At 38.9% G+C, this 50,795-nt stretch overlaps 2 protein-coding genes across 2 annotated transcripts; both read left to right on the forward strand.

The window, feature by feature from the left end:
• Nucleotides 1-22,835: 22,835 nt before the first annotated feature.
• On the forward strand, nt 22,836-31,149 carry LOC134329431 (OX-2 membrane glycoprotein-like). Its single transcript, XM_063010693.1, has 5 exons — nt 22,836-22,881; nt 23,056-23,403; nt 29,549-29,839; nt 29,989-30,093; nt 31,078-31,149. The coding sequence occupies exons 1-5, from the start codon at nt 22,842-22,844 to the stop codon at nt 31,107-31,109; spliced, it is 816 nt and encodes a 271-aa protein (XP_062866763.1). The 5' UTR covers nt 22,836-22,841; the 3' UTR covers nt 31,110-31,149.
• A 7,606-nt stretch (nt 31,150-38,755) lies between these two features.
• Nucleotides 38,756-48,902, forward strand: cnpy3 (canopy FGF signaling regulator 3). Its single transcript, XM_063009777.1, has 6 exons — nt 38,756-38,995; nt 40,183-40,309; nt 41,932-42,028; nt 42,727-42,849; nt 45,705-45,822; nt 48,062-48,902. The coding sequence occupies exons 1-6, from the start codon at nt 38,899-38,901 to the stop codon at nt 48,295-48,297; spliced, it is 798 nt and encodes a 265-aa protein (XP_062865847.1). The 5' UTR covers nt 38,756-38,898; the 3' UTR covers nt 48,298-48,902.
• Nucleotides 48,903-50,795: the final 1,893 nt, after the last annotated feature.

Consider the following 50,795-nt stretch of genomic DNA (forward strand, 5'->3'; position numbering starts at 1 on the left):
TCCTAATTGTTGTGTTTGTTTTGTTTTCATTACTCTACTACACTTTCAAGTAAATTATTTGCTATGTAGAAATAGCATTTCTACTAAAAACAGTGATTTATCAGGTTAATGGTGTTGGACTGCTATTATTTTGAACACCACTGTATTAGTATCAGTTGTTTAGTTATTAAAAAGCGTGCACAATATGGCCTTGTTTTTGCCTGTTTTTCATTTGTTTATGCAATTTGATTATTTGAGTTATTTGATTAGATTTGTATTGATTGTGTTAACAAAAATAAATATATAAGTTAAATATTCTACTGTGATTTTTTTTTTTTTATTAATAATTTTGGCAGTGGGTGCCCTTTTTTTTGGCTTGAGCACCTGCCCCCAAAATGTCTGTGCACGTGCCTGCTTGTATTTATAACAAAAAGACAACTTAAGACATTAGAAAGGTTAGGTAAGGGGGGGTTTGGGAGGTCTGGCACGGATTAATTCTATTTACATGATTTCTCATGGGAAAAATAGGTTTAACTAACGAACATTTTGACTTAAGAACAGCCCTTCGGAACCAATTACATTTGTAAGTCAAGGGTCTACTGTACTTTAAACCACACGGTGTTAAGTTTAAACAGCGTTCCAGTAGATGGTGCTAGTGTATCCTGAAATACACCATCAACAGCAGGAGGAAAATTATAAGTTTGTTACTTTCAGTTTCTCTTTTGAACTTATTAGAATCTGCGTTACTTACAGATAGCTGCAGTTAAATAGTTGTTGATTTTGTCGTTGCTGTTCTGCTGTTATTGTTACTGTTTATGCGAAGGATTTTGTCTTTATTCATCTTCATATATTTTGTATTTTTAACTGTTAGTTACTACAACCGCACCAGTTGAGCAAGAACAGGTAAGTACACACGTTGGTTTCCTCATATTTCTTTTCACTTGTGGCAAACCGCACTTCTGTACCACATTCTCATTATTACTGTTGATAAACAGCTGATTTATGCAAGTGTGCCTGCCATGGTTTGGGGCACTGTTGTGGTTTTGGGGAGTGTTTTAGGCACCTTGAGTCTGAGGAGGATGATTCCCAGTTTACTGTCTCTTAAGGTTTCTTTTTTAATAATAATCTAAGTGTGTATCCTTGCCACTGTGTCTCATCATAGGTTTGCAAATGAGGGGATTTTCCACCTGCAGGCTGTAAATTTGCTTTGAGACACACTTTGTTGTAAATATCTCTGTAAAATCTGTTATTTAAATTAAATTTGTTTGACTAATAAAAAGATTACCTCTGGTTTATGGCTTAAAACTTTTTTTTTTTTTTATGATAGTGTTGGTTAGACTGGAATCAGTAAATATGTACTAGATCATAGATGTTTTTGGTTATTTTGTCTTGATTGCATAATGTAAGCATAATTTAAAATGGATTAAAACATTTCATACAAATACTACTTCTCACTTACAAGGCTCTTGACCTTTATTACCTGTCTGAATTACTCTACCCCTATACTCCGATTCATACCTTAGCAATGTTTTTTTTATCTCGTACCAAAGTTTCTACTATCGTGACTAGGGGGGCAGAGCAGAGATGTTCACAAGTCACAAAATAGAGTCCGAGTCAAGTCACGAGTCAATATAATATTGTGGCGCCGGCGAGCAGGAAGGCGAGCGTCGGGGCCTCGAGTGAGCTGCCCTTGGCAGATCTCTCAGTGGTTTAGGACGTACACTCATACATACACACATACATTCATACAACAGACAAACATATAAGCTACCTATCCAGCTCTCACCGCAGCCACCCAGTCTCCCACACTGGGATACACGCTGACGGTAAGCCTGGATACCACGGCTCCTCCCACTGACGCTACATAGCCCCCTCCCTAAAGGTCAACCGTCCCGGTGACCTACTCACCAGCGACCACTGAGTGGCTCCATGTCCGGACCTCACCCCATTACACTGCCGAGCCGCTGTTTCAACACCCCTGCTGCACCTGGCTTTCCATGCCCTCGCAACAACCCCGGGGCCAGCGCACTCAGACAGATCGGGCATATTGGCCCACCGAACCACCAGAGCCACCCAGACATCACAATCCCACTTCTGACACCAATGTGGCGCCGGCGAGCAGGAAGGCGAGCGTCGGGGCCTCGAGTGAGCTGCCCTTGGCAGATCTCTCAGTGGTTTAGGACGTACACTCATACATACACACATACATTCATACAACAGACAAACATATAAGCTACCTATCCAGCTCTCACCGCAGCCACCCAGTCTCCCACACTGGGATACACGCTGACGGTAAGCCTGGATACCACGGCTCCTCCCACTGACGCTACAATATACACAAAACATATATTGGAAATGTAGTGTAGAATCAAATAATCTGTTAGTTCAGATAAAAAACAACGACAGATTAGCGACTGTATTTTGCCACTTTACTTAGTGCCTTTACTTTCCTAGGTACCAGTTAAAAGCTTAAACTGATACGTTTTGTTTTCATTACAAAACAAAAGCGCGCAATAAATCAGGCACAGCGGCCCAAATCCCAAACACAGCAAAAAATCCATATTACTGCTTACCTTAACTTCTGTACTTCCAGATGCTATTAAATTTATAACCGTGTGTCCCATTAGAAATAGAATCTGTTAGTTTGCAAATGTGCTTATAATTAAAAATCTCCAAACTTTTCCTGGTTGTGAAGTAAAACACGAGCTCGTTAGAAAGCCAATCAAGCGTTTTATTGACTCATCATCTGTGTGACGCTGCAAACTAAATAAATACAAATAACAGCATTTCTTACTAAAAATTACAATCAGAAGGTTTGATTGGTTCAGAAAGCGGTTCTTCCAACCATTAGCGCCAATTCTGTAGGAGCGTTTCATTCACACCAGCTGTTCCAGTGAAGTGCACTACGTAGGGTATTCCACTATTTTAAGTGAGATTCCAAAGGTAGGGAGCTACGCTTCATCGTTACATCGGAAGCTGGCTGGAATATTTACCCACTGCGTGCGTTGCGGGTTAAAACGGCTGGAGCGTTATTAGACAGCAAAAAATGACACGATCAGAATATAATATATAATTAATTGTCACACGTAACTAATGTTAACACATGCTGATGCTAGGGACTCTTGTTGTGCACAAGTCATTTTTTGCGAGTCACGAGTCGAGTCCGAGTCATTTGAAACAAGTCCGAAACGAGTCTGAAGTTGCTGTGTGTGCGACTTATGTGCGACTTCAAAGAGAAGTCCCCATCTCTGGGGCAGAGCATTTAGTGTTATCCTTTAAACTGCAATACTTAAGTCTGTCAAACTGCAGATAAAAACCAACCTTTCCCAATCTTATCTTCCTAATGCAGCTTTGGTTTTGGTTTTGTTTAGTTTTCTGAGGTTTTGTAATTTGTCATGTGTATGTTCTAACTATTGTAATGAGTCATTGAGCTTGGGAAAGGTGGTATATGAATTAAACATACACTAAATGGACAAAAGTATTGGGACACCTAACCATGAACTTGTTGGATACCCCATTCCAACACATCAGGGATTATTTTAAGCAACCAATTTGCCCTTTGTGAATATAATATAGGCTGCACTTATTGCCTAGGCTTTTCACAAGATGTTTGAGTATGTCTGTGTTTGATTTGAGCCCATTCAGTCAAAAGAGCATTTGTAAAGGCAGGCATTGATGATGTTGACCTCTAGTGTCAGCTAAACTTGCCAGACCATGTCTCTGTGGACCTTACTTGGTCAACAGTGCCACAGTCATGATGGAACAGCAAAGGACCTTCTCCTAACTGTTGCCACAAATTGAAACCATTTGGTTTATTTTGGGTGTGTTCGAAAGCCCCAACTTGCAAATAAATACACTTGTACACGTTTATACAATATGATATTAAAAATCAATAATAATTTATTTACATTTAAAAATAACTCTTGAACTTTTCACTTTCTTTAGTTGGCAAGAGCATTGGGACACCCCTCCTAATTACTGAGTTCAGATAATTCTACCACATTCCTATCAGATGTATGGGTGCCTGACCTCACAAGTGTTCTTTTGACTGAATAGGCATACATTTACACAGGCACACTCCAATAGCAATGGATGAAGTACATACCAAGATTGAAAGCACAGATGAGTTCATGAATCACATTATGCTGGTAAAAGTTGCAATTGCCAAGGTTCAGAGACATCACGAGTCTGTGAGTAATACAAGTGTCAGTAAGCTTTTGGAGTTTTGGAGTTAGTATGAGTCAGTATGAGTCAGTATGAAAGTGAGAGTGTTGAATTCAGTATTATACTGTAACAACAGTTTGTACATCAGAAGTTTGCATATTAGAAGTCTATCTGGCAGGAGCAGCAAGCAAAGCAGTAGCAGGGCTGTACTTTAACAGACAGCAGTTACTGTGGTGACAGTCAACAAAGTGTCTTTCACACGGACCTCATGACTGCTCTGAAGTCACCAGTACTACATCAAGAAGAGCTTAACAAGTAACAACAAACTGCAACACTGTAAAAGCTAGAAACTTTAGGGAACAGATTTGCTGAAGAAACTATGTTCAGCAACGATAAAAGTTTAGAGTGAAAATATTTTAAGGTAGCTAAAACACAGAGGGTTGCAGCTTGCAGGCGTTCCACTACATTTACATTTATATTTTTGTCATTTAGCAGACTTACAGAAGTGCTTCCATAGTAAACATTACCTTACTCTAGTTTAAGAACACAACAGTTCAAGAACACAGATCTGCTGAAACCCTGAGTAAGTACATGTCAGCTTAAGTGCTTAGTAAAAAGGTGGGTTTTTAATCGTCTTTTGAAGACAGCAAGAGACTCAGATGTTTGGACAGACAGAGGAAGTTCGTTCCACCACTTGGGTGCGAGTACAGAGAAGAACCTTGATGCTTGTCTTCCTCGAGTCCTGGGTGGAGGATCAAGTCGAACAAGACTGGATACTTGGAGGTTGCGTGGTACGGAGCGGGCTTTGATTAGACCTTGAAGGTAGTAGCTTGGGGCTGGTCCATTTTTGTCTTTGTAGGCACATATCAGTGTTTTAAACTGAATGTGTGCAGCTACAGGAAACCACTAGGTTGCACAATAGTGACCCAGAACTCTCAGTATCAATTTGTGCAGACATTTACTAGCAAGTTGTAACTGGAAAAGTGGAAAGATTGGCAGACACTATTAGCTTAGGAGAGAACTTACAGCTGGACTATATAGGGTCCAGTTTCAGTGTCCAGTATGTCAGAAGCCATCTGATATAGATCTCTAACCAGCTGCATGCATTCTGGGAGATAGAGTCTCTGGGCATTGTTTATGAGGACGAAGGAGGCTGTGAAAAAAATGAAGAAACTGTGTTTACAATCCTTGTTAAGATTGTTAGCTATGTAAACAGACAATGTAAAATTGAGTTACCATGCTGACATGACAAGCCAGTTTACTGGACAATGAAGAGTTGCAAAACAAAGGCTTAAAAGGCCAAGGAGAAAACTAAATACAGATGTGACCTTCAATTTGTTCAAAAGGCCTCCATTCAAAGAGTGTAAACATTAAATATATGAGTTGTGTTTGGAGTCTTACAAAGTTTTTTGCATTTTTGCTTTCTGCTTCAGCCGGAAAGCACCTATACCAATATAAAATAATTTTGTGTAAATAATTTCATTGTAAGTTCTCATGAAGAGGGCGGGGTCTACTAGATCTACTAGGTAAGTTCTAATGAAGGGGGTGAGGCCTGTTATGTCACTACCAGTGCAAAGGAGATTCTTTCCATTCCTGGCATGGATGACAAATTATGCAGAACTGATGGCAAAGTGGGCAGAAAGCATGATTAAAAGCATTATTGACCCAAGTGCAAATAGGGCAGTGCTTAAAGTGTGTGTGTGGGGGGGGGGGGGGTGATTAGCTGGGATGAGATGTTACCAGTAGATCCCACAAAGCACCAGCAACTGTAATGTATGGATATACTGTACTACAGCTTTACTTATTGTCCATTCCATCATGATATCGGATTGACATGCAAGTCCTCGTCCTTGTTTTGTGATTTCAAGGGCATACAGTGCTGTAACATACATGCAAGTTTAGACTGTAGATGGAGAAGTAGTCACAAGACTGGTATTATTAAAGACTTGAGAGGCCCCACTAAAGAAAAATGTCCTTGCCACACGTAGAGCTTTATTGATCCTAGACTAGGCGATAATTTATTAAAATTTAAACAGTTTAAAGTTCAACCCATAAATGAATTTCCTTTGTGACTTATCGAGTCTCTGAGATTCAGAATCTCACAATTTCAAAGTCATGTTCAAACTAATGGACTAAGATCCGAGTTCCAGGTTGTGGTTCAGCTCATAACCAGCAACAAATTACTGGAGTCTGTTGGATTTACAGAAACATTTAGCAAGTTAAAAACACTTTTCAGAATGACTGCCTGGATAAAAAGATTTGTCATGAGTGCTCATACTAAACAAAGATGGGTGGAGAGCTTACAGTTAAGGAATTGTTTGTGGCTGAAAAATACTGGAAATGTATTACATAACAGCTTCAGAGTTTCAGTAAAGAGACTCTTTCCTTGTTTATGGTCAATCCAAAGGAACTAAAACATAACTTGCTTAATGCTAAAGAAATACATCAGCAGTCAGACTTTAGCTTTAAGCAACATGAATGGATTTTCCCACAGTGTAAAGAGAGTAGGGCTGGCACCTATCGGATACTCTGTATCGGTATTGGTCCGATATCGGCCCAAATCACTGGATCGATACTGTTGCTTAATGTAAATAACACTTAATGTAAATAAGGCCATTGTTTGTGTGTAAAGCAAGTAACAGACGAAGATACATTCCAACAGAGTGCCGTTTATTGCTGTAACAAGGTGCGTCTTAACATGTGCCACTGATCTACAACTCATCCGCAACAGCCATTCAGAAATTAAAACACACTGATCTTAAAAATAAATAATTGTTAATGCCGCTCAGGTGGCGCAGCGGTAAAAACACACACTGTTAAACAGAGCTGAGATCTCGAATACATCGTATCAAATCTCGGCTCTGCCTGCTGGCTGAGGCTGAGCGGCCACATGAACAACCTGTTGTTCAGATAGGGACGGGATAAAGCTGGATGGGGACTCTCTCTCAGACTAGGACGATTACGACCTCTGCTGGCTGGTTGGTGGCACCTGCACGGAGATGGGACAGGAGTACGGTAGAGGATGTGGCTCTCCATACACAGCGATGTACTGCACTGCACTCGTCAAGTGTAGGTGATAAGATATTCGATTGCTGTGCACGTGTCGGAGGGGGCGTGGAGCAGCCTCGTCCTCCCCAATCAGGAGCAGGGACCAGCATTAGTGAGAGGATGATTGACGGGCAGAAATTTTATGCGCTAAAGTGGGAGAAAAAGGGGGAAAAAATAATTGTTATTTAGATAGCTAGTTTAACCTTGGTGCATTGACACATGTATTATTACTGCTTAGTTGTTTAAGAAGAGAAATGACAGTATCAGATTGGTATCGACAGATACTCAAGTTGCAGTATCGTATAGGTATAGGACATGAACAATGGTATCGAGCCAGCCCTAGTAAAGAGAGAGTAATGCATTCAGATGTAAGAGCCACATTGGTACATTTGAGAAAAAGATGTTGGATATTACTTCATGTGGAAGGCAGTTTGTAAATAAGATGTGCCAAAGTCTACTATCTGTGAGAGGTTGAAGGTTGGGTCAGGCAAAACATGTGAGCAGTAAAACACTGCTACCGCCAGGCTGGGCGCCTACATGAAAATGATTGGACATCTATTGGGTTGGATTGCTGGAGGGGATTCCTCACACTTGGCACCAGCACGGAGACGGGGAATTATGGAGATCACACTACACGACTTTCCAAGTCGTCAGGTCACTGTACAGTTCACACTACACAAATCGGGAGTCTTTCAAGTTGGTGTGGTTTTCATACTACACGATCTATCACTAACTGGAATTAATCAAACTATGTTTTGTCACGAAAACATACATGAGAAGTGACGAGGGGTTTAATGATACCAAGTCCAAAAATGCACATTAACAAGTAGAGAGTGATCAAAGTTTGTGCTCTGATGTGCAGCGTAAAATCAAGGAAAAAAAAAAATGAATCTGAGTGGATTTGACTACACGAGCAGCATGGATTGTTCTATAGTGAGTTGGAGGTTAATAAACATTTTTTGCAATGCAGCGTTGGTGTTATGTTTTGTAGAGAACGATAAGGTCAGAAATACTGTAAAACTTGATTGTGCTAATGTATTCTGATATAAACTATATTATGCCCCTGTCCCACCTTTTTACAACTCTCCCCCTGCGTTTCCCCTCAAACTATATCTTGCGTTCTCATTGGCTGTCCGACATAGCACTCATTGCCAGTCAGACAATTTAGATCCAGATATTTGACAAGCTAGAAATCTCTCTTTGGTTGCCAAGTGCTTGGCGAGCCGCTCGGATTGAGTTTCGATCACCGAGAAAACGGCAAGTTGCTCCCGAGCTGACAAATCTAGTACCGACCAGTCGGCGAGTGAAAGTCAGGGCAAAAATCGTGTAGTGTGAACTAGGCATTATTCACGGCTCTCCTCTGAGTGGAAGTTAGCAGCAGTAGAGATGAAGCGTAATGCAATTGGGTAATTGGATACAACAAGACTGAGCGAAAAACTGGGGGGAAAAAATGCAAAAAAAACCTGTTTAAATTATTGATATTGCAGGCCCAATGTAGGTAAAATCTTATAGCAGTAACAAAAAGCTTACATCAGGATTTTTACTTGTGCTGTCACATGAGCTGTTCACCTGGAACTAGTATCAGATTTAACAACAGAAAGCTTTTACTTGCCTTTAAAATGCTTCATTGCAAGAGGGGGATTTTGCAAAGTCATTTACTCAGATAATGTAACCATTTAAACCAGCTGACAGAGCTTGAAATATTAAATAAAGACCCTGAACTTACAACACTTTCTTTAGATAAAGGAATCACCTGGAAATTTATTGCAGTGAGCGGTTTGGTGGTGGTGGGGGGAGGTTAATGGTTAGCATAAGCTTATTCAATGTCCAATTTCAAAAACAAAATGGTATTAACATTGACTGACCTTTATGTAATATTTTCAGCTTCACACAAGGCTTTAAAGTATGTGGGAATTTGTGCCCATCTGTTATGGGATGGATGAGTGGTGGACCCAAGAGCAGAGCTCCTGGTTTATTTTACTTTAGACAGTGGATATGAACTAATATGACAAAGGAAACAATGCATTAGGTGTGGAGATGTACAGACAATGTTTGCATGCTTTCACAGTTGCAAGTGCTTGATCCTGAACTGGCAACTTACTGAACCAAGGATCAGTGTTTTAACACTGCACTACAGGCTGAGTGGAAAAATGGGTGGAAAAGTGAAAAGGGCGGGAACAGCAAACAAAGAAGACACTGAAAATGCCATACTAAAACAAAGGGAGACAAAAGTAAACAGATATAGTGTAGCACAAAGTTAATAAACTTAAGGCAGTGAGCTGAACCCTTTATGTTCAGCTCATGTTTTTCACACTGATTTGCTTCCTGAGTTTATACCTCAGTTAATTTGTCTATTTATTTTTCTTTTGTTTCAGCTTTCTGTCCTTTTCTCTCCTTTCATTTACTTGTTTGTTCTAGCAATCTTCTCTTTTCTTTTCACCTTTTTTTGCTAGTTACAATACCGTCTGCCCCTCTACAAAGGTGCAGCACTGAGCAATGGTTTGTGTGAGCTTTTATGCAGCACCCTGCAGGTGTGTCTACTTAGCAGTAATTAGTGCTGGGGCTTTTGGGAACTGGAGTTCTAAGAGCTGCTCTCAGCAGCTACTGCACCCCCCAGGCCCCATGCTGGTGACCAGCGGCGTGGACTGACCCCTTACACCAACCAGTCAAAAGAGCATTTGTATGGCTGGGCACTGATGTTAGTCAATCACTTGTCAGCCCTGTGGCCTACTCAACATTGTGCTAGGCTGATAGTTATATTAAAACATTCTTTAAAATTTGGGTTTTGACAGTAACAAACTACAGCATTTTTCCCATCTGTTTACTTTCCGTAGAAAACTACCAGGGTCTTTCATTTGCTCACATGACAAATGTTTAACTAATGAATTTTAAGCAATATTAGATAAATAGAGAAGTGCCAGTCTCTATTTGGTTTCCAGTATTATTACAGAATTTCTCAGAAGTACACATGACTAGTGGTGCATGAGGTCGTAAACCTCTGTTGTCAAGCCTTTTAGTGTCAGGTTCTTATGTAGTCAAATAAAATACTGGGAAATGACATACAATAGTACATGCCCATGACTTTGCACATATGAAATGCTAAGACACGTGTTAAGGTTTGGTAGTATTGTAAAGTAGCTACATACTGTAGTGTGTTTATCTAAACAGTTATATTGAACCCTCTTAGCTCAACTCAGGATTTGGTGTTCAAATTCAGCAATAAAGAAGAATAAAGCAATGTACCAATGTTGGGTATCAGTAAGCAGCTGTGCTAAATACATTGGGTCTGTTCAAAAACCTAGTGAGCTGCCTTGCTGTCTATATAGGCAGCTGCCTAAAAAGAGAGGATTCTAATAAGTCATCGATTTGATTACGGCACACGTTTGCTGTGGCATAGTTTCCACAAGCTTCTGCAATATCACAACATTTATTTCTGTCCAGAGTTGCATTAATTTTTCCCCAAGATCTTGTATTGATGATGGGAGATTTGGACCACTGCGCAAAGTCTTCTCCAGCACATCCCAAAGATTCTCAATGGGGTTCAGGTCTGGACTCTGTGGTGGCCAATCCTTGTGTGAAAATGATGTCTTATGCTCCATGAACCACTCTTTCACAATTTGAGCCCGATCAATCCTGGCATTGTCATCTTGGAATATGCCTGTGCCATCAGGGAAGAAAAAAATTCATTGATGGAATAACCTGGTCGTTCAGTATATTCAGGTAGTCAGCTGACCTCATTCTTTGTGCACATAACATTGCTGAACCTAGACCTGACCAACTGCAGCAACCCCAGATCATAGCACTGCCCCCACAGGCTTGTACGGTAGGCACTAGGCATGATGGGTGCATCACTTCAGCCGCCTCTCTTCTTACCCTGATGCGCCCATCACTCTGTAGCAGGGTAAATCTGGACTCATCAGACCACATGATTTTCTTCCATTGCTCCAGAGTCCAATCTTAATGCTCCTTAGCAAATTGAAGCCGTTTTTGCCGGTTAGCCTCACTGACAAGTGGTTTTCTTAAGGCTACACAGCTGTTTAGTCCCAATCCCTTGAGTTACCTTCGGATTGTGCGTGTGGAAATGCTCTTACTTTCACTATTAAACATGTTCCTGAGTTCTACTGTAGTTTTTCTACGATTAGATTTCACCAAACGTTTAAGTGATCGTTGATCACGATCATTCAAGATTTTTTTCTGACCACATTCCTTCCTCAAAGATAATGCGTTGGACTGTTCTTAACCCGATTTTAGTAGTTTCACCAATCTCCTTAGATGTTTTCTCTGCTTGATGCATGCCAATAATTTGACCCTTCTGAAACAGATTAACATCTTTTCCACGACCACAGGATGTGTCTTTCCACATGGTTGTTTAACAAATGAAAAGCTACTCACTGCATCAGTTAGGGTTAAATAACTTGTTGCCAGCTGAAACATAATCACCCATGCATTAATTAACCAATGGGAGGCTCTTACCTATTTGCTTAGTTAAGGTGGTGACCTTTTTTTTGGCCAGGCAGTGTATTGTACTTTTCCAGTAACATAGCCTTAGGGCAATGAATGTGGAATAATTAAAGCTTCTTAATATTATATTTTAATTTATTGTCATACTGTTGTGGTTTTGACAGTTACAGTAATGACAGCGTTTACCATCTGTTTACTTTCAGTTTAAAAAAACCCAGTGCCTCCCACAGCTTTTTTTTGTCCAAATGTACTGAAGGAAATTTTAATCTTTTGATTAAATGTGTGCCATTATGATTGTGTTTATAACAAGGAAAATAATATAAATTATATTGGAAAGTACTAAATAAAAAGCCAACTCATGAGCAACACCTGTAAAATCCCCTGAAACTACAGCTGCAATTACAGTAAAATGGGGAATACCAGGAAGCTTTAGTTCCCTCTTGCTCTCTGATTTATACAGCAAGCAAAATATATTGCTCATTAGTAAACCCAATATTAGTATTAAAAATATGAGCACCAATATCACGTTTCCCGGGGGGGTATTACGGCTTAATACGAGTAAGGTTCATAGTATTGATGAGTCAGTGGTTTTGGTTTCTCTAGATCTTCCTGAGACCCAGCAATTTATTTTTGTCCTCTGTGCTGGACATGTGTCTGAGATTTCTAACTCAAGCACCACTTATGCAATCCATTTGATTACTACTGTTCTATATAGAGTACATCCTGGGCTTTTTTGTGGGGGGGTGGCAAACAAAGCTCATGAACTTTCTTTTTAAAGTGGCTACAAGCTTATATTCCACATTTTATGGCAACAAGCTGATATTATGTTTCTGTTGCTAATAATCAAATTATTTTATTAATATGAGAGTCCTCAATTTAGAAAGTTTTCAGAAATGTACAGCAATTTTACCTCTTTCAAAACACAACATTTATTCAATGTCCTTTGTAGTGGACGGCAGGACTCCTGTTTTCTATAGAAGGACGCAATGGGATAAGTAAGGCAGAGAAGATTTTATTCATAAATTGAATAGAATGCAGATTTAGAGCTATCAGGAGATGAGGAAGAGGAGGGCCAGACTGTAGAGCTATTGAACCACAGCCCAATGACAGTGTCAAAGAATATGGGGCACTGCATTTGCCAAAAATGCTGAATGCAGCACATGCATCACCATGCAGGATATTTGTCAAATGCATTAAATGTAACATGTGTGTTTCAAAGACAAAAAACTGCTTCCTGTTATACCAGGGCAAGCAGTAGCCTAGTGGTTAAGGTACTGGACTAGTAATCAGAAGGTTAATGGTTCAATCCCTACTACTGCCAGGTTGCTGCTCTTGGGTCCTTGAGCAAGGCCCTTAACCCTCAGTTGCTCAGACTGTATACTGTAACTGTAATGTAAGTCGCTTTGGATAAAGGCATCTGCTAAATGCCGAAAATGTAAATGTAAATACCATGTGTGATGCTGTAAATGCTGTGTGATGTGATCTTCAGGTGACTATTTAAGTAAATGCAGTTTAAAGAAAAAACTTCCACTCTGAGATTTTAATTGAAATCTATGCAAAAATAATACAATAATAATACAATACTCCATTACATACAATACTCCATTACATTTTTGATCAACCAAGACCTGATGTCCACTACAAAGGACAGATAATAAAAAACAAAAAAAATGTTAAGACTAGCAAGCAGCATAATATAGACTTATAAAAAACGACTACATCAGAAGAAAAAGGAACAAAGCAAAAATAAAATGCAGAAAAAAACTACAAGATTTGAGGTTAGGCTTTCCCTGTGCATCAATCAATTTCAGGTTAGTTGACAGTGTTTCTGGATATTGTTGATATACTGTATAGCTTTTTCTATACTTAGTATAGTTTTGTTGCTTTATTGAATGCAGCAGGAACAAAAAAAAAAGGAACCTGAATTGCAACCTGAAACTCTTACGCAGACAGAAACCAATACATTCAATCTACACAGAAACACAGCTGAATTCCCTGGGCAAAAATTCCACAAGCAAAACGGTGTATCAGTTAATATCCTCATTTCCCAAATGATTAAAAGGTGTATGAAAGGTGATGTAACACAGTGGTAAAATGCCTCCATCCCAACTGTTTTTTAAATGTATTGCAGAAATCAAAATGTATTAAATACAAAATACAGTTACGTTTGTGAGTAAAAACATTGGAATTTTTTTGTGTTTTGTTAAGGAATGAACAAATTACAGATTATTGTTTTTTTGCATTTTAGACAATGTCCTATCTTTTTTGGAAATGGGGTTATAAAGTATTAAGTAGATAAAGCACAGGAGTAGTTTTGAAGTAGTTCGGTAGCTGAACTACTGCCATTTGGCAGGTGGCCCTCAGGTGCAGATGACTGATCTGTCAGCTTGTGCCTCATTATTAATTTATTAATTTGCTTCTCTTACTTGCCAGCTCCTTTGTTGGCAGACCTGCTTTTCTCTGTAACCGTGACAATAAGCTGCCTGGTCCGGTCTGATTTGCGAAGCGATGCCAGTGTGTTGTATCTTTCTGGGAGCCCATCCCAGCCAACAGCATTTTGGGCCTCATGAAAAAAAACACCCTGGGAAATCCGATTGCTCCAGAGCGGACTGTACACGTGAATCCATGTTATGCAAAAGGGTGTGCCAGTTGGTGGGGTTGGGGTGCCGCTCGTGCAGGGTCTGAAGGTTCCCAATTTTTCTTTTTTTTCCAGAACTGAGTCAATACAGCGACGGGCTACAGCGACAGGCTTCTCCACCTGCGCTGAGAGATATCTCAGTTCTTTTCTACCTTCTGCTGTCAGACCAGCAACGGCCCAATCACTATCACAATAATTATACGGTTTTATACCTGCACTCATTAATAGTAAACTTGAACCATGTGCAATACTTTTTAAAAACAGTGCAATAGTTGTTAAAAACAGTACAATATTTTGTTAAACATTTTTAAAGTTTGTTATTTTTTTGTATTGTTTTTTATATTTCTTTACTGTATCTTGTATATGTTCTTTATTGTAATCTTGAAAGCTGCTGTAACGTTGCAAAAAGACGGAATAAAAGGATAATAAAAGGCTATCTTATACTTTATTAATTTGGCCACTTTATTTATTTGCAACTGCCCCTCTTATTTTATTAGTGGTTTTAGCCACAGTATTCTTGTACCTTTTATTGAATTCTATTTAACTTTAACTGTCTTACTTGAATATTCAAACCTTGCCTACCCAAGCAGTTTGGGTCCATTCCAACCATCCATTGTTTTCAGTGGGACAGCAAAACTCTTTAACTCTTTAGGAGTATAACCGCATAAAACTCATAACAATCTGTGACAGTCAATACTGGACAACTAATCATCAACTACAGAGTCATGTATTTGACTCAACCGCTGGCTGATGTTGTGTCCATTTCAGTCTCCACCATCACAGGATGACTAAGGAGACCTTCAGAGAATTTGGTATGAGCTGGTTTTGGACCTCCATCAGCCTGAATACTCAGAAACTCAAGTCTGATCTCTTGCTGATCTCATCTCACATTATCACAAGAAGAGGACTTCAGGGGGAAATTACAGTCTCCAGGGGAAAAACTGAAAACCAGTGCACAGTGTTAGGTTATACTGTACCTGAAATACCCAGGAAAGCAGACCCCACAGAATCCCAGGCATGTTTTGAGGCACAGCTAGACTTCATTCAAGATTGCTGGACATGCAGAGTTGCCTTATGGCAAGGCCAAACCCAAGTTATGCAAGAGCGTAACATTGAGTCTTAAGTCACCACCATAACTGATGACACACCACTGATCATCTTCAGTCATTCACCCACTGCAGATCAGCTGAGTGTAACTACTGATACTTCTCTGCAAACCTGAGAAGGAGGAAAGAAAAGCCTAACTTTCCAGACTGAGTCACCAGAAATGAAAGATAGGGAGAAAGAGGCCTCTGTTCTGGGCTGAGGCTCAAGAATGCCTATGAAGCATTCTCCCAGGTGTAATGCCTAATAAGCACTGAATTGCATACTCAGAGAGCTACACTTTGCAATAATCTGCACCCCCTTACTTGCCGGCTGTCTGGGCTTGGCAGCTCAGGTTATTACATCAAATCAAGTGTTTTTAAAAATTTCATAATATTCCCGGTCACAAACTTCCCCAATTCCAATAAACACACAAACACATTTGTTTATTTGAAGTGTAGGGATATTCCACTTTGTTTTCCTTTCACATTCCAATACATGTCATATGTATGGGCTGATAAGCGTTGAATAAAAGTAAATGAAGTCTATTAGCTTTTGTATAAATGTAAGTTAATATTATTATGCTTAAACCAAAGACAGACACTATTAATTAATAATAATTAATAATTAATTAATGTTTTTTAATGTCAGTAATGTAAAAGCAATGTTTTGGCTCCTAAATTCACATAAACACAACTACACACAGACAAGCTGACTTTTAATATGGGACTTTTTTGGTCAATTAATATCTTATACCTTATCTACCTCATTCATTGATTTTAAAAGCTATGCTATTCAGACAGATGACCATATGTTGCTCTGTACTCTTTGCCACCCCCTGTACACTTTTTGTAATTTATTCATTGAAATGGATCCCCATAGGACCCTTACTGACCAAGTGTATATAATGATGTTAGCTCAGGGGTTAAAGGTACAGGACAATTTATCAAAAGGTTGTTGCCATTCATTGTAAATTGCTTGTGTTTTTTTCTTTCTTTGTTTTGTTTTCCCACAATTGTAAGTCATCATTTGGTAAATTCTGTCATTTAAATAGTACCTAAATTTGAATACTTGATAAGGTGCTTGGTGAGTGTAATTATTAAGAGTTTTAATACAATAAAAATGTTTCATTTTCATGTTTTAAAAAATAAAATTGATAAACAGTTTGATTATTACAATGTAAAAATAAAAGTAAAAATGAAAGATCTGGTTATTTCTATTTTTGCTCAATTTGTGAGATAGAAATGGAATGGAAATGGAATAAAAAAATAACTGCATTTGTAGTAATGTGTATATATATGTATATATGTATATATATATATATATACATATATATATATATATATATACATATATACAGTGTATCACAAAAGTGAGTACACCCCTCACATTTCTGCAGATATTTAAGTATATCTTTTCATGGGACAACACTGACAAAATGACACTTTGACACAATGAAAAGTAGTCTGTGTGCAGCTTATATAACAGTGTAAATTTATTCTTCCCTCAAAATAACTCAATATACAGCCATTAATGTCTAAACCACCAGCAACAAAAGTGAGTACACCCCTTAGTGAAAGTTCCTGAAGTGTCAATATTTTGTGTGGCCACCATTATTTCCCAGAACTGCCTTAACTCTCCTGGGCATGGAGTTTACCAGAGCTTCACAGGTTGCCACTGGAATGCTTTTCCACTCCTCCATGACGACATCACGGAGCTGGCGGATATTCGAGACTTTGCGCTCCTCCACCTTCCGCTTGAGGATGCCCCAAAGATGTTCTATTGGGTTTAGGTCTGGAGACATGCTTGGCCAGTCCATCACCTTTACCTTCAGCCTCTTCAATGAAGCAGTGGTCGTCTTAGAGGTGTGTTTGGGGTCATTATCATGCTGGAACACTGCCCTGCGACCCAGTTTCCGGAGGGAGGGGATCATGCTCTGCTTCAGTATTTCACAGTACATATTGGAGTTCATGTGTCCCTCAATGAAATGTAACTCCCCAACACCTGCTGCACTCATGCAGCCCCAGACCATGGCATTCCCACCACCATGCTTGACTGTAGGCATGACACACTTATCTTTGTACTCCTCACCTGATTGCCGCCACACATGCTTGAGACCATCTGAACCAAACAAATTAATCTTGGTCTCATTAGACCATAGGACATGGTTCCAGTAATCCATGTCCTTTGTTGACATGACTTCAGCAAACTGTTTGCGGGCTTTCTTGTGTAGAGACTTCGGAAAAGGCTTCCTTCTGGGGTGACAGCCATGCAGACCAATTTGATGTAGTGTGTGGCGTATGGTCTGAGCACTGACAGGCTGACCCCCCACCTTTTCAATCTCTGCAGCAATGCTGACAGCACTCCTGCGCCTATCTTTCAAAGACAGCAGTTGGATGTGACGCTGAGCACGTGCACTCAGCTTCTTTGGACGACCAACACGAGGTCTGTTCTGAGTGGACCCTGCTCTTTTAAAACGCTGGATGATCTTGGCCACTGTGCTGCAGCTCAGTTTCAGGGTGTTGGCAATCTTCTTGTAGCCTTGGCCATCGTCATGTAGCGCAACAATTCGTCTTTTAAGATCCTCAGAGAGTTCTTTGCCATGAGGTGCCATGTTGGAACTTTCAGTGACCAGTATGAGAGAGTGTGAGAGCTGTACTACTAAATTGAACACACCTGCTCCCTATGCACACCTGAGACCTAGTAACACTAACAAATCACATGACATTTTGGAGGGAAAATGACAAGCAGTGCTCAATTTGGACATTTAGGGGTGTAGTCTCTTAGGGGTGTACTCACTTTTGTTGCCGGTGGTTTAGACATTAATGGCTGTATATTGAGTTATTTTGAGGGAAGAATAAATTTACACTGTTATATAAGCTGCACACAGACTACTTTTCATTGTGTCAAAGTGTCATTTTGTCAGTGTTGTCCCATGAAAAGATATACTTAAATATCTGCAGAAATGTGAGGGGTGTACTCACTTTTGTGATACACTGTATATATATATATATATATATATATATATATACTACAAATGCAGTTATATATATATACACATTACTACAAATGCAGTAATATATATAAATATATATATATATACAGTATATATAAATATATATATATACAGTATATATATATATATATATATATATATATATACTGTATATATATATAAATATATATATACTGTATATATACTGTATATATATAAAATGTCTCACTTGCTGCCTTACCGCTGGAGCTGGAGCCTATCCCAAATTTTCAATGGGCGCAAGGCATACAGTAGCACCCTGGACGGGGCACCAGTCCATCGCAGGGCAGACACAAACACAACACACACACACATTCACCTATAGGGCAATTTGGTGTCTCCAGTGTACTTGACTGCATGTATTTGGATTGTGGGAGGAAACCAAAGCTCCCGGAGGAAACCCATGCAGACACGGAGAGAACATGCAAACTCTGCACAGAAAGGACCCGGACCGCCCCACCTGGGGATCGAACCCAGGACCTTCTTGCCGTGAGGCGACAGTGCTACCCACTGAGCCACCATGCTGCCCTATATATAATGTATATATGTATATATACAGTGGGGAAAATAAGTATTTGATCCTCTGCTGATTTTGTAAGTTTACCCTCTTACAAAGACTTGAACAGTCTATAATTTTTATGGAAGGTTTATTTTAACAGAGAGACAGAATATCAACAAAAAATCCAGAAAAAAAACATTAAATAAAGGTTATAAACTAATTTGTATTTAATTAAGGGAAATAAGTATTTGATCCCCTAGTAACCAGCAAGAATTCTGACCCCCACAGACCGGTTATGTACCCATGAGGCACACAAATTAGTCCTGTCCCTGTATAAAAGACACCGGTTACAGAATCAGTTTCTTCTATTCAAATCTCTCGACCACCATGGGCAAGACCAAAGAGCTATCAAAGGACGTCAGGGACAAGATTGTAGACCTGCACAAGGCTGGAATGGGCTACAAGACCATCAGCAAGAAGTTTGGTGAGAAAGAGACCACTGTTGGCGCGATAAATCGAAAATGGAAGAAATACAAGATCACAGTCAATCACCCTCACTCTGGAGCTCCATGCAAGATCTCGCCTTGTGGGGTAAGAATGATACTGAGAAAGGTGAGGTCAGCCCAGAATTACACGGGAGAAGCTTGTCAATGATCTCAAGGGAGCTGGGAGCACAGTCACCAAGAAAACCATTAGTAACACACTTCGCCGTAATGGATTGAGATCCTGCAGTGCCCGCAAAGTCCCTCTGCTCAAGAAGGCTCATGTACAGGCCCATCTGAAGTTTGCCAATGAACACCTGAATGATTTAGAGAAAACTTGGGAGAATGTGATATGGTCAGATGAGACCAAAATTGCGCTCTTTGGCATCAACTTCACTCGCCGTGTTTGGAGGCAGAGAAATGCCCAGTGGGGATGGTGTTCTTGGGGTCATATCCAGCATTTCTCTGCTCCCAGCTCCCTTGAGATCATTGACAAGCTCCTCCCGTGTAATTCTGGGCTGACCTCACCTTTCTCAGAATCATTCTTACCCCATGAGGTGAGATCTTGCATGGAGCTCCAGAGTGAGGGTGATTGACTGTGATCTTGTATTTCTTTCATTTTCGAATTATCGCACCAACAGTGGTCTCTTTCTCACCAAGCTTCTTGCTGATGGTCTTGTAGCCCATTCCAGCCTTGTGCAGGTCTACAATCTTGTCCCTGACGTCCTTTGATAGCTCTTTGGTCTTGCCCATGGTGGTCGAGAGATTTGAATGGAAGAAACTGATTCTGTGACAGGTGTCTTTTATACAGGGACAGGACTAATTTGTGTGCCTCATGGGCACATAACCGGTCTGTGGGGGTCATAATTCTTGCTGGTTGGTAGGGGATCAAATACTTATTTCCCTTAATTAAATACAAATTAATTTATAACCTTTATTTAAAGTTTTTTTTCTGGATTTTTTGTTGATATTCTGTCTCTCTCTGTTAAAATAAACCTTCCATAAAAATTATAGACTGTTCAAGTCTTTGTAAGGGGGTAAACTTACAAAATCATCAGGGAATCAAATACTTATTTTCCCCACTGTATAATTTTATCTTTTCGTAGTTGGCACAATGGGTAGTGCTGTCGCCTCACAACAAAAAGGGCCTAGGTCCGAATCCAAGGAGTTTGCATGTTCTCCTTTTGTCCAACACCTGTTGGAATATTTTCTTATATCAGATCAGGGCATTCTTAAATCAAGGCACTGCTGTTTCACCATACTTGTATTATTCTGTGTCCATGTAGTATAAGCTTTCATCATAAGATTAAACCATGAATTTTAAACAATATTATGGTTCTAATTTTGCAGAAGTTTTGATCCTCATTTGAATTACTTAATTATGTAATAATTTAAATTATTTTATACTGATACATAAAAACCCTCGGTTTTGAAATAGACATAACAAGAAATGGGGAAATGCCAGCTAAACTTCTTCCTCTCAGTCACACTGACACTGAGTGATTCAGATTCTATGTAAATACCAGTAAGCTGATGTGAACGGTAAATCATGTTTTTTTATGTCAACGGTGTATTCAGACAGTATTCAGACCCCCTGTTTTACTGTGCTGTGGATATGATTTTAAATGAATAGATATGACATTAATCACCCAAATGATGAAGAGAAAACATGATTTTAGAGTTAAAAATGTACTCTAAGAATGTAGAGTTAAAAACTGGATTTTTTTTTTTCACAGAAAGTATTCAAACCCTTTGCTGTAGCACTGAGGTCAAGTCCATCCTGTTTGCTTAAATTATTTTTTAGATGTGTTGATTTGATTTCTTTAGAAAATCTAGACCTTGCTATGTGCACAGGGGCACTGTCATGTTGGAACTGGAAAGCGCCTTTTTCCAAATTGTTGCCAGAAAAATTAAAACATGTTTATTTTATAGAATTGAATTTATGCACATATTAGCAATGGGTGTGACTATTAGAAAGGGTGTTCAGATAGTCTTGGCCATAAATGACATATTGTATAATCACTTGTTATTTTCTACATTCTGCAGTATTTTACTTTGCCTAATCATTCATATTAATAAACTTCGTGCAGGTTTTACTTGTCTGGTTTTACTTATTTTTTTCCAGGGAAGTCCATGCATTTTTTAACAAGACGATGCAAAACCACATGCTGCACACATTACAAAAGGCATGGATGTGGAAGAAGAGGGTACAGGTACTAGACTGGCCTGTCTGCAGTCCTGACCTGTCCCCAATAGAGAATGTGTGGAAATTTTTGAAACGAAAATGCGACAACGACGACCCCGTACTGTTGCACATCATACAAAATAAAACCTGAAACACTAAATTGCTTGGTGTCAAAATGTATTTTAAGTGTGGTTAAAATGTCTTTTTAAGTTGGGCCAGTGATAGCTCAGTGGTTAAGGTACTGGGCTAGTAAACAGAAGGTTGCCGGTTCAAGCCCCGCCACCACCAAGTTGCCACTGTTGGGTCCCTGAGAAAGGCCCTTAACCCTCTATGTAACCCTCAATTGCTCATCATGTTCTGCTCATTGTGTAAGTCGCTTTGGATAAAAGCGTCTGCTAAATGCTGAAAATGTAAATGGTTAAAAGAAACGGCAACATTACAATGTGTTGCAGGCATGTTGCAGTAATGTATGTTTATAAATAATTGAAATGAATTTGAGCAGAAAAAACATGAAATATCTCGGGTTCATACGGTCTGCAGTGAAATTAAAGTCAAAGTAAATGTAAGAAACTAAGTGTTTTTTATTATTAATATTTGCATTTTCCATGCTGTACTTTTTCTGATTTGGGGTTGTAATAATAATAATAATAATAATTATTATTATTATTATTATTATAATTATTATATTTATTATAATAATAACAACAACAATAATTATAATAATAACAACAATAATAATTATAATAATAACAATTATTATAATTATAATAACAACAAAAATTACAATAATAATAACAATAATAATAATTATAACAGTTATAATAATAATAACAACAATAATAATTATTATTATAATAATTACAATAACAATTATCATTATAATTATAATAATAACAATGATTATTATTATAATTATAATAATAACAATAATTATTATAATAATTATAGTTATTGCGGTTATAATAATAACCAAAACAACAACAATAATAATAATTATAATAATGACAACAAAAATTATAATAATTATAATAATAATAATTACAATAACAATTATTATTATAATAATAACAAAAACAACAACAATAATAATTATAATAATAACAACAAAAATAATAATTATAATAATAATAAGTAGCATTAGTAATGACTTTAGTATGAACACGTAATCGAGGGGGTTTTTTCTGGGGTTTCTGTTTTGCTATTTAAATAGTGAGGACGTTGGTTTCTCTTTAGTTGTTGAGCACACAGACGACACAGAGATGATCACCATGCTGGAATACTTGTTTTTTTCAAGTCTACTTTTATCTGGTACATTATAATATTATCATTATTGTTGTTGAATATATTTGTCGCGAGCTACATTGTGAAAGAACGTTTTTTTGTGAAAGCATATGTTCCTTTCTAAACATGTTCGCGTTGGATACTATTTGAATGATTTAAATGATTTTATCATTACTGAATGAAACGTCCTTTATTCCTCAGCTCACTCTGAGGGGATTGTAGTGACCGGGGGAGGAAACGTGTTCCTGGGAGACAACGCGACCCTGACCTGTACACTCTCCGGAGCAGTCGGAGTGAGACAGGTCACGTGGCACCAGTCCGGCAGAGACGACGAGGACCCCGCGACCCGGGTGGTCACGTTCAGCGAGCACTCGGAGTACAAAGTAGCGGATTCACACGTGGGCAAAGTGGACGTGACAGTGGCGTCTCTCAACACTACAACTATCTTGATAAAGAATGTACAGTTTGGAGATGAATCCTGCTATATTTGCACCTTTAATGTATATCCTTCTGGAACAGAACGGAAGAAGACATGTCTCACTGTTCAAGGTAGGAAATAAATATAAACCATCAATTAATCTCATTATGTCTGTCAGAACTGGTTGGTACAGAAGTGTGGTTTGGATCTATACACACTGATCAGCCATAACATTAAAACCACCTCCTTGTTTCTACACTCACTGTCCATGTTATCAGCTCCACTTACCATATAGAAGCACTTTGTAGTTCTACAATTACTGACTGTAGTCCATCTATTTCTCTACATACCTTTTTAGCCTGCTTTCACCCTGTTCTTCAATGGTCAGGACCACCACAGAGCAGGTATTATTTAGGTGGTGGATCATTCTCAGCACTGCAGTGACACTGACATGGTGGTGGTGTGTTAGTGTGTGTTGTGCTGGTATGAGTGGAGTTTTTAAATACCATGTCCACTCACTGTCCACACTAGGGATGTCCCGATCACGTTTTTTTGTTCCCGATACCGATCCCGATTATTAATTTTGATCCCGATCCGATACCGAGTCTCAAACCGATACTTGTATTTTCTAGATATTGTCTAGATAAGAACTGGATAATACTGTTCACACAGTGCACACTTCAAGTACATTACAGTTATTCACATTAATCCAGTGTATATGTTTAACAACTAAACAGCTCTGCAGTGCTGAAGGGAAAAATGCTGCATCCAAACTATTGGCCTAATGTTTTTGTATTTTTACAAAATCAATCAAAATGAGTGAGATAATTACAGTTTTACTTTAAACTTTACATTCGAAGAAAATAAATCTGTTTAATGCAGTGATGCACTAAAAATGAACAGAAATATGTGTAGCAGCTTAACTTGAATATAAGAAAATAAGTTACTTGAAAGCATTACAGTAAAACCTGAAATAAAAAGGCTCTTTTGTTATGAAGGAAAGCCAGTTCTTAAAGTGCTTGTATTGTGACAAGGGTTTGATGGACGTTTGTACACGGTGAGTGTGTTTTGACCCTTTAGGCCTTCCATAGAACATGAAACAGCGTGCTTGACTCAGCTGTCCAGTATTCGGTACTGTAACAGAAGTTAATAAAGTGTTCTGCTCCCGACAATATGTGAATATACTGTGTATTTATGTCTTTATTAAACGAGTGCATCACTACGTTGTTTTGTAAACCGGAGTGATCCTTGACTCACACACCATATAAACAGTAAAATTCTGCAGTAATGAAGGCAGCTCTGCTACTACCGGCTCGTGAAGCGCTCGCATTACAGACGTTACACTTCACTGTTGGACTTGTTTTACCTTCCAATTTAAACTATTTCCACACACCGGACATGCTGACGTAAAACAAAAGATCGGGATTAAGATCGGGTTTAATAAAGCCGATTCCGATCAATTAAAAAATGCCTTGATCTTTGAGATCGGATCGGGACATCCCTAGTCCACACTATTAGACACTCCTACATAGTTGGTCCATCTTGTAGATGTAAAGTCAGAGACGATCGCACATCTATTGCTGCTGTTTGAGTTGGTCACCTTGTGACCTTCATCAATGGTCACAGGTCGCTGTTGGCTGGAGGACTATTTTTATTCCAGCAGTGACAGTGAGGTTTAAAAACTCCAGCAGCATTGCTGTGTCTGATCCACTCATACCAGCACAACACACACTAACACACCACCACCATGTCAGTGTCACTGCAGTGCTGAGAATGATCCACCACCCAAATACAGTGGTATGTAAAAGTTTGGGCACCCCTGATATTTTTCATGATTTTTCTTTAAAAATCATTGGTTGTTCAGATCAGCAATTTCAGTTAAATATATCATATAGCAGACGAACACAGTGATATTTGAGAAGTGAAATGAAGTTTATAGGATTTAAAGTGTGCAATAATTATTTAAACAAAATTAGGCAGGTGCATAATTTTGGGCACCCTTGTCGTTTTATTGATTTTAATACCTTTAGCACTAATTATTATATTATACTATATATAAGGTGGCCAATTGCAAGTGTTTCTCCTCTTTGCATCTTCTCTGAAGAGTGGCAACATGGGAGCCTCAAAACAACTCTCAAATGACCTGAAAACAAAGATTGTTCAACATCATGGTTTAGGGGAAGGATACAAAAAGCTATCTCCGAGATTTCAGCTGTCAGTTTCCACTGTGAGGAACATAGTGAGAAAAAGGAAGACCACAGGCACAGTTCTAGTTAAAGCCTGAAGTGGCAGGCCAAGAAAAATCTCAGATAGGCAGAGGCGAAGGATGGTGAGAACAGTCATAGTTAACCCACAGACCAGCTCCAAAGACCTACAACATCATCTTGCTGCAGATGGTGTCACTGTGCATCGTTCAGCTATTCAGCGCACTTTACACAAGGAGAGGCTGTATGGGAGAGTAATGCAGAAGAAGCTTTTTCTGCGCACACGCCACAAACAGAGTCGCTTGAGTTATGCTAAAGCACATTTGGACAAGCCAGCTTCATTTTGGAATAAGGTGCTGTGGACTGATGAAACTAAAATTGAGTTATTTGGACATAACAAGGGGCGGTATGCATGGCGGAAAAAGAACACAGCATTCCAAGACAAACACTTGCTACCCACAGTAAAATTTGGTGGCAGTTCCATCATGCTGTGGGGCTGTGTGGCCAGTGCAGGTACTGGGAATCTTGTTAAAGTTGAGGGTCGCATGGATTCCAGTCAATATCAGCAGATTCTTAAGAACAATGTTCAAGGAAGTTGAAGTTGCGCCGGGGCTGGATATTTCAACAAGACAACGACCCTAAACACTGCTCAAAATCTACTAAGGCATTCATGCAGAGGAACAAGTACAACGTTCTGGAATGGCCATCTCAGTCTCCAGACCTGAATATTATTGAAAATCTGTGGTGTGACTTAAAGCGGGCTGTCCATGCTCGGAAACCATCAAACCTGACTGAACTGGAGATGTGTTGTAAAGAAGAATGGTCCAAAATACCTTTAACCAGAATCCAGACTCTCATAGGAAGCTATAGGAAGCGTTTAGAGGCTGTTATTTCTGCAAAAGGAGGATCTACTAAATATTGATGTAATTTTTCTGTTGGGGTGCCCAAAATTATGCACCTGCCTAATTTTGTTTAAATAATTATTGCACACTTTCTGTAAATCCTATAAACTTCATTTCACTTCTCAAATATCACTGTGTTCGTCTGCTATATGATATATTTAACTGAAATTGCTGATCTGAACAACCAATGATTTATAAAGGAAAATCATGAAAAATATCAGGGGTGCCCAAACTTTTACATACCACTGTAATACCTGATCTGTGGTGGTCCTGTGGGGGTCCTGACCATGGAAGAACAGGGTGAAAGCAGGCTAAAAAAGTTTGTAGAGAAACAGATGGACTACAGTTAGTAATTGTAGAGCTACAATTGGACAAGGAGGTGGTTTTAATGTTATGACTGATCGGTGTATGTTATGCACTGTTACTTATTACTATTCACAATATTTATCCTTAAAGTTTACAATTTACATATACTTGTAAAAGACATTCATGTCATGGCCAAAAGTATTGGGATACTCTTTTTAATTATTAAATTCATGTATTATATGAATACGGCACGGTGGTTCAGTGGGTAGCACTATCACCTTACAGCAAGAAGGTCCTGGGTTTAATGCCCAGGTAGAGCGGTCAAGGTCCTTTCTATGTGGAGTTTGCATGTTCTCCCTGTGTCTGCGTGGGTTTCTTTCGGGAGCTCCGGTTTCCTCCCACAGTCCAAAGACATGCAGTCAGGCCAATTGGAGATACAGTGGTACCTTGAAACTCAGCGTCATTTGGTTCTAGTAGTGGTGTTAAGTTTAAGGTATTTAAAGTTATTTTTTCCCATAAAAATGTATAAATGTATAGGAAACCTGTTAATGCATTTCATGGTCCCCTGGAACTGCATAGATTTTAGGCAAATATAAAATAATAGGGTTGTTTTTGACACTTATACACTGAAAATAACACAAATATAATATAAAAAACACTAAAATACAATTAAATGTCTTTATTGTTTCCTTATGTTTCTTAAACGTGGAGATACTTGACCTTGGAATACCGTATTCCATTCAGTAAAGGCGCATTCACATGAGAAGTGGCACTGCTTTTTAACAATAAGTGTTTTAGACTTTCTCATAAAAAAGCTGATTCTTACAATTTGTCAAGTTTAAAAGTGAAACAGGAGAAAAATCCAGCTAAACACAGATACATGTGGACGTTTTCATAGTGGATTTAACTGTTATTCCACACAAATGCAGATTCGTCTCATATGTGCACTTTGATGACGTTTTACTGCACCGCTCAAGCCAAACGCTGAACAAAGCAGCTGGTTATTGTTCATTTGAAATTAAATAACAAATAAATTCAAAGAAACTGAACATGTTGAGTGTAAGGGTACAAATTTCTCAACATAGGGCATTGAGTTTTAAAGATTTTGAGTTTGCGTTACAAGGTACCACTGTACTAGAAATTGCCCCAAGAGGAAATGTGTCTCTGCAAACAGACAATGACTGAATTCATATGTTTCAGTCACAACAACTGATAACAAGTGTAATGCATCGATTATATAAAGGAAATCATATGCTTCCAACTTTGCAAAAACAGTTTAGGGAAGGCCCTTTCCTGTTAAACAATTAAATGTCAAAGAAACTGAACATGTTGAGTGTAAGGGTACAAATTTCTCAACATAGGGCATTGAGTTTTAAAGATTTTGAGTTTGCGTTACAAGGTACCACTGTACTAGAAATTGCCCCAAGAGGAAATGTGTCTCTGCAAACAGACAATGACTGAATTCATATGTTTCAGTCACAACAACTGATAACAAGTGTAATGCATCGATTATATAAAGGATTATATAAAGGAAAGCACCGCTCAAGCCAAACGCTGAACAAAGCAGCTGGTTATTGTTCATTTGAAATTAAATAACAAATAAATTCAAAGAAACTGAACATGTTGAGTGTAAGGGTACAAATTTCTCAACATAGGGCATTGAGTTTTAAAGATTTTGAGTTTGCGTTACAAGGTACCACTGTACTAGAAATTGCCCCAAGAGGAAATGTGTCTCTGCAAACAGACAATGACTGAATTCATATGTTTCAGTCACAACAACTGATAACAAGTGTAATGCATCGATTATATAAAGGAAATCATATGCTTCCAACTTTGCAAAAACAGTTTAGGGAAGGCCCTTTCCTGTTAAACAATTAAATGTCTTTATTGTTTCCTTATGTTTCTTAAACGTGGAGATACTTGACCTTGGAATACCGTATTCCATTCAGTAAAGGCGCATTCACATGAGAAGTGGCACTGCTTTTTAACAATAAGTGTTTTAGACTTTCTCATAAAAAAGCTGATTCTTACAATTTGTCAAGTTTAAAAGTGAAACAGGAGAAAAATCCAGCTAAACACAGATACATGTGGACGTTTTCATAGTGGATTTAACTGTTATTCCACACAAATGCAGATTCGTCTCATATGTGCACTTTGATGACGTTTTACTGCACCGCTCAAGCCAAACGCTGAACAAAGCAGCTGGTTATTGTTCATTTGAAATTAAATAACAAATAAATTCAAAGAAACTGAACATGTTGAGTGTAAGGGTACAAATTTCTCAACATAGGGCATTGAGTTTTAAAGATTTTGAGTTTGCGTTACAAGGTACCACTGTACTAGAAATTGCCCCAAGAGGAAATGTGTCTCTGCTCTGCGATGCACCTGTCTGGGGCCTGTCTGGGGTGTTTCCTACCTTTTGCCCAGTTAATCAAACCCACCAAGACCCTGACCAGGATAAATCTGTGCTAAAACAGACAATGACTGAATTCATATGTTTCAGTCACAACAACTGATAACAAGTGTAATGCATCGATTATATAAAGGAAATCATATGCTTCCAACTTTGCAAAAACAGTTTAGGGAAGGCCCTTTCCTGTTCCAACGAACTCACTAACTCAGAAAGTCTGGACACGCTCATTATGTGCTTTTCCTGTAATCTGTGTATCACAGTGTACATAAACATACCAGTTTTGACTAGATCTGACTGAAAAAATAACTACAACAGTTTCATACAGAGTTCATACAGACAAAAAACAATGCATCATAATATAGGGTTAGAAGTTACTTTTATTTTTACGAAAACAAAAGAAGTTCATAATTTCAAGCACCTACTTATAACTACCGTCTCTTTTTGTGTGCAGGTATATCAGAAATAACATCTAATATTTCATATAAGGAAAAAGATGTTACTGCTTATTGTTCAGCCACTGGAAACCCTGTCCCAGTGTTCACCTGGAACTCATCAAAAGAAGAACTGAGCCAATACGTAACAAATAATTTTACAGTAAAGAATGAAGACGGCACAACCAAAACTACAAGTGAACTCCGACTTCCGCTGGAAAAGTTCCATAAAGATTACGTGGAATGTGTTGGTCAAAGTGGCAGTTTGACAAGTAGTAAAATAATGTATTTGGATACTGGCAAGGATTCAGGTATGTCAACAGATATTATTCTTAATATCAATTCTTAGATAACAAACTGACAAAAATAGTATTGTTTTATAAAGCATTTTTCCATTTTGTTTAGCATTCATGAGAACAATATCTAAACAAATGAATGTTCGGTTTATTTTCTTTGTCAGATAACGGTGGAACGGTGGAATCCAGACATTATGTCGCCTCAGCTGTTGTGATTTGCTTCCTCTTCGTTGCATGCTGTATTGTTGTTCTTTTTCACAGAAGAAGAAGTAAGTAACATTACGTCACTGAAGAATCAGATGTTTTGGTCCCATGTATGTACTAAAGACTAAAAAAACTGTCCCTGTAAATTTTGCGTATTTAAATAATACTTAAACATCAAAAAGTATACAGACTAGAACAAAAAACTACCTTTTTTTACTACCTCTTAAGGATCGTGGTGGGTTTTCTCCAGGATTACTGGGCTCAGTGCAATAACACAAGCATTGCAGGGCCTCTGCTCCTCAGACATAGCCATTCATGTCTGTATATAAACACCTGCCTGGCCGATAGCACCGCTGGGGATTCGAACCCTGGATCTCAGCGGTAGTGCGTTATTGCAATTTATCAGTGCACCACTGAACAACCCACTTTGCGATTTAATTCAACAGTAATTTCTTGTTGATTCAGGATAGTATATCAAGAAATCAATTATTATTAATCTCTACATGAAAAAAAGTAGCAAAACCAGTAAGGGTACAAAATTGTATTAAAGCAAAAATAATATTATTTTCGCTAGCACACCAGCGCCAAGATTCTGAACTCCTCTGTTCGAAACTCGCCATTGCCACCGGTTGGCAGGGCGCCATCTAGCGGGTATAATTGGTAGTGCCTGCAGCAGACACTAATTGGCTGCCGTGTCTGCTAGGGCAGGATGACCAGACTATAGAGGCCTGTGCAGATTGCATGGGTGGAAAAAGAAGGGGTTCGATAAAGACTGCACATGAGTCGGAGGAGGCTAGAGCAGCAACATACCCTCCTCGAATGCAATCAGGGATCCTCAGCAGCAGAAATTGTCAAGACAAATTGACTACACTAAATCGGGAGAAAAATGGGACAAAATGCATAAATAAAGAGAAAAAAAATTAGTAATAAGATTATTATAAATCACAGATAAAGTTAAAATGAATTCATGTAAAATTTATGTTTTAATTATGTTGTGTTGTAAATCGTATTCTAATTCTATGTTCTTATTGTTTTTTGTTTTTTTTTAGAACATGGAAAAGAAAATATTGAGATCGCCTAGTATAATGAACTTCTGGAAGCCTTTCAGTATCTCTCCTCAGCACTTTATCAGATTGTACTACAGTCGATTCATTTAGTAAACCACTAACTACAACACTGTGAACATTTTCATAAGCACTGCATTTTGTTAACGCACTTTTAAATTGAAATTTATATTCTAATTTATATTTTATTTATTTCATTGTATATTGTTTAGATATCATGTAAAGTGGTCACATTTATTTAGTGTATTCTTTAAGAAAAAGCAGATATGTGTTTTAAAATGTGTTTTGCATTTTTGTTTAATTTTATACATGAACTCAATATTTGGGGGTGTCCACAAAACATTGGCCCTGTCTTATTTCAAAATTACTGTGCCCCCCACTGTGGACCAAGTCCACCATGACATGGTTTGACAAGTTTGGTGTGAAGAAACTGTAGTGGCTTTAGTGGCCAAGAATTCCTATAGACACCCTCCAGAATCTTCAAAAAATCTGAAAGCCCTCTCAGAAAAGAAGAAAGAGGGTGTTTAAGGAACAAAGGGGCATATTAATGTACAGTGCATTTTTTTCGCATTTTCCATACTGTCCCAACTTTTTCTAATTAGGTATTGGACAAAGTGAAACAGTAAAGACTATCACAATACACGGCACTGAATAAGCATATGTTTACGAATTATGGATTGTGTGTGTATGTACGTATGTGTGTGTGTGTAGAATAAAAACTACATAATAATAATAGTAATGTTTTATTTATATAATGCTTTTCTTATACCCAAGGTCACTTTGCATGCAGAAGTGTAGAAGTTCTGATAAGTAGACCGTGGCCAGACCTTTGAGGGATTTGCATGTTAGTAGACACACATACATTTACATTTACATTTTCAGCATTTAGCAGACGCTCTTATCCAGAGCGACTTACAGAAGTGCTTCTATAGTGAACATTTTATTTCTCAAGTTTAGGTAAACAACAGTCGAAGAACATAAATCTGCTAAAACCTGTTAGAACCGAAGTGGCCTTTTTTTTTTTTTTTGGAAATGGAAAAGAATGGAACAAAATGTTAGTAAATAAGTACAAGTCAGCCTAAGTGTTTAGTAAAAAGGTGGGTTTTTAATCGTTTTTAAAGACAGCAAGAGACTCAGATGTTCGGACAGACAGAGGAAGTTCATTCCACCACTTCGGCGCTAGAACAGAGAAGAGCCTTGATGCTTGTCTTCCTCGAGTCCTGGGTGGAGGATCAAGTCGAGCGAGACTAGTGGCTCGGAGGTTGCGTGGTACTGAGCGGGGTTTGATTAGACCACGAAGGTAGCTTGGGGCTGGTCTATTTTTGGCTTTGTAGGCAAGCGTCAGTGTTTTAAACTGAATGCGTGCAGCTACAGGAAGCCAGTGAAGAGAACGTAGCAGTGGGGTGATGTGGCAGCGTTTGGGTTGGTTAAAAACCAGACGGGCAGCTGCATTTTGAATGAGCTGTAAGGGTTTAATCGTGGACATGGGAGCTCCAGCCAGAAGGGAGTTGCAGTAGTCCAACCGTGAGATTACAAGTGATTGCACCAGAATCTGGGTAGCTTCCCTGGAGAGAAATGGACGAATCTTCCTGATGTTGTACAAGAGAAACCGACACGATCTTGTCATGTCGGCTATATGAGGAGAGAGTGTCAGCTGGTTATCAAGGACAACACCAAGACTTCTTACCTTATCAGATGGTCTGATCTGGGAGTCATCCAGAGAAATGACTAGGTCCTGGGTTGGAGACTGATCTCCAGGAATGAGCAACATCTCTGTCTTGCTGGGATTAAGTTTTAGATGATGAGCCGACATCCATTGTGAGATATCTTGCAGACATGCTGAGATGCGAGCTGAAACATACACACCATACACACACACATACACACCCCCATTCACCTATCGGGCAATTTAGTGTCTCTAATTAACCTGACTGCATGTTTTTGGACTGTGGGAGGAAACCGGAGCTCCCGGAGGAAACCCAAACAGACACAGGGAGAACATGCAAACTCCACAAAGAAAGGGCCCGGACCACCCCGCCTGGGGATCGAACCCAGGACTTTCTTGCTGTAAGGCGACAGCGCTAGCCACCGAGTCATCGTGCTGCCCCCTAGTTTTATTTGTAAATATAAAAATAATCCAACACACTTAAAAAAGTTGGGCCCAAAAAAAAATAAGACTAAGGTTATACAAGTAACACAGTTCTGGAAGGTTTCACAATTAACAGTTTAACTGGTAACTACTGACGTCATCATTATTAGTTTTAAAGGAGAATCCACCACTTTGTCTTTGAACTGACTGAAAGTTTTGCACAATGGTTCTCAGCGAAGTATTGCAAACAATTGGCATCTTTTACCATCTACAGTTCATAATATCATAAAAAGATTCAGGGAGTTGGTGGAAACCTTGTTGTGATCAAACCCTTAGGCAGTATTGTTTGAGAAACCGTCATGCTATCGTGATGGACATCAGGAGTCATGGGCTCAGGAGTACGTTGGAAAATCCTTGTCACTTAACACATTCTGCTTTAAGAAATGCAACTTGAAACTGTATTATGCAAAAATGAAACCAAAAATGAATTTTGCCTAGAAGTGCCGGCGAAGTTCCCTGGCCCGAAGTCATCTGAGATAGACCGAAATAATGGACGTCAAGATCTGGGATAGCATGGGGGTGCATCAATGCCCATGGCAAGGGTGATCTGCATACATGTGAAGATACAATTGATGCATAGATGTATATTTTGGAGGGACATGCTGCCATCAGGATGACAACATTTCCTAGAAACTCCCAAGTCTCTTTCAGCAGGACAGTGTCAGAACTTATTCTGTACAAGTTACAACAGTGTGGATTCATAGACGTAGAATGTGTGTGCTTGACTGGCCTTCCTGCAGTCTAGATCTGTCTCTCATTAAAAATGTATGGCAAATATAACGTTCATGTAACGATCATGTTTCCAAAAAACCTTTCTGGAAATGGGGTTTATATAATGAACTGCAGTAATGCAGCAGGCTTAATTTACTAGTTTTGCTTTTGAAGTTAACAGTTGCTGTGATCAAAGTCATATGTACACAACACTTACCCCTGAGCATCAGTAGCATTTCTGTGGTCTTGGGCTACAGAGGAAGAGGAAGTGACCTAGTGCATGTTACAGACTTCAAAGTAGCCACTTCACTTGCTGTTGAATGTTAAAGCCATGTCAACCTTACCTTCCATTGCTTTGTTCTTATTCCTTATTACCTTCTTTAGATTACCATCCACATCTGAAGGCATAGGTGAGTTCTGTTTGTATATATTACATTATTACCCTTTATTTTGTATCAGCAGATTGCATGAAAAATATTGGTTTGTTTTTGTCACCTTTTCCTCCGGTTACTTCAGTGCTAGTGAAATATGCCAGAGAAGAAGTAAGAAGAACAGAAGGACAGTCTTTGACATTGAAGTGCACAGCAGAGTACGAGAAAAAGAAGTGTGAAGACATTAAAGTCTTTTGGCAACCACTACAATTTTCTCACCCGGACAAATACATGATAAGCATCAATGAGACTAAAATGAGAACGCAACTTGGTTTTAGGGAAAGGAATGTGTTTTTGTCATTGGAAAAGCTGACTATTGCTGACACTGGAAAGTATCAGTGTATTGCAGAATGTAATCTGACTACAGCTACAGGACATATTATCAGTGTCAGCGTGACAGGTATGAGCTTACTTTTCAAAAAGTATTTTCCAGCATGTCATGACATTTTCCCATTTACAATTTAGATAAACTGTTTACAGGTATATTATTTCACTATCTCATTTACTTTAGATTAAATGGTAACCCTGAAATGAGATTAACCGAATGCATATACACTATATTTCCAAAAGTATTCGCTCATCTGCCTTCACACGCATATAAACTTGAATGACATCCCATTCTTAACCCATAGTGTTTAATATGATGTCGGCCCACCCTTTGCAGCTATAACAGCTTCAACTTTTACTGGGAAGGCTATCCACAAGGTTTAGGAGTGTGTTTCTGAGAATTTGTTACCATTCTTCCAGAAGCGCATTTGTGAGGTCAGACACTGATGCTTGACAAGAAGGCCTGGCTCGCAGTCTCCGCTCTAATTCATCCCAAAGGTGTTCTATCGGGTTGCAAGCCAGTCAAGTTCTTCCACACCAAACTCGCTCATCCATGTCTTTATGGACCTTGCTTTGTGCACTGGTGCGCAGTCATGTTGGAACAGGTGGAACCAAACTGTTCCCACAAAGTTGGGCGCATGAAATTGTCCAAAATCTTTTGGTATGCTGACGCATTAGGAGTTACTTTCACTGGCCGAGCCCAACTCCTGAAAAACAACCCCACACCATAATCCCCCCTCCACCAAACTTTACACTTGGCACAATGCAGCTAGACAAGTACCATTCTCCTGGCAACCGCCAAACCCAGACTCGTCCAACGGATTGCCAGACAGAGAAGTGTAATTCGTCACTCCAGAGAACACGTCTCCACTGCTTTAGAGTCCTGTGGCGGCGTGCTTTACACCACTGAATCTGCTCGGTGATGTAAGGCTTGGATGCAGCTGCTCGGCCATGGAAACCCATTCCATGAACCTCTCTACGCACTGTTCTTGAGCTAATCTGAAGGCTACATGAAGTTTGAATACTTTTGGCAATATAGTGTAGATTGGAATTTGAGGTTTGTGTGTGTGTCTGTGTTCATATTTTATGGACTATATCATTACTAGATCTGTAAACCACTTTTAGAAGGATTTTATGTAAAATACACTATATGTCCAAACATATGTAAACATCTGACCAAGACATCCCATTTCAGAAACATGGGCATTCATTTATAACACCCATTGTGGCTACAATAGTCTACAACATTCTTTTCAGAAGAGAAGAGAGAACAAAATTGACTATGTCTGTGGAAAATGACTGTATTTTACCACATAATCAGAAGGCCAGAAGGAGTTAACAAATGTCACACTTGCTTTACAGGTAATGTCATCAAAGATCAGAAGACCCTGAATCGGAGTCACCAATACAGTCAAGATACGGTTTTTTTCGTAATATTCATACTGTTTCTTCATGCGTTCATAAATACATAATCTGCTGTTCGGAAATGATCAGAGACGCTTCTTCCTGTTTTAAGCATTTAAAATACTAGAAAAATATGATTACTTTTTGGAGAATGTTACATTACTAAGAGACATTTAATAATACGTCTTATAAGCATAATCAAGTTTTTGCTACAATTGAGTAATCAGGAGTAGCAAGCTCATTGTTATGTAAAGCTTTATTGCATTGTTCCCCCTGTCATAGCAGCTTAGAATTCATTGCAGTGTTCAGGTTGCTTTGTTCAATTCTTCGAAAATCCTCAATAAACTTACAACTTATTGTATTTAAAATTTTTATTTCTTATTTTTTTGCAAAACACATGTTCTAATTTGTCACAGAAAAACAATAATCATTAGATCGTGGACCCAGGTGCAGTGGCTCAACAGTATCACAAGAAATTAGTAGCCAAAAGGAACAAGGCAGGATTTGATACTGTGCTGTAAATCTTCAGAAACAACTGCTATACAGAGTCAGATACCCAGCCAAGTAAAGTAAAACAGAAAGTAAAACAAAAGGGCTTCAAGCCTCAGTGGTGAGCAATTGAATGTGATTTGTTAAGGGAAAAAGCAAACAAAAATAAATCAACTAGTACTAAGCAGAAGTTGCAGTAGCACAATCACTGGCCAGTGTTTCCCCTTTCCAGCAGGTTGAAAAGAGGACCCCAAACACCTCTTCCTATATTTGGAGCAGATGTGCAGGGCTCTTTGTTGTGGTCACATACCTTGCCCATTGACGGTCACCAAAAATGTCAGTGCAAAAACCCTATTGTATGAGTATCCCTGTGTGTTTCCATTGCAAAATCAATGCTCTGCTGGAGGTGTGGATCAATAATGTTCCAATGGGGCTGTTACCAGGCTCAGGCTCCTGCTGTTGAGCCTCGCAAATAGCTTCCTCAAGCTTAATGGGGTCACTAGAGGGAAAGCATGTAGACATAGGGCTCTGGCCACAGCAGTATCAGTGAAGTTCTCTGCTGCTCCAGAATCTACGAAAGCCCACAGTGCCCTCATTTGTTGGGTTCCCCAAACAAGTTGCCTTTAAAAATCCTTGAGGTTTAAAGGATATATTTCTTGTATGTCATATGTCCACCTCCCTGGGAGGCACCCAGTCCATTTAAAATAAGGTCCAAGTAGGCCAATTGAGAATGCTCCACCATAAAGGTTGCCACGGTTTCTTTGAATGCCACTAACCAGATAGAAGTGAGGAGGATTAAGCTTTCCCAATTACAATACCTCTGCCACCTGCACCTCCCCCACATTGATCTAGCAGGGCAGCAGAGTAGCACCTGTGTCCTCAATCACATGGAGTCATTCAGTGCCTCTTTACATCAGCCAAGGGTGTATTCTGTCAGAGAATCGTACCCCATTTGAAGAGTCATACTATACACTTTCTTCCCTTAGATAAGGCCAACTATGTCCTAACATCTGATGGTCAATTGTCATTTGTATGTATATGATTAGGTAAAGTCTTAATACGTAATTCATGATGGTAACTATCTGGATGGTTCTTTTCTTCTTACAGCATGGCATCCATATTTTTAAAAACAATAAAGACTGACTCATAAGACCACAGTACATGTGTTCACTGTGCATTATTTTATTTAGGTGAGCTTGAGCCCAGAGAGGTTGGCAGCCTTTTTTAAAACATTGTGAACATATGACTCTTGCTGTAGGTAGTACAGTGTTAACTTGCAACAGTGTTTATTGACAATGGGTTGTCAAATTGTTGGTAATGTAGGGCTTGGATGCAGCTCTACACACTGTTCTTGAGCTAATCTGAAGGCCCCATGAAGTTTGGAGGTCTGTAGCAATTGACTCTGAAGAAAGTTGGCAACCTCTGCACACTATGCGCCTCAGCATCCTTTGACCCCGCTCTGTCATTTTACGTGGCTAACACTTTGTGACTAATTTGCTGTCGTTCCCAATCGCTTTCACTTTGTTATAATACCACTGACTGTGGAATATTTAGCAGTCAGGAAATTTCACGACTGGACTTGTTGCACAGGTGGCATCACGGTACCACGCTGGAATTCACTGAGCTCCTGAGAGCGACCCATTCTTTCACAAATGTTTGTAGAAGCAGCCAGCATGTTTTTATGCTTGGTTTTATACACCTGTGGCCATGGAAGTGATTGGAACACCTGAATTCAATTATTTGGATGGGTGAGTGAATACTTTTGGCAATATAGTGTATATTATTTGTCTTTAAGCACAATGTGTGTTCTGTCAGACTTCTCCAGACCACTGATTGTGTACTGTTTAATGGCTGCTGTCAACCTGTTCTATTTATATAGTCATTGAGAAGTCATTAGTTATCATATTCTACAAGGAGGAATTGTGAATCTAGATCACAGAGATTACAGCGCTTTTAACAAGCACTTCAACGCATAAACGAATGGACAGATGAATTAATGAATGAATTAATTTACGAAATAATTGACATTAACCATGAGCTTTACAGGTGTACGTAAACTTTTGACCTCTTCTGTGCGTGCAGCGTTCAGCGCCTCCTGCAATTTTATTGGTTCTCCGTTGCCACTTCGTCGCTCTTTATTGGTCCATTTTGTAGCAGGGTTCCGTTTGTTGGTGTCTACCACGGAAGTAATAGCTTTGGAAATAAATAATGGTTAAAAGCAAGCGGTAACACCGTTATTTTTGTTTATTGTTATTTTGTCTTTATAAAATTACCTTTGGAAACGCGCAGTTTAAAATGAATTTGCTTATTTTAATGGCTTTATTTTGCCTAAGTGCGCTAATGGCTCGAAGCCACGACGGTGAATGGGTGCATTTACCGAATAAATGTGAAGGTGGGTTCGAATAATGTGTTATTACTGCTCTGTTAAACCTACGTTTTATTAAATAATGAACTGTTTATACATTTAGTGTGTAATAGAGGACCGGGTTTAAAAGTATCTAACTGTTAAACGATCATTCTAAGAGCAGAGGAGATGAGACTATCAGTGGCTGCATGATAACGCCTTTAATAATATTAATAATAATAATAACAATAATAATTTCAATTTCTGACCAGAATTAGTACCACAATTATATGGTCAGTTTAGGGACAAAAAAGAAACATTCATTTACTTAATAATTAATAACAATAATTACTATATTATTATTATCAGGTGGGGTGGGTGTTCAGATGAAGTAAATGTTATCATTAAATTGGTTTTATTCATGTTCATTTATTTAACATACTCAAATATTAACATACAAATATGAATTAGTGTATAAATTCTAAATTATTGCACAGGTCTTTTATTTTGGTATTTGTTTAGAAAAAGAGTAAGCAGGGTATGCTAGGGCAGTGGTCCCCAACCACCGGGCTGCGGACCGGTACCGATGTCTCGGGAACGATATACCGGTGGGTCATTTATTACCGGGCCGCACAGAAAGAATAAATAATTAGAGATCGCTACAAGAGCAATGAAATTTTCAAAACTCTTTGGGTGTTATTGTCTCCAATCACCATTAGGTGGGAGCAGCGTCTCGTTGCATCGAAAAAGATCAGGATTCACACTGATTTTCCATTCTATTATTGTTATTCTATTTTAAATCCTCCAGTCCCCGCCGGTCCGTGAAATGATATCTTGTATGAAACCGGTTCGTGCTGCAAAAAATGTTGGGGACCGCTGTGCAAGGGGAATAAGGAATACTCAAACTTTCATTTGTGAGGCAGTGCCAAAGTCATTTAGCTCTTCAATAAATCCTATTTTTTTTTAAATAAATAAAAATTTTGAGGTGTGGTTCATCTGTTTTAGTCTGTTTTTACCTTGTCAGGTTTAGATGAGGGGAAAAAAGATGTCTTACACATTGTAGATGCTACAAGGATTTATAAGTTATAAAACCGTGTCAGGACTGTTATCAGAAAGCAGAAGTGGGACCAGAGTGTAGTTATCAGGACAAGTACTTCCTCTTATTACAGAAAGCATGGGTTATTTATATCTGCCCTGTAAGTTTCTGTGCATTAATAACTTCTGTTCATTTTCAGTCTGTAAGTTTTTGAGCATAGAGATGAAGTCTGCCTTTGATGAAACTGGCAAAACAAAGGAGGTGATTGAGACAAACTACCGTTTCCTGGACGATAAAGGCACACCACCAATCAAATATGTGAAATCGTGAGTGAAAAGTTGTCCTTTTATTCGTCCTGCAAATAAAAATGGTGTGGGGAAAACAAATATTCAGCTACTTTCGTTTTTATTTAATATACAATATATGGCCACAAGTATGTGTATACCCCTTTTGATTATTTATACATTCACTTCACATTAAACAGTGATATTTTGACTGTCAGTAGTAAAAAGTTATGTTATATAAAAGGGAATAGGGGAAGAAAGTTTTTAGACACCTTATTTTAAGAGCCAACACAATATACAAACACCTTAACCATCCCTGTCAGTACAATTCATTTGCCACAGACTATCACGTCCTGACACACGTCACTGACTGCTTCTTTTCACCTGCCACAAATGGGAACTCGAAGAGAGCAGAGTCACTCACTACTATGCATGAATCAACCATCTCTTGTGCAGGAGCCTTGACCAACCAGCAGAGAACACAATTGCAGCAGTAGCAATGAACAACCCATTTAACATTTCCCCTTTCGTTAGTCACAGCCAATCGTGCTCGCCTGGGCGCCTGACCAGTCCATAGCACAGCTGAGGTTCGAATTGGACAGATTAGGATCTCAATAGTGGTGGCTTTAGACCACTGCACCATCTGAGTGCTTATTCAGCTTATTATTTTTGTAAAAAAAAAGTGTTGTACCTATGATTCCTATGATTTGTATCTGTTGGTCCTGGATTTTGTAAAGTTGCTTTGAGACAATGTATATTGTAAAAAGCGCTATATAAATAAAGTTGACTTGACTTGACTTGACTATGATTCCAAGAATGCCATACTTACAGTGGGTTGGGAGCATCATTATATGGGACTTATTTCTATCCACTGGATGGTCTTTTATAGCCTTTAAAATGAATGACTGTTTGCCTGGAGGAATAGGCCAAAATTAGATCCCACTGCTGCAAATAGCATATTATTTCTTACTGTTATAAACATGTAATTGCCAGGTACAGGTTATGAACAAGGTAGTAACTTTTTTATTTAAACATTTTTCCTATTTTTTTAATATTACAGTCTGGTTGTTTCCAAAATCCAATTCCTGCCTGCTGGCCCCACCACCCACGGCAGCAGTAAACTACCCATCTGACACCTGCAGTCGGCCGGCCACATCTTTTTACCACTTTTACAGTGCTGAAGTCTCACAAAGAGCTGTATCACACAGAGAGACACGCTAAGCACCTTGCAAATCATCCACCATTAGTGCACTCACAGACAGCGCAATTTTAAACAGTGGCATTCAAACACTGCCAGACCTCCTCTTCCCCAGGCACAACCAATTGTGCCAAAGCCGGCACCAGGCCAGGTAGATAGCACTGTCTGGGAATTGAACTCGACAGCCCAAGATCCCTAGCAGTTGTGAGCTGAAGTGTGGCCACTGCGCCATTATTTTTTTATTTTCTTTAATTATGCCTGTATTTATAAATACACAAAAAAATACATTTTGTTCCTGGTCGAATATGTTTTGTTGGTTTTTGAGGTAAAATAAGATTAAGAAATTTAGCAAACACGTTCCAAACATTTCTGTATGATCTTAAATAAACAAAAAAACAAATGTGGTTAAATTTTTTGTTCCATTGTATTGAAGAACAATAACTGATTGGGCAGCTTTGTGTTTTAGTGATATTCGTTTTATTGAGGTAATGGAGAGTGTCTGTTCACGGATCCTGCATTACAACCTACACAAAGAGAGAGATGGCAGCAATCGCTTTGCAAAGGTGAGAAACACCATTTTTAGATATCTATCTTAGAAAGCACACTGGTGCAGCAGGCGGCATCCTGTACATCTCTTTTCACGGTTACTATCTGAATTGTATTTTTTGCATTCCTCCCTCATTCTCTTAGTCTAGTCGTGTCCAGTTTGTCCAATTTACAGTTCTCTTATCGCTTTTTACCTGCAGTACATTTGAGCAGATCAGTATTTCATAAGAAGCGTCACACACTACCATTAGTGAATCAGCCATCCCTTATGCAGGCACCTCAACAAGAGCCCACAGTTGCAACAGCAATGAGCATCCCATTCACACTATCCCTCCCTCAGGCAGTGCCTGTAAAGACAGCTGGCCAATCCATAGCACAACTAAGATTCAAACTGCAGAGCTTAATATCTCAATGGTGGTGGGCTTGGAAGCTGGGGTCAGAGCAAAGGGTCATCCATTGTATAGCACCCCTGGAACAGACAGGGTTGAGGGCCTCGCTCAAGGGCCCAACAGTGGCTGCAAAGCAGAGCCTGGATTCGAACTGACTTCTTCTGATTGATATCCCAAATCTCTACCCACTAAGATGACCACTGTCCCACTTTGAAGTTTTCCACCCAACACTTCGTCCACATACTTTTGAGCATATAGGTATTTTTTTAAATTGTAGAATCCACTACTGTAAAGTTTTAATTCCAGTTTTATTTCTCTGCACAAAGGGTATGTCTGAGACCTTTTCTACTTTGCATAACCTGGTCCACAAGGGAGTGAAGGTCGTCATGGACATTCCTTATGAGCTGTGGAATGAGACGAGTGCAGAGGTAGCTGATCTCAAAAAACAGGTACGTATCAAATGAAATGCAGTTAATCCTTTTATGTAAATCCTTTCTGTTAAAAATGTTGATCCACAAATTTCATATTTATTTTGTTGATAGTAAACACCTGTCAGTTATCTAGGTAATAGTTGCATTAAATTAAACTCAGCTTTATGAATAAGAAATATATGAATATATTAATTGCTTAATTTCTTTGGTAATTTTTAGACTTGCATTTTTACTTTTGATTTGACCTGATGCCCAAAATTTTTTTTATTACATGCAAATTTAAAACTTCATTTATATTACAATGTAATAATGCACAACATGCTTGCGTGGTGCAGCAGTTCGTTTTGCTAGCCCACCACTGCTGAGATCTGAGTTTGAATCTCAGCCACCCGGGCATCTTGTATATCATTTTGAAGTATATAAAAATATTTGGAATATACTGAAAATTATTTAAAAGGTACTGTCTCTACATCACTTCAAGTGTAAGACAATACAAACTTTAAAGTTGTTCGTAGTTGCCATTGGCCTCTTGGAAGCTTCCCAGATCGATATTCTCCTAGCTCAGTCATCCAGTCTGGAAGGATGGCCCAATCTTGGCCAGTGTTGATGCTGCCATACACTGTCCACTTTTTGATAATGTTCTGAATGGTACTTCAAGCAATAAGTGAAGCCAGTAATTTTTTTCCGTCCTTCTACCTTGTGCCTTTCCACAACATTATCATGGCCTTTAATCAAGATCTTTTAAAAGCACCATTCGAACCTTGGTGGATTTTGTGTTACCATTCACGACTAGTTGTGGAATCCTTAAGGAACCTCCGGTTTAATTCTAAAGGTTATGATATGGAAGGTGATTGGTTGTACCTGAGCAAGTTGGGGCTGGTTATTAATCCAAACCAGATATTACTCAATAAATTATAATAATTTTAAAGTGTATTTTCACTTTGATAATGTATAAATAAAGCTTAGACTTTGTTTTATTATAATGGTCAATGTGACAAAAGAGGTGCTGTGGAGTTTTCTGGATGCAACCCCAACAAACCACGATACTACTCTAAATTATGACAGATGAATGTGTTACCCTTGTGCTTTGACTATTTTAAACAATGTAAAGTACTGTGTGAAGATTGTGGCTGTTGTTTTCCCCAAACATACAGTGTATCACAAAAGTGAGTACACCCCTCACATTTCTGCAGATATTTAAGTATATCTTTTCATGGGACAACACTGACAAAATGACACTTTGACACAATGAAAAGTAGTCTGTGTGCAGCTTATATAACAGTGTAAATTTATTCTTCCCTCAAAATAACTCAATATACAGCCATTATAACAATATATAGCCATGTCTAAACCACCGGCAACAAAAGTGAGTACACCCCTAAGAGACTACACCCCTAAATGTCCAAATTGAGCACTGCTTGTCATTTTCCCTCCAAAATGTTATGTGATTTGTTAGTGTTACTAGGTCTCAGGTGTGCATAGGGAGCAGGTGTGTTCAATTTAGTAGTACAGCTCTCACACTCTCTCATACTGGTCACTGAAAGTTCCAACATGGCACCTCATGGCAAAGAACTCTCTGAGGATCTTAAAAGACGAATTGTTGCGCTACATGAAGATGGCCAAGGCTACAAGAAGATTGCCAACACCCTGAAACTGAGCTGCAGCACAGTGGCCAAGATCATCCAGCGTTTTAAAAGAGCAGGGTCCACTCAGAACAGACCTCGCGTTGGTCGTCCAAAGAAGCTGAGTGCACGTGCTCAGCGTCACATCCAACTGCTGTCTTTGAAAAATAGGCGCAGGAGTGCTGTCAGCATTGCTGCAGAGATTGAAAAGGTGGGGGGTCAGCCTGTCAGTGCTCAGACCATACGCCGCACACTACATCAAATTGGTCTGCATGGCTGTCACCCCAGAAGGAAGCCTCTTCTGAAGTCTCTACACAAGAAAGCCCGCAAACAGTTTGCTGAAGACATGTCAACAAAGGACATGGATTACTGGAACCATGTCCTATGGTCTGATGAGACCAAGATTAATTTGTTTGGTTCAGATGGTCTCAAGCATGTGTGGCGGCAATCAGGTGAGGAGTACAAAGATAAGTGTGTCATGCCTACAGTCAAGCATGGTGGTGGGAATGCCATGGTCTGGGGCTGCATGAGTGCAGCAGGTGTTGGGGAGTTACATTTCATTGAGGGACACATGAACTCCAATATGTACTGTGAAATACTGAAGCAGAGCATGATCCCCTCCCTCCGGAAACTGGGTCGCAGGGCAGTGTTCCAGCATGATAATGACCCCAAACACACCTCTAAGACGACCACTGCTTTATTGAAGAGGCTGAGGGTAAAGGTGATGGACTGGCCAAGCATGTCTCCAGACCTAAACCCAATAGAACATCTTTGGGGCATCCTCAAGCGGAAGGTGGAGGAGCGCAAAGTCTTGAATATCCGCCAGCTCCGTGATGTCGTCATGGAGGAGTGGAAAAGCATTCCAGTGGCAACCTGTGAAGTTCTGGTAAACTCCATGCCCAGGAGAGTTAAGGCAGTTCTGGGAAATAATGGTGGCCACACAAAATATTGACACTTCAGGAACTTTCACTAAGGGGTGTACTCACTTTTGTTGCCGGTGGTTTAGACATTAATGGCTGTATATTGAGTTATTTTGAGGGAAGAATAAATGTACACTGTTATATAAGCTGCACACAGACTACTTTTCATTGTGTCAAAGTGTCATTTTGTCAGTGTTGTCCCATGAAAAGATATACTTAAATATCTGCAGAAATGTGAGGGGTGTACTCACTTTTGTGATACCCTGTATGTACCCCTTCTTGGTCAGTTGTGTGTTAACTGCATAATGCTTTTTTCTTTTCGCTGTCCTAGTGTGATGTGATGATTGAGCAGTATGAGGAGGTTATTGAAGACTGGTATAAAGGCAGCCAGGACGAGGATCTCACGATGTTCCTGTGTGAGAAACATGTCCTAAAAGGACAAGATACATGTACGTTACATACAGTTTCTTTGTTTAACAAATGAGAAAAACATGGACAGACGTCCAAAGAAACACTTTTCACATCGAGCAGAGAATGACAATAATTATTCATGACCATCGTCAGATGAGTTATATCAGCAAAGCCAGGCCCTCAGGGTAAAATTATCTAATACAAAAAGCCCTAAAGTGTGTCCATGATTAACTGTTAATACATGGTCCCCTCCACAACTGTTGGCACCCCTGGTAAAATAAGTAAACAAAGTTAGAAAAATCCAAACTTGAATTGGTGACAGGCTTATCTAAGAAAAAACCACATGTGCCACAATTAGACACACTCGCATTTAATACTTTGTACAACCTTTTTGACCAATAAAACAGTACTATGTCTTCACTTATAACATCATTTAAGTTTGGAAAATACATAACATGGAATTTAAGACCATTCCTCTGTACAGAATCTCTTAAATAATGCTGTGGTCCTACTGACATCCAGTGGTTGAATTTGGTAACGCCTTGTTTGGCTGTATTTGTACAGTTTTGCACTGTACACCGATCAGCCATAACATTAAACCACCTCCTTGTTTAGGTGTTTAAAAACTCCAGCAGCATTGCTGTGCCTTATCCACTCATACCAGCACAACACATACTAACACACCACCACCATGTCAGTGTCACTGCAGTGCTGAGAATGATCCACCACCTAAATAATACCTGCTCTGTAGTGGTCCTGGGAGAGTCCTGACCATTGAAGAACAGCATGAAAGGGGGCTAACAAAGCATGCAGAGAAACAGATGGACTACAGTCAGTAATTGTAGAACTACAAAGTGGAGCTGATAAAATGGACAGTGAGTGTAGAAACAAGGAGGTGGTTTTAAATGTTATGGCTGATCTGTGTATGTGTCGTTTTCCCTTTAACTTGTCATTTAAGTTTGACCAAACACCCCTGCGCTTTACATTAAACAGAATCTTTTAAAGTGAGTCAGTTGAACCTGTTCAGCTGGGAATCGGATCTTTTGGCTATTTGTCTGTGGTCAAAAAGGACTGGCATCCCACTGAGCAAAGTTAGTGATATTATAACCCATAATTGGTTTGGTTTCATCTATCTATATCTTAACAAAAATGATGAACAAACTTATATCTAATGGCATTCTGTATTACTTATTACCAATAACAAATTCATTTAAATACTATTAAATTATTAAATTATTTTAGCCATAAATGGTTAAAACCCACTATAAACTATGTTGGCACTTTTCTGGGAATCATTCGTAGTTTATGTGGAATGTATTTGCACTAGAAGAAACTGATGATCACTGCAAATCCCACTGAACTCCATCTAATTTTTGATAAAGAATTATTTCTAAAGAAAAGCAGATGTGGTTGTGGATGTAAAGACCTAGATTCCATTACTTCTCTGTATTCATACACTGTATGGACAAAGGTTTTGAAACATCTCTTCTCATTTCTAGTGTAATAAATCAGTTGTATAAAAGAACTATATGTCTCCAAAGGCAAGAGTTTAGGTAAGGTCCCCTCCTGTTCCAGCATGACTGTGCCATTGTGCACAAAGCAAGGTCCTTAAAGAATGAATAAAAAAATGGTTTAAAGCGGTGGTCCCCAACCTTTTTTGCACCACAGACCAGTTTCATGTAAGATATAACTTCACGGACCGGCAGGGGCTGGAGGATATAAAATGGAATAACTATACTACTTACAAATAAGTTTTTTTTCGCTGCAACAAGACTCTGCTCCCACCTAGGAGTGATTAGAAACAATAACACCCGTAAAAAAGTGTTTTTATTGCTAATGTAGTGATCTCTAATTATTCATTCTTGGTAACGGTCCACGGCCCTGTGGTTGGGGACCACTGGTTTAAAGAAACTCCACTGGCCTGCACAGAGCCCTGAGCTCCGCCTCACAGAACATCAGTTGCCCAGCCATGCAAATGCTTTGTTGACTGAATGGGCACAAATTCCCAGTCATACTTCAAAATTGTTCAGATTAGTGGCTGTTATAGCCACAAAGATCACATAGGGATGCCCAACAAGCTCATGGTCATGTCTCCAAATACATTTGGGCATATAGTGTATATGTTAGTGCTACACAGAGCAAGAAGGTCACAAAAGTATTTGGGCACAAAATGTTTATTCCAGGATGGAAATTTAAGACAAACCGAAACAAACAAAACACTTGGAAGTGATTTAACTTTTTTCTAACAAGTTCCTCCCTTTTTTATTCTCTGTGAAGCTTGTCTACAGGAAAACTGGGCTGGGAAAAAAGGAGACACTGCAGCCATAGCGGAAGACAAAAAGAAAAAGAAGGGCAAAAAGAAGGGCAAAGATGGTGAGCGTGGCCAAAAGAAGGACAAGAAAGTCAAGAAGAAGAAGAAAAAGAGTAAGCAGAAGAATCAGGAGGAAGGACATACAACAGACGAGGAGATTCAAGAAAGTGTTCCTCTGCATCGGGAGAAAAGTGAACTTTGACTTGCTGTACTTCATTCAGTTTTGTTTGGCTTCTATTTTCTCACTCGCCTGTCAGTATAAATGTGTGAATGATCACGAGTATGGTTTAGAGCTATAAAATGGCTAGGTGGTTTATTTTTTCTGCATTTTGTTCTGGGTCATTGTAAGTGATGTTTAGTTTTCTCTTTAATGCATTATGGTTAAAGAACTTTGCCACAGTTTATGGTTTTAAATCCCCTTTTTTAGTTTCATAGTGATACAGGTTATGTTCTCATATATGCTTATTCAGAATTAAAAAAGTGTCAGTGTTACTGGGAACGATTTGATGATAAACGTGTTTTTATGATGAAGTATTTGCTTTGGATATTAAATGCTATTATTGACAACTGTCAGATTGTGTGTGTGTGTGTGTCAGTTGTATTGCAATATGTGCAATATATGCAGTTTATGCAAGACGTGTATTTAGCAGGCGTTATAAAGGTCACAATTCTACCACATCCCACCTCCCTGGTACTAAACAGGTATAGACAGATTGTGTTTTGTGATTTGATTTGATAGAGATAATCTACAATGCAGTTGTTAATGCAGTTTTGTGCCCTTAAATAAAACTGGAGGTGTCAAAAAAACAGACCTGATTTTCTTCACTTTCTGCATCAGTTAAATAGGATAGAATGCCTTTTTGTCATATATACATATACAGGTGTACAGTACAACGAAATTCTTTTTTCGCATATCCCAGCTCATTTTAGAAGCTGGGGTCAGAGCGCAGGGTCAGCCATCATACGCATCCCTGGAGCAGACAGGGTTAAACTAGTTCAGCATTGTATTCCATAACCACCCACCCACCAGTGGCCATCACTGGCTTTTACAGCCCTTACTACACTTTCAAACTGAGTTTGTTGGAATTTCAAATAATTAAGTCATAGAATATCTGTGAGGTCAGCTCTTTAGACAAAAAGGCCTGGAAGGAAATATATGTTCAAGTTTATGTGAATGGTGTTTATTTAGGTTAAGAACTCTGCAGTTAATCCACAAAACTCGTTATTTTTATTGCCACAAAGTTAATAAAATGTGTATAATTGACTATTCAACTGTTAGCAATAGTTTGGGTGAAACACTTGTACTCAGTAATTAGAAGGGGTGTCTATATAGTGACATTGCACATTAGTTAGACACAAATGTCAAGATAAAATATTAATCTGGATTATTGTGAGATTGGCATAGAATGTAATACTGGGTCATAGGCATTAAAACATTTATTATAATTCATATAATGAATTATGTTTTTGTATTTTACATGGGCATGAAGTCAGTACATTTACATTTACATTTTCAGCAGACGCTTTTATCCAAATCGACTTACACAATGAGTGGAACACGATGAGCCTTGCTCAGGGACCCAACAGTGGCAACTTGGTGGTGGTGGGGCTCGAACCGGCAACCTTCTGTTTACTAGTCCAGTACCTTAACCACTGAGCTATCACTGGCCCAAGTCAGTAGCTCTATAACTAGATAAACCTTAAACTAAAGACCTGTGTGGCTAAATTGAATTCTTTTTACTTTCTTTATGCTGTAAAAACAATTGGTGATTTGTTAATTCTCTTTAACCTTAATTCAACCGAAAAAAGTTAAAAGATTTCCAGTGTTTTTACCTACCAACTTCATTGTATTTAATAAATTTAAACACATTTAGTATTTGATACCAGTGTTCCTTCAGTTTTTCTATTAATAACCCTTTGTAATGGTTTGGGAACAAAGGATAATTGTAGCAGTTTTGCAAGTGGAATTTTTGCCCATTCTTGCTTAATACAAGACTTAGACAAGACTTAGCAGCTCAACAGTCAGTGATCTTTGTTATTTGATTCTCCTCTTCGTGATGTGCCATACATTTTCAACAGGAGACAGATCTGGACTGCAGGCAGGCCGGTCAAGCACATGCACTGTGTCAATGAAGCATTGTCTTGCTTCCCAGGAAAAGATATCTCTAAAATCACAATACTGTATATGCCTTAGGATTAATAGTATCTTAACAAGTATGCAAGTCACCCATGCTGTGGCCACTGATGCACCTCAAAAGGCCATTTACATTCAATGTTCAACCATGCACGCTTGTTTTTGCAACTTTTGTTCACAAGACAGTTGAGTTTTAACATTTGTAGTGTAAATAAATCCATTGTTATTTATTTAGTTCTTATAATAACACTTTAATGATCATCATTTGTATGTTTTCAAAAGATTTTTAAAGGTTGCAGATGTCAAGCCCATTAGTTATTCTAAACATTTGCAAGAAATAGGACGTACATATGTGGCTAAAGTTGGGAATTGCAAAACATCTCATTTACCAGAAGTTGCCTAGAGAAAGCTTTTGCTATCAAAGGCCAACAAACTCAAGCCTCTACAGTTTGCCAAACATTGCTGTAGCTTTCAGTGGGACTATGTGCTGTGGGGGCAGTGATAGCTCAGTGGTTAAGGTACTGGACTAGTAATCAAAAGGTTGCCGGTTCGAGCCTCACCACCAC

Source organism: Trichomycterus rosablanca, chromosome 15, assembly GCF_030014385.1.
Source record: "Trichomycterus rosablanca isolate fTriRos1 chromosome 15, fTriRos1.hap1, whole genome shotgun sequence".
Classification (NCBI taxonomy): domain Eukaryota; kingdom Metazoa; phylum Chordata; class Actinopteri; order Siluriformes; family Trichomycteridae; genus Trichomycterus; species Trichomycterus rosablanca.

Excerpts from the sequence above, each read along its gene's own strand:
- LOC134329431 (XM_063010693.1), top strand. The coding sequence starts at position 22,842 with ATGCTGGAATACTTGTTTTTTTCAAGTCTACTTTTATCTG. Across the intron at positions 22,882-23,055 it reads TTCAAGTCTACTTTTATCTG|CTCACTCTGAGGGGATTGTA; the intron begins GTACATTATAAT and ends TTTATTCCTCAG. Across the intron at positions 29,840-29,988 it reads GGATACTGGCAAGGATTCAG|ATAACGGTGGAACGGTGGAA; the intron begins GTATGTCAACAG and ends TTTCTTTGTCAG.
- cnpy3 (XM_063009777.1), top strand. The coding sequence starts at position 38,899 with ATGAATTTGCTTATTTTAATGGCTTTATTTTGCCTAAGTGCGCTAATG. Across the intron at positions 42,029-42,726 it reads GCAGCAATCGCTTTGCAAAG|GGTATGTCTGAGACCTTTTC; the intron begins GTGAGAAACACC and ends CTCTGCACAAAG. Across the intron at positions 45,823-48,061 it reads CCTAAAAGGACAAGATACAT|CTTGTCTACAGGAAAACTGG; the intron begins GTACGTTACATA and ends TTCTCTGTGAAG.